At 46.7% G+C, this 72,089-nt stretch overlaps 1 protein-coding gene across 12 annotated transcripts; it reads right to left on the bottom strand.

Moving 5' to 3' along the window:
- Window positions 1–27,669: 27,669 nt before the first annotated feature.
- Window positions 27,670–63,028, bottom strand: LOC123328382 (extensin). 12 transcript variants are annotated; one of them, XM_044925570.2, is made up of 4 exons: window positions 60,711–63,026; window positions 60,536–60,592; window positions 35,307–35,413; window positions 27,670–29,641 (listed from the first exon to the last, which is right to left on the bottom strand). In XM_044925570.2, the coding sequence occupies exons 3-4, from the start codon at window positions 35,385–35,387 to the stop codon at window positions 28,859–28,861; spliced, it is 864 nt and encodes a 287-aa protein (XP_044781505.2). In that variant the 5' UTR covers window positions 35,388–35,413; window positions 60,536–60,592; window positions 60,711–63,026; the 3' UTR covers window positions 27,670–28,858. The 12 variants fall into 12 exon arrangements, 6 of the variants coding, with proteins under 6 accessions (XP_044781505.2, XP_044781509.2, XP_045018113.1 ...); XM_044925574.2 differs by lacking the exon at window positions 35,307–35,413 and having other exon boundaries at window positions 60,711–63,027; XM_045162178.1 differs by lacking the exon at window positions 60,711–63,026 and having other exon boundaries at window positions 60,536–60,702.
- Between the last annotated feature and the right edge of the window lie 9,061 nt (window positions 63,029–72,089).

The following is a 72,089-nucleotide window of genomic DNA, read 5'->3' as shown; positions in this document are numbered from 1 at the left end:
GGACTGTATAGTCCATGGGGTCGCAAAGAGTCAGACATGACTGAGCGACTTTCACTTCACTTCACTTTCAATCTATTAGAATAAAAAAAGATGGATTAAAATGAAGAAAGCTATCAATCCATAGAAAGTAAGACAACTTTTTTAATTAAAAAAGAGATGAACAGGCACCATTCTAGAAACAAAACTAGAGCAACATCACAGGAATGAATTCAAACACATCAGTAGAAATTCAAGGTTAAATTCTTCTATAAAGTCAGAAATTCTAGGATGAGTGAACACTCCTGAAAAAAAATCAAAAAGGATACAAAGAAAAGATTAGAAAGAAAAAAGCATACCATGAAAATACTAACAAGTAGATATTGGACCAATATCCAGACAATACAATTCAAATATAAAAGTGTCAATGAGGACAAACAAAAAACATGCCGAACACGAAGGAAAATGTGTAATAATCAACGCTGGTGCTCCTGACAACCAAGTGCAAAATATATCACAGAGAAAACTGACAGAAAGGCAAGAGATGGTTAGACTCACCTCTCCCAAAACTAACAACACAACCCTGAAAACTGAAGGTCCAGAAGATCTGAATAATATAACAGAAGTGATTGGATAGAGAAATTCATACCCCAGAAGCAGAAAGCATGCATGAATTTCAAACACACAAAACCCTCACAAAAACTGGTGAACTATCAGACTTCAAAAAAAACTTCAACAGGTTTTTCAATGCAGAAATCTCACAAGGCCCCTTCGCTAACTCAATTCCATAAATTATAAATTAATAGCAAGAAAAAGAACCCCAAACTCAATTCATCTGAGAACTTTAAAATAACCTAAAAAAACAGACATAGCCAAGTCATGTTACTCATGCCTCCCAGAGTGTTGCTATTGAAATTATCCACTGATGTATGTTATTCTTTTTTTTTTTTTTTTTGATATATCTTTTTCCCTCCTAGAATGTCCACCTCTGGGACTTACTTAGATATTGGATATAAATATTATTAGACAATAATTTTGCTTTCCATGCAGTATATGATTTCTTTTTTCCTGACTTTAAAGTTTAAACTTTTTATTTTATATTGGGGTATAGTCGATTTGGAGATATAATTTGAAGATATAGATTTGGATAAGGAAATGGCAACCCACTCCAGTGTTCTTGACTGGAGAATCCCAGGGACGGTGGAGCCTGGTGGGCTGCCGTCTATGGGGTCGCACAGAGTTGGACACGACTGAAGTGACTTAGCAGCATAGTCGATTAAATTTAATGAAGGGATTAAGTGGCTCAGACGGTAAAGCATCTGCCTACAGTGTGGGAGACCCGGGTTCAATCCCTGGGTCAGGAAGTTCCCCTGGAGAAGGCAATGGCACCCCACTCCAGTACTCTTGCCTGGAAAATCCCATGGATGGAGGAGCCTGGTAGGCTGCAGTCCATGTGGTCGCTAAGAGTCGGGCAATGTTGTGATGGTTTCAGGGGAACAGCGAAGGGACCCAGCCGTACATATACGTGTATCCAGTCTCCCCAAACGCCCCTCCCATCCAGGCTGCCACACAACATTGAGTAGAGTTGCACGTGCTATACAGCAGGTCCTCATTGCTTATCCATTTTGAATACAGCAGTTCTTAATCAAGAACTGTGGCCAAAGGGTATTTGGATATAAATATTCTTCGCTTTTCATGTTTATAGTACTGAAAATTCGTGGAACTCACTGGCTGTGCAGAGCATAATAAAAGATTTTCATAGTCTTTTATTCTTAAAATCAGTACCTTTTACAGTATTCTTTCTACATGATCCTTCTTCACACCTGTAAAAATAGTTTGATTACATTAAATAAGGCTGCTGATTTCACTACTTTTATAAAGGGATCTTAAAGTAAGTAAAAAATATACATTTTAGGTAGACAAAAAAATGTACCTTGAATTTGCATCTCCTCTCTCACAGCCAATCTGGACACTATTGACATATTTTGTCCTAAAATACTTGATTCGATATAAGATTATTTGTTTTAAAGCCTGCATCATCAAACTGTCTTTAGATTTAAAATGCTATTGAATATTACACTTTTGAGGATAGAATGTGCTCAGAATAGACAGGATAATTAAGTAAGCTGTGTACAAAAATTGTTCTAACTTTACACCTAGAACAAAGAGATGTGGTCACTTAAACATAAAACAACAGTCTTTGTTTTGTCAAGCTGCTTGCAGTAGCTTTCAAGATCATAGTGTTACTCTAACTTAAAAGTGATGTAATCTGATGAAAAGCGTTAGTTCAAATATAAGCACTTACATGATAAAAACTGGGTTTCCCTCATGGCTCAGCTGTAAAGAATCTGCCCATCAGTGTAGGAGACGCCAGTTTAGTTCATGATCTGGGAAGATCCCACAAACCTAGGAGTAACTAAGCCTATGTGCCATAACTATCGAGCCTGTGTTCTGGAGCCCCGAAGCCTCAACTGCTGAGCCCACACACTGCAACGACTGGAGGCAGAGCCCTGGAGCTCCACAAAAGAAGCCACTGTGATGAGAAGCCTGAGCGCTGCAACAGAGGGCACCCCTGTTCTGCGCTGCTGCAGAAAAGCCCACGCAGCAGGGAGAGCCCAGCACAGCCAAAACTAACTAAAAATATAAAGTCATTTTTTAAAAAAAAGAATATATATGTGTGTGTGTGTACATAACTGAATCATTCAAATCCTGAAAGATGATGTTGTGAAAGTGCTGCACTCAATATGCCAGCAAATTTGGAAAACTCAGCAGTGGTCACAGGACTGGAAAAGGTCAGTTTTCATCCCAATCCCAAAGAAAGGCAATGCCAAAGAATGCTCAAACTACCGCACAATTGCACTCATCTCACATGCTAGTAAAGTAATGCTCAAAATTCTCCAAGCCAGGCTTCAGCAATACATGAACCGTGAACTTCCAGATGTTCAAGCTGGTTTTAGAAAAGGCAGAGGAACCAGAGATCAAATTGCCAATATCCACTGGATCATGGAAAAAGCAAGAGAGTTCCAGAAAAACATCTATTGCTGCTTTATTGACTATGTCAAAGCCTTTGACTGTGTGGATCACAATAAACTGTGGAAAATTCTGAAAGAGATGGGAATACCAGACCACCTGACCTGCCTCTTGAGAAACCTGTATGCACGTCCGGAAGCAACAGTTAGAACTGGACATAGAACAACAGACTGGTTCCAAATCAGGAAAGGAGTAAGTCAAGGCTGTATATTGTCACCCTGCTTGTTTAACTAATATGCAGAGTACTTCATGAGAAATTCTGGGCTGGAGGAATTACAAGCTGGAATCAAGATTGCCGGGAGAAATATCAATAACCTCAGATATGCAGATGACACCACCCTTATGGCAGAAAGTGAAGAGAAACTAAAAAGCCTCTTGATGAAAGTGAAAGTGGAGAGTGAAAAAGTTGGCTTAAAGTTCAACATTCAGAAAACGAAGATCATGGCATCCGGTCCCATCACTTCATGGGAAATAGATGGGGAAACAGTGGAAACAGTGTCAGACTTTATTTTTCTGGGCTCCAAAATCACTGCAGATGGTGACTGCAGCCAGGAAATTAAAAGACGCTTGTTCCTTGGAAGGAAAGTTATGACCAACCTAGATAGCATATTCAAAAGCAGAGACATTACTTTGCCAACAAAGGTCTGTCTAGTCAAGGCTATGGTTTTTCCAGTGGTCATGTATGGATGTGAGAGTTGGACTGTGAAGAAAGCTGAGCGCTGAAGAATTGATGCTTTTGAACTGTGGTGTTCAGAAGACTCTTGAGAGTCCCTTGGACTGCAAGGAGATCCAACCAGTCCATTCTGAAGGAGATCAGCCCTGGGATTTCTTTGGAAGGAGTGATGCTAAAGCTGAAACTCCAGTACTTTGGCTACCTCCTGCGAAGAGTTGACTCATTGGAAAAGACTCTGATGCTGGGAGGGATTGGGGGCAGGAGGAGAAGGGGACGACAGAGGATGAGATGGCTGGATGGCATCACTGACTCGATGGACGTGAGTCCGAGTGAATTCCGGGAGTTGGTGATGGACAGGGAGGCCTGGCATGCTGCGATTCATGGGGTTGCAAAGAGTCAGACACGACTGAGCGACTGAACTGAACTGAACTGAAATCAACTATACTTCAATTTGAAAAACGTTTTTAAAAGAAACCTGATTTCTACCTAATGCAAATTAATATAACCTCCTGTCTATACGACATAGATCCAAAAGATGGTATAATGCTCTGTTTTTACTTACAGGAATCAGTTTCTACATAAAATTGATCACACATGTAAAGTTTAGTCAGAATATTTTATTTTATTGCTGTTTTACTATTGCTATTGTAAAAAAAAAAATCTGTTTTAACTTGCTTTCTATCACACTTAATAAAGCATAGTAAGCATTGTACTTTGACAAACTCTTTAAATTTTTTCTCCTCCCTCCCCCAACCTTTATTGAGCTATAATTGACACACGGTGCTGTGTTAGTTTAAGGTGTACAGCATAATGGTTTGACTTACACATATTGTGAAATGATTACCAGAATAAGTTTAGTTAACATCCAGCATGTCATGTAGATACAAAAAGAAAGAAGAAAGAAAGAAAATTTACTTCATTGTATGGCAGAAACTAATACAACATGTAAAGCAATTATACTCCAGTAGAAAGAAAGAAAGAACCTATAATGGAAAAGAATCTGGAAAAGAATATGTGTGTGTGTGTATAATCTTTTTTTGCTGTATATCTAAAACTAACAAAATATTGTATATCAACCCAGGTCTCCCACACTGCAGGTGATTCTTTACCATCTGAGGCACCAGGGAAGCCCATTTCAATGATACTTCAATTCAAAAAAAGAAAAAGAAAGAAAATGTTTTTTATCCCCTTGTGATGAAAATTCTTAGGATCTACTCTCTTAACAACTTTCAGATCTCTATTACAGAAGATACATGTTACAAACTGTTTTTAAAAAATAGGAGAGTATACATAGTCCATTTAAACAAAGAGAGACACGAACAGAAATTATGTATATAAAAGCAGCCTCACTAAGGTCCGTGGACAAGAGAGAAGGCAAAGAAAAGCACAAACCTTGCACTTCAACTCTTGAATCTTTGCAGAGTAGCAATGGGGGAAGTTCAGTGTGCTAACAGGAGGTGTTGACTAAGGATGTCTCCCACCAAAACACAAATCATGACCTAAAGGGCCTCTTTGACCCATCACAAGTTGTTCCTCAAAATTCTGGAACTCTGGGAGCAGCACAAGCCCTTTGAAGTGTCCATCTGCCTCATCACCGCAATCACACTTTGCTTTCCTCGTTGGAGCACACATTCCACAGTGAGTCTAATGTGTAATTACTCTTGAAAACTTACCCACGTGTAAATCAGCCCACAACGTTTTTTTCATGCAAAAAAAGCACCCAGTCCTTCTTCCCAGGGTTGCAACACGAAACCTCGTCAACGTCTTAGAAACCACAGAGCCAGGCTTGCCCACAAAAACACCCCTCCCAGTGGCCCAAGCCCGCTGAGCCCTGGTGGAGGATGCTCAGCCAAGTGAGACGCTAAGCCTTGCAGCTCTGAGGCAGAGTTAATAGTGGACAGTCTAGGGCACGTCGGGGTACACAGGCCAGGCCCGGGAGGACGAGACAGTCACACCATTCCTCCCAACACACATGCCATGGCGTCTGAGGGCATGGCAGCCTGTCCTAGAGGCCGGCCCTCACCCCCAGGAAGTACTGTGTGTAACCATCCTATTTGGTTTTAATTGTGGTCAAATACATATAACGTAGAATTTCCCATCTTAACCATTTCGAGTGTACCGTTCAGTAGAGTTAAGCACATTTGTTTTGCTGTGTAACCAACCCCACCCTATCTTTTCATCACCCCAACTGAAACCCCATACCCACTAACAATAACCCCCGTGTCCCCTCCTCCCAGGCCCTGCCACCCACCACGCTATTCTCTGTCTCTAGGAAATTGACTATTCCTGGTATCTCTTCAATAAGCGGAATCATGCAGTGTATGCCCTTTTGTGGCTGGCTTTTTTTTATTACTGGAATATAATTGCTTTACAGTGTTGTCTTAGTTTCTGCTGTATAATAATGTGAATCAGCTTTATATATACATAGACCCCCCTTTCTAGAGCCCCCCTCCCTCCCGCCCCGCCCCACCCCTCTCGGTCATCGCGGAGCACTGAGCTGAGCTCCCTGTGCCGTGCAGCCGTTTCCCACCAGCTTTGTAGTTTACACTTGGTGGTGGAGACATGTCACCCTCCCACTCTGTCCTCCCCTCTCCTTCCCCCACTGTGCCCACCCGGGATGGGCTTCTTTCACTTAGCATAACATCCTTGAGATTCATCCATGTTGCAGCATGTGTCAGAATTTCCTTATTTTTAACACTGAATAATATTCCATTTTATGTATAATCCATTCTGTGTATAGAGGGCTTCCCAGGTGGTGCTAATGGTAAAGAACCCACCTGCCAATTCAGGAGACGTAAGAGACGCAGATTCGATCCCTGGGTTGGGAAGATCCCCTGGAGGAGGAAATGGCAACCCGCTCCAGTATTCTTGCCTGGGAAATCCCATGGACAGAGGAGCCTGGCAGGCTACAGTCCATAGGGTCACAAAGAGTTGGACACGACTGAAGTGATTTAGCATGTAGTACTCATTATACAATCACATTTTTTTTTTTTTTTGTCCATTTATCTATCAATGGACCCTTGAGTTGCTTCCACCTTTTGGCTTTTACAAAACTCGTCTTGCACCTTTTTAAAAGGCATCCAGAATACTCCACAGTAAGCTACTGCAAAGCCCTTCGGTGAGCTTTATTCTCCCCAAGTGAGTCTCACATCTACCCTAAGCCCTTCACGCTGCATCTTAAGGTCACCTCGCCCTCGTGCTCAGTGAAGGCTCTGCCTCCGTGCCACCACTTACAAGTTTTAGGACTCTAAGCAGCACCCTCCACCCTTCTCCTTTTTGCACCTCGGTTTTCTCACTGGTAATAGGGGGAAGTCTTTGCAAGCTTTGGGGAATATTAGATGAGCCAGGGCACAGAGACCAGTGGGCCTGAGCCTCACACATGACTGGGTGCAGTGTATCACTCCTAAATAAGTATGCTTTGTAGACTGGAGAACTGCCCATTTTCTCAGGTTTTTTAACTTCTTGAGATGAAGTTTAAAAAACTGATGTTTGCTAATCAAACCCCTTTGAGTCCACTGAGTCAGCTCACACATACAGAGATGTCCACCCATCCTTGTGCAAAATGGCTCAGGGCTGAAGTGGGGGCCAAGCAATGAGGCCCTGCCTGCGGGTGCAGCCCTGGGCCCTGGGTTCTAGACTCCCATCTCTGCGAGAAAGGGTCTCCAAGCTCCAACAGGAAAAAGCATCTCATGTAGGTTTCCACTTGAGAAAGGGTTAGAACCGAACTAAAGTCCACACCCCCAGCCACTCTCTGCCATGTGAAATCAAACCCATTGGCTACAACAAAACTAATCATCTTAAGACTTTTTTTAAAAAAAGTCAAGCAAACCATATATAAATCTAGAATAAAAAGTCCTTGATTAATGGAGGCGTTAAAAAAGAATTGCCAATGGCTGGTGTGGTTTCTTTCACTATATGAGGAAGATCAAGATGACAACCGTCACAAAAATTGAGAGTTGACACAGAGGAATAACAATCTCTGACTTTTTTGGTCACTAATTCTCAGAATTCTAAAATGAAATAACAGTCATCATAACACACCACGGTTTTGCAGACGGCAATCTACTGAATTACAACAGGGGTTTCACCCAACGTTAATCCCTCAATGACTTTTCGTTTTTCATAACTGATGGTATTTCCTCCTTTTGCAAAGAGTGGTCATGACACAGCACCTGTGACCCACAGACGGACCCTGATTTTCTATGAAGACCTGAGCGTCAGCCCCACCAGATCATCGTCTTCCTGAAAGACTTTGCTGAGGTCTTCAAAGGAAACTACTCATTTTATTTTAAAGAAGGAAATCAATTTTGAACACAGTGGAGGAAGGAGAAGGTGGGAAGAACTGAGAGAGTAGCACTGAAACATATACATTACCATATGTAAAATAGATAGCCAGTGGAAATTCGCTGTTTGATACAGGGAACACAAAACCCCAGTGCTCTGCGACAACCTGGAGGGGTGGGATGGGGAGGGAGGTGGGAGGGAGGTTTAGGTGGGAGGGAACATAAAGCTGTGGCTGATTCATGTTGATGTATGGCAGAAACCATCGCAGTATTGTAAAGTAATTATCCTCCAATTAAAAATAAAATTTAAAAAGAGAAGGAAATCAGCAATTTTCTGAAATGTAGGCAATCCCAGGAATGAAATACCCTTCAGCTCAGCCAATAACAAATTAGGAAAGAGATCCCAACAGAGTTCTTCCCCTCTCCTTCCCCATGCTGCTATCCAAAAGTTAGAGTATTGCTAGGAAATTTTTCTTAAGCAATATAGGGTAAAGCAAAGAATCCACTCACCCTAGGACCCATCTTGCTAATCAATTCAATTCAGTTCAGTTCAGTTGCTCAGTCGTGTCCAACTCTTTGTGACCCTATGAATCGCAGCACGCCAGGCCTCCCTGTCCATCACCAACTCCCGGAGTTCACTCAGACTCACATCCATCGAGTCAGTGATGCCATCCAGCCATCTCATCCTCTGTCGTCCCCTTCTCCTCCTGCCCCCAATCCCTCCCAGCATCAGAGTCTTTTCCAATGAGTCAACTCTTCGCAGGAGGTGGCCAAAGTACTGGAGTTTCAGCTTTAGCATCACTCCTTCCAAAGAAATCCCAGGGCTGATCTCCTTCAGAATGGACTGGTTGGATCTCCTTGCAGTCCAAGGGATTCTCAAGAGTCTTCTGAACACCACAGTTCAAAAGCATCAATTCTTCAGCGCTCAGCTTTCTTCACAGTCCAACTCTCACATCCATACATGACCACAGGAAAAACCATAGCCCTGACTAGACAGACCTTTGTTGGCAAAGTAATGTCTCTGCTTTTGAATATGCTATCTAGGTTGGTCATAACTTTCCTTCCAAGGAACAAGCGTCTTTTAATTTCCTGGCTGCAGTCACCATCTGCAGTGATTTTGGAGCCCAGAAAAATAAAGTCAGCCACTGTTTCCACTGTTTCCCCATCTATTTCCCATGAAGTGATGGGACCGGATGCCATGATCTTCGTTTTCTGAATGTTGAGCTTTAAGCCCACTTTTTCATTCTCTACTTTCACTTTCATCAAGAGGCTTTTTAGTTCTTCTTCACTTTCTGCCATAAGGGTGGTGTCATCTGCATATCTGAGGTTACTGATATTTCTCCCGGCAATCTTGATTCCAGCTTGTGCTTCTTCCAGCCCAGCGCTTTTCATGATACACTGTGCATATAAGTTAAATAAGCAGGGTGACAATATACAGCCTTGACATACTCCTTTTCTTATTTGGAACCAGTCTGTTGTTCCATGTCCAGTTCTAACTGTTGCTTCCTGACCTGCATACAAATATAAATCGAGATCAACCAAGGAGGCTGGCAGACACAGTTCAAAGCAATGGCGGCTTGACGCTGAGATGCTGGATGTAGCTCCAGGTGAAGTCGCTTGGTGGTGCTACTCTAGCTGCTGGGTTCCATGCTGCCTCTAAAAGCTGAATGCAAAACCAACGCTGATTGTTATTTTCACTTTTTGCCTTTTTCCGAAAAAGTAAAAATCCTCTTGGGATTTCCTTTGATGAGCAAAAACGGGTACTAGTGTAGGTCTTTCGTAAAAATGAAATGGCATAGATCAAACTTTCCAAAAGTAGGGGGTGCTTGTAATGGTTTTTCCACGAGGCCCATGCTGCCAACATCTGCTGGGAACCATGGGGGCGTCAGAAGAGGACTTTCACACTTAGATTCTTCCTGTGATTGCTGAAGAGAGAAATCAGAGTCTGCCTTGTTATTCAAACACGTCTAGGCTAAGAAGGAAGAAATGGCTATTAAATGTTTACCGTGTCTCAGTGCCTGTGGCAGGACCAGCCATTCACACGTGTTGAGTTGGATACTCTGCCCTGCCCCTTACAAGTATCACCTCATTTATCATTTGAAGCAATAAGTCCCCAATGTGTAGATGGAGAAACAGAGCCTAAGACAGGCTTCTGTCCCAAGATGCTTCAGTTAGTGGACCATGAGGTCCAGAAGGATGCCGGGCGCCAGACCTTTCATACACATCCATCGCTGTAACTGGTACCAGTGAGGGATCCCTGACATTGACTTTCTGAGGAGTCTATCAGAGGTCGGCCACCTGGAGCAGATGGAGGCAAGGCTGAAAACCACAGTATCTTTTCCTCAAAGGAAACAGGTTTAAGGAAGGTTGAGTTCACACAGTGCAGGAAAAGGCTGCCACGAAAAGGACTTCTTACTTGAAAACTAGGCAAATGAATATTTAGATAGACATTTCTCCAAAGAAGACATGCTGCTGCTGCTAAGTCGCTTCAGTCCTGTCCGACTCTGTGTGAGCCCATAGACGGCAGCCCACCAGGCCCCACAGATGGCCAAAAAGCACATGAAAAATGCTCAGCTTCACTAATTAATAGAGAAATGCAAATCAAAACTACAATGAGGGACCACCTCACACTGGTCAGAATGGCCATCTTCCAAAAGTCTACAAATAATACATGCTGGGGGTGTGGAGAAAGAGGAACCCTCTTACACATTTGGTGGGAGTGTAAGCTGGTGCAGCCGCTATGGAGAACACTATGGAAGTTCTTCAAAAAAAAAAAAAAAAACTAAACACAGAGTTACCATATGATCCAGTAATTCTGCTTCTGGGCATATATCCAGAGAAGACCGTACTTCGAAAAGAAACATGCCCCGTACGCTCACTGCAGCAGTGTTGATGATAGCCAAGACGTGCACGAGAAGAGACTTGTGGCTGCTGAGGCGGGAGAGAGGAGAGGGGGCATGGACTGGAAGTTTGGAGTCAGTTTCTGCAAATCATCACATTTAGAATGAATAAGCAACAAGGTCCTTCACAGGGACCTATATCCATTCTCCTGGGATAAACTATGCTTCCCTGATAGCTCAGTTGGTAAAGAATCTGCCTACAATGCAGGAGACCCTGGTTCAATTCCTGGGTTGGAAAGATCCCCTGGAGAAGGGAAAGGTGTGGCCTTTCTGGCCTGGAGAAATCCATGGATTATATAATCCATGGGGTTGCAAAGAGTCAGACATGACTGAGCGACTTTCACCTTGGGATAAACTATAATGGAAAAAATATTTTAAAGAAGGAAGGTGTATATGTATATATAGAGTCACTTTGCTGTACAGCAGAAATTCACACAACATTGTAAAACAGCTATACTTTAATTTTAAAATGCAAAAAGTAGATCATAATACAATTGTATAAAAGAAAAGGAAACCCACAGTGAATGAAATACTAGAAGAAATTCTTTAGCAAAAGGAAAATGTTCCCCCACAAAAAAAAAAGAAAAGAAAATCACAAAGTCAAAGAAAAGCAAGGAAAAAGGTATATGTGTGGGTAAATGTAAGCAATTGCTAACTGTATAAAACAGTAACGATGTCTTACATAAACCAAAATTTAGAATATCTGTTCCCCAAACAAAGACACCATCAGAAAGGAAAAAAAAGCAAACCACACACTAGCTGTAGCAAATGTATCCAACAGAGGATTCATATTCAGAATTTATAAGGACACTCTCCAAACCAGGTAAAGACCAATGATTGAAATCAAGTATTTTGCAAATAATGTAAACAGGTACTTCACAAAATAATATTCAAATGGTAAACAAACATCTAAGAAGATGCCCAGTATCCTTAGTCATTAGAGAAATGCAAATTAAAGAATAGTTCCAAGTGTTGGTAAGGATGTTCAGCAAAGAAACACTCATATACTAAGTGGGGCTATCAGTTAGTTCAACCATTTTGGACCACTGTTAGGCAATGTTCACCAAAGCTGAGCATAAACATCTCTATGACAATCATTCTGTTCCGAGATATAGACCCAACAGGTACGCCAAAGTGTATCTGCCCAAAGACATGCTTGTGGCACCATTATCCATAATGGTCCAAAGTTGAAAACTAACTCAATTGTCCATAAAGGAAGAATGGATGAATAAATAGAAATCATTAGCAATAGGAAGGAACTGACTACAACCTAGAGGGATTCCACAGATGGAATATGAAGCAACAGAAGCCAAGTTCAAAAGATCACATACTGTATGGTTGCATTTATCCAGAGTGTAATAAAACCAGCAACATCCATCTATTGTGAGGGAAGAGAGACTGGTGGTTACCTTCGGAGGAGGTGAAGCTTGGAAGGAGACAGGAAGGGAGTATACTGGGTGCTGGTAACGCTCAAAGTCTTTATCTAGGTGTCGCTTGCTAACTCTCATAATTCAGCTCGATACACACGTTGTTCTCTATGTATGTTACACTGAAATTAAATGGTTCACCAAAAAAACAAAAAAAAAAACAAAAAAAAAACCCAAAGTATTGGAAAGGCTATCCAGAAAGCACCAGCAGGAGTGTGAGGAGACAGCAGGGCAGGTGAGAGTGAGGCTGAGCAGAACCCGAGAGCAAAGTCAGAAAGCACAACCAGGATTCCCCCTCATCAGCTGTGCCAGGAGGGATCAAGGGCTGGTCCTGCTGAGACGAAGCAGCTGCTTCTCTGAGTATCACAGACAGACCATTTAGAAGAGTGGACTCGGTCCACATGGAAAACGTTATCTCATTGGCCTCCTCCTCATAGTTTTGAACTCCATCCAACTCCTTTCTTTCTGATAGCACAAAAGGAAGGAATGTGCATACATGGACTTGACTTTAAGCGTCTCTAAAGATGACCAGGGGAAAACGTTAGGTAGCTTTTGGAAGGCAAGTGCGCGACAGTGCAACTCCAGTACTGGATTCTACTGCTCCCTGGGGCTGTCACGGCCACTCGATGGCATCACTAATTAGCTCAGTTGAGCATACACCACGGGTCAGGCAGTGGTCACCACCCTCTGTATTATGAACTTGTTTAACCCTCCCAATAAACTTATGAAGCATATGTTACTATCATCATCCCCAGTTTACAGATGAGAACATTGAGGTACAAGAAAGTAGGCACCTTGCAAGTTGCCACCCCTGGATAGTAGTGAAGCTGGACTTTGCCCCCTCATGCTGCACCTCTGAGCTTCCCTGGTGGCTCAGATGGTAAAGAATTTACCTTCAATGCAGGAGACATTGGTTCAATTCATGGGTCGGGAAGATCCCCTGGAGAAAGGCATGGATACCCACTCCAGTATTGTTGCCTGGAGAACTCCATGGACAGAGGAGCCAGGGGGGCTACAGTCCATAGGGCCACAAAGAGTTGGAGAAGACTGAGCAACTAACACTGCACCTCTGTGCTCTGCCACCTCCTGGTGACCCAAGTTCAAGTCACCCCTACAGATTCCCAAGGTCAGCTTCTTCAAGACAGAGTTCATTTCTGTAGAAATAATCTTAAGGATGTCAAATCCAATGCACGGAGGGTAAAGTGCATTGTTCTATAGCCCACCAGGCTCCCCTGTCCATGGGATTCTCCAGGCAAGAATACCGGAGTGGGTAACCATTCCACTCTCCAGGGATCTTCCCGACCCAGGGATCGAACCCACATCTCTTATGTCTCCTGCTTTGGCAGGCAGGTTCTTACCACTAGTGCCACTTAGGAAGCCCTCTAAGTCTGATTCCTCCCCCCACCCCAAATCATCGCATTGCTAATAAAAAGACTACCTTGAGTTTTTTAATGAAAATGATTACAAGCAATAAAATTTCATCCACTGTAAATGATGCTCTTTTCAGGAGGCTCACTTGTGCTTTAAAAACGTTGTATTCATTTTCAGCCCCAAGTCCTGCTCTCTGTTTTATAAAACTGAATTACAACCACACTCAGAAAATGACTTTTCTCCCAGGGAGAACGTTTCAAGGGCAGACTGTCCTGGGTAGGTAAGGAGCATGGCTTGGTTTGGTGTATCTAATGACTACTCTGTGGGACAGGGAAGTGGGGGTGGCGGTGAGGGGGCTCTGTACAGGTTGAACAGCAGTTCAGGGAGCAGAGACATCACCTGAGTCTACACCCACCTCCACTGCTCACAGCTGGGTAGCCTCAAAGAGGTGACTCAGCCTTTCTGAACCTCACTTTACTCACCCAGCCAGTTAGATCCAGTGACTGAGTTATACGATTTAAATAAATTAGCATACTGAACCTAACTCAGTGACTACCACAGATAGCACTCTTCCACGGTAGGTGGTTACAACCAGAAACAGCATCTGATGGTTCTGCCCTGGGAGGGAGACACTTGCCCAGAGATGCTTCTGTTGACAACCCTGCACCAACTTGCCCCTCACCTTCTCCCACCCATCAGATCCACAGTCTCTCCAAAGGGAAACCAGAGTTCTGGCATTTGTTCTTGTTCAAAAAATGATGTTTCAGGGATTCTTTGTCAATAAAGGCAGAGCTAATTCTTCAAGCTTCATGAAAAATAATAATGATAAGAACTTCCCTGGTGGTTCAATGGTTAAAAATCCACCTTCCAATGCAGGGGGTGGAGGTTTGATCCCTGGTCAGGGAACTAAGATCTCACATGCTGTGGGGCAGCAAAGCCCACTTGCCACAACTAAGACCCAACACAGCCAAATAAATAAATTTTTTAATAAATAATAATAATGGCTTCCCTGGCAGCTCAGATGGTAAAGAATCTGCCTGTAATGCAGGATACCCGAATTCAGTCCCTGGGTTGGGAGGATCCCCTGGAGAAGGAAATGGCAACCCACTCCAATGTTCCTGCCTGGAGGATCCCATAGGCAGAGGAGCCTGGAGGGCTACAGTCGCAGAGTCAGACACAACTGAGTGACTAAACAACAACAACAAATACTAATAATGTTCAGGTTACACACAAGTGTGTGCTCTGCCTACTCCTGGTGATGACCTCAGGCTCTGCTGGGTTTCTAGAGCAGCCATCATCCTGAAGTGTGATGTCCCAGTCTCGCTCTGTTTCTCCCTATGCAGACATGGGTGTCTATCCATCTTCCTTTGTCATTGGATTTCTCTCTAAACCTTCATAATTTGTCTTTGATTCTATTTTGTGCCAACTTTTGACAAGCAAAAGCTCTATTTTTTAAGAAAGTCAGCCAACCTAAGGGAACATTTTTGAGGTTTTAACTCAAATCCAATCAATAGATGATGCAAACCATAACGATCATTAAGGCTTTCTACCAGAAGAGAAAAAAGAAAATCTAAGAATCCAGTTGGCAAGACTCTTAAAAGAATTTTCAAGTCCCTCACCAACCCCCCACCCAAGGGTGTTCAGTTGGTGAAGAGGTTTACAAATGTTAAAGACCAGATTTCTTAAATAAAAAAAAAAAAATAATAATAATAATACTGAGCATTTTCTCTTCTTCCATGAATGTTATTTGTGATGCTATTGATAAATCACCCCTCCTCCAAGAGTTTTGTTCTGGAACCTCATTCTTATCTTAATCAGTTTTTTAAGCCCCTACCAACCCCCATGGTGGTTGGGTTGCTACTCGGGTTACCAGCTCACCAGCCATGGGCTGGGATGCTCCACAGTTCAGAGATCCAGGGACCTGCCACCTGCAAGAAGGCACTCAGATTTCTCCATGGGGTGGGCCAGGGCTGACCCCAACCTTCATACAAAGCCTGAAAGTACCACCATTTCTATCTAGAAATGTGTTTATTGATGGTGTTGTTGTTGTTCAGTCACTCAGTCATGTTCGACTCTTTGCAACCCCATGGACTGCAGTACACCAGGCTTCCCTATCCTTCACCATCTCCCTGAGTTTGCTCAAAATCATGTCCATAGAGTCAATGATGTCATCCAACCATCTCATCCTCTGTCGCCCCCTTCTCCTCTTGCCCTTTCCCAGCATCAGGGTCTTTTCCAGTGAGTTGGGTCTTCACATCAGGTGGCCAAAATATTAGAGTTTCAGCTTCAGCATCAGTCCTTCCAATGAATATTCAGGGTGTATTTCCTTTAGGATGGACTGGTTTGATCTCCTTGCTGTGAGGAGGTGGGTGAGGTGGGGGATAGAGGTGGGAGATGCAGTACTGAGGGAACATGAGATAGGAAAGTAAGGCACTCAAGAGGCAAAATGGAAAAGAATCATCTCTTGCTTTGGCAACCACCTGTGCATTGAATGCACCCCCCCCCACCAGTGCAGGTGACAGAATATTGTCATCTACTAAAAAGGTAAAGGGGGTTCCCTGGTGGTTCCATGGCCAAGAGTCCACCTGAGAGGCAGACGATGGGGATTTGATCCCTGGGTCAGGAAGATCCCCTGGAGAAGGAAATGGCAACCCACTTCAGAATTCTTGCCTGGAGAATCCCATGGACAGAGGAGCCTGGTGGGTTACAGTCCATGGGATCACAAAAGAGTCAGACACAACTTAGCAATTAATCAACAACAAAAAGGAAAATAATTGCCCGGGTCTTCTCGATCAGGTAGACTTTGCCAGCCACCTTGCCTTTCCACGCACACAAAGCATGAGTGCCCTGTTTTCCAAGCAAGGGTTAATAAGAAATAATGACTGAACAGTTCTTTGCCAAATCCACAAAACACAGTCTCAGCCCCAAGACCAAATGGTTTCAATTCTCTGCTCCCTCGCCTCCCTCCTGCCTTCAAGATAATCCCGGGGGGACAGGCTGTGCAAAGAGCAGGTTCGAAAGCTTCAGGACTCACTCCTCCCACAGCCCACAGACAAAGCTGCTCTGTTTTTCTTAGGATAACCTTGCCGAGGTTCTCACTTCTGTTCCGTGTCACCTTGATTGTTTATGTTGTGATCACTCCCAGGGCAAAGGTCCAGTGTTTCCTCATGGAGGGCCATCACCAAGGCTCCTGAGTTACCCGGGGACCTGCCCTTTCTCCTGGCCAGAGAATGACCAGGATGCCAGGGCCAGCCCTGAGCCGGGCAGAGTCTCTTATGCAGGAGGTTGGTGTGGGGATGGGGGTGGTCTCTCTCTCCCCCTTTTTGTAGAACTTTCCAGATATCTTCCACCACCCCACACCTGGCCCTTTCTGTTGGGGTTTCTCGACACTGGTCTTTAGTTGTTACTAAAGCCAGTTTTCCCTGAATGCTTTCTTAGCTTCTTCTCTGTCACTCCATAGACTCAGCTTCTGAGCCTCAATTTCCTCACCTGTAAAGGATGCTTAAGGTGCTGCTTCCTGAAGTCATCGCCAAGGAGAATGAGGCTGGGAGTGGGAAGAGCTGACTCTCGGCCTGGCATGTGCTAAATGCTCAGGAAGCAACATTACTCATGGTGAGAACTGGAAAGCTCAAGAGTCAGTGCCATCTGATGGAGTCCTCTTGGTTTGCATTGAGGGACCACGGTCCCAAAATGGAACCCTCATTTTCCAAGGGTGCTCAAGCATGTACGGGCACAGCAGGGGTTAGGAGTCCCATCTCCTGAAGACTGTCTGTCTGTTCACCAAGCTGCTCAAAGGCCTGATGCTGTACTTCCTCTTCATAGTCCTGGGGCGTCCAGGCCAAAGTCTCAGCGGTGACATTGCCCAGGTGAGGATGAAGGGAGGGGAAAACTGGGTTCAACTCGATGCATATTTTACACTCAAGAGATACTTCTTTTTGTTTTTGTTCTGGTTTTCATTTTTGTTTTGTTTTACTTCTAATCACAATTATCAACTCAACTTCTTAAGAATGAAATATGGCAAAGTCTTTGTGGAGCTCATTTCTGCTCCTGAGAAACAATGAGGGTAATAATGACAATCACAATTTAAGAAAGGCCATCCAGGTCCACTGCAGGGACCATCTAGACTCAGATGGTCCCTCACAGTCCTGGACACGAGGTGTTAGTAGAAGGACCCGGCCTTTCCCCCCAGAACCAATCCAGTAAGGAAAAGGCCCGAAAATGCCATTCCCCTAACAGCCCGTCAGGACTCAGACTAGTTACCAGCGACCCTCATCCTCACTGGTCTCCAAACTATTTATATTTTCAACTAAGACATTCCCTCAAGACAACAAATGCCAAATACTGATGAAGTTGCGTGTCCTGACTGTGCCTCTTCAGAGCTTTAAGGGCAGTCTGGGGCTGTGTCAACAGAACGGCGGTGGTGCCATCCATCGTCCCCTTTGGCTCAGGGCATCACACGGAATCCTGCCCTTCAGAGCTCCCGTGGTACCAGGCTACCCAGCCTTCACCAGCCTCATCTATCAAACCTGATGACGATCCTCAAGGACAGGTCCTGTCACGGTCCTCACTTCACCAAGAAAAGATGCTCAGGTTCTAAAAGAGCAGAGCCTGTGTGGCAACTGATTGGCGTTGGAATTTTCAACCCCGCCCACCCCCATCTCCAGGAGGGGCTGGAGACCGAGCTCACTTACGTCACCAGTGGCCGACTCCAGCCCACCCACGTGATGAAACCCCAGACGAAACCTGAAACATCAAGGCTAGGGGGCTTCCAGGCTGGTGACGATGCCCTGGCACGCCCTGATGCCACTGGGGCAGAAACTTCTGCACCTGCCACCCTGCCCTCCCACCACACCCCCACCCAGATCTTGCTGCCCTGTACATCTCTTCATTTGGTTGCTCTTTATCTTTTCTAAGAAGATGGTGACCTAGATGGATGGAATGTGGAGGTGGTGGGAGGGAGGCCCAAGAGGGAGGGGCTATATGTATACATACCACTGCTTCCCTTGTGGCTCAGCTGGTAAAGAATCCGCCTGCAGTGAGGGGGACCTGGGTTCGATCCCTAGGTTGGGAAGAGCCCCTGGGGAAGGGAAAGGCTACGTATGCCAGTATTCTGGCCTGGAGAATGCCATGGACTGTATAGCCCATGGGGTTGTCAATAGTCGGACACGACTGAGGGACTTTCACTTTCACATTTATAACTGCTTCACTTCATTGTACAGCAGCAACTAACGCAGTATTGTTATAAAGCAACCATATATCTCAATTTTTTTAGAGAATAAAATGAAGCTAAGATCTCCTTTCTCCCTGCAAAGATGAAAGAAAATGAGTAAGTTCTAATGAAGTGCATGAACCTAGAGCCTTTTATACAGAGTGAAGTCAGAAAGAGAAAGACAAAGATTGTATATTGACACATATATACAGAATCTAGAAAGACAGTACCAATGATCCTACATTCAGGGCAGCGAAGGAGACACAGATCTAAAGAACTGACTTTTGGACTTTTCGATTCAGTGGGAGGAGAGGGTGGGATGATTTGAGAGAATAGCATTGAAACGTATACATTGGCATATGTGAAACAGACAGCCAGTGGGAGTTTGATGTACGATGCAGGGGACCCACAGCCGGTGCTCCATGACAGTCTGGAGGAATGGGACAGGGAGGGAGGCGGAGGGGGTCTCAGGAGCGAGGGCACAGTGCCTATGGCCAATTCATGCTGGTGTTGGGCCAAAACCATCACAATATTGTCAAGTAATTAGCTCCCAGTTTAGAGAAACTCTTTTTAAAAGCATTTTTAAATGAAAGAAAGCAATGATTGTAAGTATAGCCTTTTCCTGAACAATCTGAGTTACTCTAACAAATTATAGAACTGAAGGAGGGTCATGGGACCCCCTGGTTGTTATCAGACAGAACTGCGAGTAGCTTGGGGACCCAGGACTTCAACTAGTGTCTGAAGCGGTGGGTGGGATTGTGGAACTGAGCCACCGAACCTGTAGGGTCTGCACGAACATAATGTCGGAACTGATGAGAGCTGTGGATGCACAAGCGGTGGCAAAGAACTTGCGCCGGAACAGATGCGCCCTCCACCCCTCCCGTCACTGGAATAGATGCGCCCTCCACCCCTCCCGTCACTGGAACAGATGCGCCCTCCACCCCTCCCGTCACTGGAACAGATGCGCCCTCCACCCCTCCCGTCACTGGAATAGATGCGCCCTCCACCCCTCCCGTCACTGGAACAGATGCGCCCTCCACCCCTCCCGTCACTGGAACAGATGCGCCCTCCACCCCTCCCGTCACTGGAACAGATGCGCCCTCCACCCCTCCCGTCACTGGAATAGATGCGCCCTCCACCCCTCCCGTCACTGGAACAGATGCGCCCTCCACCCCTCCCGCCCCGTTCCCTAGCCTCTTGCTTTTAAGGCTTTTGTTGGCAGGGGCGGGGGTGTTGTTTGGGGTTGTTTTTGTTTGTTCAGCCAAACTGCACGGCTTTCAGGATCTTAGTTCCTCAACCAGGGATCATACCCAGGCCTCAGCAGTGAAAGCACAGAGTCCTAACCACTGGACCACCAGGGAATTCCCACCCTAGCCCCTCTTTCATCAGCTTCTAATCGCACATCTGCCTTTCAATCCAGTCACAACCATCACACACCTCCTGAAGGAAGGAGAAGTCCTCCTGATATTCAATATGCGCATGTGTGGTCACTCAGTGGTGTCAGACTCTTTGCAATGCTATAAACTGCAGCCCTCCAGGCTCCTCTGTCCATGGGACTCTCCAGGCAAGAATCCGGGAGTGGGCTGCCATTTTTTCCTCCAGGAGATCTTCCCGACCCAGGGACTGAACCCATGTCTCCTGTGTCTCCTGCATTGGCAGGCGGATTCTTTACCACCAAACCACCAAGAAGCCAGATCACAGGTAAGTTCATCACTGAGGAGCAGATGGTCTGAATTTCTGCAGGCTGAAATTCACAATGGAAAATTCAAAAAGTAGTAATCTGCCCTCTCCACAAATGCATGGAGTTCTCAGCTGGTATAAAGTATCATACCCAAACTGGAGCATTTGGAAACACAATTTCCAAAGACTCACCATCAGTAAGGTGATGGGCAGAACACATGTGGACATGTATTAGAGATATGTGCGCCTGCTTATCACCACTAGAAAAATCGCTTCACAAGTGTTTCATGGATTATAGGCACCAGTGATTAGAGACACAAGGAGCCCGCACCCACTTTGAAAGGTTTATTTGCCCAGAATGGCTCCCTAATCTCACTGATGTTATTGCATGTTGTCGATAGGGTCGGTAGGCCCATAAATCAAGTTTCCCTTTCTTTTATTAAACCAGAGACCAGTGAAGGGGATTTTATGTTCTTTCCACAAATTTTTTGGGAAAACACACAGTTTTATTTAAGACCTTTTTTTTTTTAACTTTCAAAACCCAGCATGTGATTCTGTATCTTATTCTTCTAACTCAACACATAAAGTTCCCCGTGTCCCTAATGTTCCCATCTCCCCAACAAAACCGGACTGAAGTTTCCTCCAACAATAAGAGTTATTGCGAGTTTACATTTTCAAATGACTTTCCCACACATGGCCCTTTTCATGTTCTTTCCAGAGTTGGAAGACTGCTGTAATCTTCCTTTTTTAAATATGAGAACACCAAACTCTCAAACAGAAGAGTAAGTATGTATTAAACACGTATTCAGGGACTTCCCTTGTGGTACAGTGGATAAGAGTCTGTCTGCCAATGTAGGGGACACAGGTTCTACCCCTGGTCCTGGAAGATCCCACATGCCCCAGGGTAACTAAAGCCTGCGTGGCACACCCACTGAGCCTGCACTCTAGAGTCCACCCACGTGGTGCAACTACCGAAACCCTTGCCTAAAAGCCGTGCTCCACAGGAGAAGCCCAGGCACCTCAACTCACTGCTCGGAGTAGCTCCCACTCACCGCGAATAGAGAAAGCCTGAGTACACAATGAAGACCTCCAAAAATAAGTAAGTGGGAACCTACATTACCATATGTAAAATAGATGGCCAGTGGGAATTTGCTGTATGATTCAGGGAACCCAAACCAGGGCTCTGTATCAACCTAGAGGGGTGGGATGGGGAGGGAGGTGGGAGGGAAGTTCAAGAGGTGGGGGACATATATACACCTATGGCTGATTCATGTTGATGTTTGGCAGAAAACAACAAAATTCTGTAAAGCAATTATCAATTAAATTTTTTTCTTTAAAAAAAAGGAAAAAGAACCTTAAAAAGCATGGGCATAAGGCATTTCTATGTCTTTCTCCATGTGGAGAAAGACCTTATAGAAGTCAGTGTTATCAGTGACCCACTTCGCAGGTGAGGACACTGAGACTTAAAGGAGCCAAAGAGATTACAGCAAGGGAATGGCTGAGCCAGGAGTCTCGCCCCAGGAGCACAAAGCCGTGTCCATGGGCCTCCTGCCCAAGACCTCTCCTCCTTGGGTGCCCTTTTAGGGTGTAAGCTCTGAAGGAAGCCCCACCCTCCCTCCTTCCCTCGGGACAACACAACAGGTCTTGACTCAGTGGCAGGAAGAGACATCAACTGTATCTCTGTCAGTTTCTTCTCTGCCCCAGCCTCCTTCCTACTAAGATTCTCCCTTACGAGGTTGTGGGGTCAAGGTTGGCAAGCAACAATGTCTCCTCAGACCCCTGCCCTCCTCCCATCTCGGGCTTCCCAGGCGGTGCAAGTGGTAAAGAATCCTCCTGCCAATGCAGGAGACATAAGAGACGCAGTTTCAATCCCTGGATGGGGAAGATCCCTTGAAAGAGGGTATGGCAACCCTCTCCTGTATTCTTACCTGGAGAATCCCCATGGACAGAGGAGCCTGGAGGGCTATGGTCCACGGGGTCACAAAGAGTCGGACACAACTGAAGCTATTTAGCACGCAAGCTCCTCCCATCTCCAACTTTCTCCTTGTTCCACTCCCTTTCCTGTCTTCCCTGCTGCAAGGATCATCCTTCCCAGCCTCCTTCTCTAGCTCCTCCCATGCCCGGAGGTCCCATCTCTTCCCCTCCCATGAAAACCACACTCACCGCCATCTCTTCTGCTCCTGCCCCGACGTGGAAACTGCAGGTTTCCAGGGGAGCGGGCCAAAACCTTCAAGTTGCCATATGTTTGACCTCATTACTGGGTACACAGTATGGATCCAGTAAATATTTGTTAAATTGAATCATAAACCCATAAAGAGAAAGAACCAATGGTTTCAAAGAATAAGGCCCTGAAACCACTAATAATAGCAGAATGAAAACGATTAACATTCCAGGCAGCATACTCAGTATTGAACATGATTTTACCTATTCAAGCTTCACCAAAATGTTACAACAGATGTTGTAACTTACTCCCATTCTTACTCCCATTTTGCAGCTGAGACAGCAAGGTTCCAAGAGGTCTGGTTTGCCCAAGCATGCTAAGCCCCTTCAATCATGACCAACTCTTTGCGACCCTATGGACTGCAGCTCACCAGGCTCCTCTGTCCATGGGATTCTCCAGGCAAGAACACTGGAGTGCGTTGCCGTGCCTTCCTCCAGGGGATCTTCCTGACCCAGGAATCAAACCTGCATCTCCTATGTTTTCGGCATTGGCAGGCAGATTCTTTATCACCAGTGCCACCTGGGAAGCCCAAGGTGACATAAACCAGGAGGTGGCACAGCTGTGACCGTGGTTGGGCCCTGACTCCTGCCCCTTGTTTCTCAGCACCGTTGCTCGTTGTGTGGCCCTGGTCAGAGTCCCCTGCTGTCGTGGTCCTCAAGGCCTCGTCTATGAAATAAGGGACCAGCTTTGAACCCCAGACACCAACTTCTGGAAAGCCCTTTCAGTGTCCCTACTCCAGGCCGGGCCGAGCCCTCGAGCCAGCAGCCCTGCTGGACCCTCGCCTCCTTTCTCGGCTCTCCTCGCCCCATCTTGCTCTGTCCAGATCTTCTTCCTTCCCTGACTTCCCAGCTGCCTGCCGTTCCTGGGATCCTTGAGGGGAACCCAGGCCCTCTCACCCAGCACCTGGAGGAGCCACACTCCCCACGTGACTGTCTCCTGAGGCTCTGAGATGTGACAAGGTCATGGAGAGCTAGTGGAAAGCAAAAGACGGACCCAGTTTTGCATTTCTTTCCTGCAGAATGAAGCCCAGCTGTCTTAATCTGTTCGGGCTGCTAAACCAGAATCCCAGAAACTGAGCAGCTGAAACCAGTGGTCCCCAACCTTCTTTGGCACTATGGACTGGTTTCATGGGAGACAATTTTTCCACGGACTGGGATGAGGTGGGATGGTTTCAGGAAGGTTTCAGGATGATTCAAGGGCATTACACTTAATATGCTGCCACTGACCTGACAGGAGGCAGAGCTTAGGTAGTAATGCAAGCGATGGGGAGTAGTTGTAAATACAGATGAAGTTTCACTCACTCACCTGCTGCTCACCTCCTGCTATACTGCCTAATTCCTAATAGGTCATGGACCAGTTGCGGTCCATAGCAGAGTGGTTGGGGACCCCCTAGCTTAAATAACAAAAGGGCTTCTCATGTGGCAATTAGGGTAAAGAACCTGCCTGCCAATTCAGGAGACACAGGTTCAACCCCTGGGTCAGGAAGATATCCTGGAGGAGGAAATGGCAACCACTCCAGTATTCTTACCTGGAACATTCCATGGACAGACGAGCCTGGCGGGCTGTAATTCATGGGTTCCAAAGAGTGGGACATGACTGAGCAACTGAGCACACACACACAGTTATTTCTCACACTTCTGGAGGCTGGAAATCTAAGATCAAGACATAGCAGATCCAGTGTCTGTAAGAGTCCCTCCCTGCTTTGCTGTCCTCTGGCTGTAGCCTCAGTGCCTTATGCGGGGGAGAGACAGAAAGACCATCTCCCTGGTGTCTCTTCATTAAAGGCACTAATTCCATTCATAAGGGCTCCACCCTCGTGACCTAATCACCTCCCATAGGATCACCTCCTAACACCACGGCATAGGGTGTTTAGGCTTGGAAGCACGCATTTGGAGGGGATATATTCAATTCATAGCCTGGGCAATTAGGCACTGTTAGTGCTCACTGCCTTGGCACTCAGCTTCTGAGTTAACCCAGAATCTTCCAGGAAAGGTGGAACAGACAGGACAAACAGATCTAGCCCTGATGGGAGAAAAACAGAACCTCCTGGGATCGGCTGGGAGAGCAGAGAGGACTCAGTGAACTGCTCAAGGCTACCCCCACTATATCTCATCTCCATGTTCATCCCCCAGGAAGCAGGGATTCTGTCAGTGGTATTAAGGATAAGAATGCCAAGAGTCCCCTGCAAATGCAATAGGCCACTAGGATAAGCAGGAATTGGCTTCTTAGGAGCATCAAGGGCTTTGAGTGTGGCCTGGGCAACAGGTTGGGGGCAGGGCAGTCCAGTTCTCTCCTCCCAACTCTGCTGCTCTGTCATCCCTGGGAAGGGGGGTAGGAGGGTGGTCTTCATTCATGAAATTTGTCAAAGTATCTGCTCAAAGGGTCATTGTGCATATCTGAAGAGGAAATCCACTTACAATGTCCAACACAGCTGCTTCTATCATCACCATTGCAACCTACAAGAGGCTCTTAGCTCCAATTCTAATTCCACAAATGTGCCAGGTGCCTGTGACAAATGCTTCCTGAGAACGAAGTTCACTCCAAAGGTTGTCTCCCTCTGCTGGTTCTATCAAAGTTTATCCTCAAGACTTCACATCAGCATTGGAGACCCCTGCTTTTCTGGAGGCCAGATGCATGGGAGGAGGGGCTGGACCGGCACACGGCCTGCATCATTGGAGCCCGGTTTGCCAGTAGGCCGTAATCCATCTTGTTTTTTCCATCAACGTCCTCAGGATTAAATTTGTGATTTTTCACTAATGAATGACAGCCAAATAGTACCTGGACCCATGCCTCCTCCAAGACCACATCTCCTGTTCCTGCAGTTTCTTTAGGCTGTATTTCTTTGCTTAGTGGAAGTGGGAGTTCTAACTCACCAGGAAAATAAGCTTTGTCTTTGGAGACGATCTGCCTGGAGTTCTGGATTTTTCACTTTCGTCTCTAGGTGAGAAGCAGCTCTGGCCAAGTTCCCCCTCTTTAAAGGCATCCGTCCAGACATGTGTCCCCCAGCCTGGCTCTTAGAGGAGCATGAGGGAAATGGCATGAAGGTTCTGGAAGACATATGGCCTGGGAGCGGGGGTGAGTTTGAGGCTGCAGCACTTCACTCATCTGCTTCATTTGCTGCATTTTGAGGGGGTTTTCTGTTTCTGTTTTTGGTGTTTTGCTTTGTTTTTGTTCTACCTTGCCAAGTGGCTGGTGAGGATCTTAGTTCTCTGACCAGGGATTGAACTTGGGCCTTTATCAGTATAAGCGCTGAATCCTAACTACTGGACCTACCACCAGGGAATTCCTGAGTTTTAAATAAGAGTGTTAAACACACACACACATTTTAAAATCCCCACACCCCATCCACTTCTCATTTTACAGGTAATAAATGGGTGATGGACAGGGGCAATCTGCAATGGCAACAGTTAAAACACCAGCCCCCAGACCCATAACCAGTGGTCTGAGCACAGTGCTTGACAGCCTTGGGAAAGGACCTCAAACACCCAACCGGGAGCATCTTGGATCAGAGCTGCTCCATTGTGCATTCTTAAAGATTTCCCGATGTAGAAGAAAAATGTATCTACACCAGTCAAGTCCTCTCGTAGCTGCTATTGTTCAGTTGCGAAGACATGTCCCAACTCTTTGCAACCCCTTGGACTGCAGCTCACCAGTCTCCTCTGTCCTCCACCATCACTCAGAGCTTGTTCAAATTCACGTCCATTGAGTCAGTGATGCCATCTAACCATCTCATCCTCTGTCACCCCCTTTTCCTTTTGCCTTCAATCTTCCCCAGCATCAGGATCTTTTCCAATAAGTCAGCTCTTCGCATCAGGTGGCCAAAGTATTAGAGCTTCAGCATCAGCCCTTTCAATGAATATTCAGGGCTGATTTCCTTTAGGATTGACTGGTTTGAACTCCTTGCTGTCCAAGGGACTCTCGAGAATCTTCTCCAGCACCACAGTTCAAAAGCATCAATTCTTTGGCACTCCACCTTCTTTAGCTGTGGATTCTGACATTTTTTGTACCTTCACTTGGAGACCAGGAGTCCTTTATTAGATAAACCAGAGACAGAAAGCAGACCAGGTATCTAGAGGCCAGATACTATTCCCATATGTGTTCATTTGACCTGCACAGCATCATCATTTTTTTTAATTAATATGTTGTTGACACTGAAAGATCAGGCATTTTTGCATTTTAAAAAATCTAGTTTATCTTGTGGGGGTGGTGGGGCTCAGACCATCTGGCAACCATGGCTCTCATTTTTCCGTGGTGAGGACCGGCCAGAGCCAAGTGGCTTCATTCCTTCGAAAGAGGTCAAGAGTGCCACATGCCCTCAGCTCCGCACCCCAACTGACAGCTGCCCTCTGTGCCCACCAGCACCTGTCTGCCTGTTGGGATGTGAGCTCACATCCCAGAAGCAGACTTTGGAGTCTGGTCCTCTCAATACATATCCCTCTCTGGCTTCAGTCCCACATCCTCACCTCTATGCCCATCTAGTTGCTCCTTGGAGCAGAAACAGAAAAGCACGTTGGGCGAGCATCTAGAATGCAGACGATGCTCTGCTGGCCTCACGGTTCTGTCATGTGATACAGCAGGACAAGGGAGTGAATTGTTGATAAGATTAACAACGGGTTTGTTGGGACTTGCCTGGCAGCCCAGTGGTTAAGGCTCCCCACCCAACCTAAATGTCCATCAACAGAGGAATGGATGAAGAAGATGTGGTACATATATACAAAGGAATATTACTCCGCCATTTAAAAGAATGAAATAATGCTGTTTGCAGCAACATGGATGGACCTAGAGAGTGTCATACTGAGTGAAATAAGTCAGCAGAGAAGGAGAAATATCCTATGACATCCAGGAATCTAAAAAGAAATGATAAAAATGAACTTACAAAACAGGAACAGACTCACAGACTTCAAGAATGAGCTTATGTTTCCCAGCAGGGGAAGGATGATGGGAAGGGATTAGAGAGTTTGGGGTAGACCTGTATACACACTGCTGTATTTAAAATGGATAACAAATAAGGACCTACTGTATAGCACATGGAATTCTGCTCAATGTTATGTGGCAGCCTGGATGAGAGGGGAGTTTGGGGGAGAATGGATACACATATATGTATGGCTGAGTTCCTTTGCTCGTTACCTGAAACTATTACAACGTTGTTGATGGGCTATACCACAAGACAAAATTAAAGGTTTTTTTTAAAAAGACTCCTCATTTCCAATGCAAGGGGCACAGGTTTGGTCCCTGGTGGGGCAACTAAGATCCCACAAGTCACAAGGTACAACCAAACAACTAAAAATAAATTTTCAAATATTAAAAAAGATGAAGAATTCGTCCTCAAAGCCAGCCCACTTGGGAGTTTCAGATCTGTTTCCAGGCTGGATTTTAACAAAACATGATGTGCTTCCTATCTAATGAGAGTACAATTTCAAGGGAGGAATTATCCAATAAAGCTCTCCAACACTTTTCATCCCAAAGAGAGAAGACTCCCCCAACGCCAAGGATAAGACATTCCAGTATGAGTGTGGAGGGAGAAACCCTTCCAGAAAACCTTCCTGGCCGGGCACAGGGGGCAGAGAGGCCAGGCAGTGAAAGGGAAAACCTGTCATCACGCACAGTCCTGCAGGAAACCACACAGCCTCCTGGCTGTGCCAAGCTTGGATTAACCTATCATGTCCTGAATGCACATCAGAAACAAAGGCGGGCTTTGCCTTTGCTTCTCCCTTTCCACTCCCTTCCAGCTGTCTTCCATGACACAAGCCCACGAGTGTGGGGTCCAGGCCTCTCTCCTCAGCACCACCCGTGGCGACCCCGTTCTCCGTGATAAAAACACCCAGTGTTTCTCCTTTGCGTGTGTGCCCTCCTCGGGCATTTGCACTTTCCTAAACACTTCCTGGAAAAAATTCCTTGGTGGGATAAAGCACTATGCACACCGTGGCTTCAGTGGGTTTTAAGATCTGGGAACCTTGGTGGCATTTTAGGAGGAACTCCAACAGGAAAAGCAGATAATGGCGCTGTCTCAGATTGAAGCCTGAGTGGAAGAGGATGAGCGGGACCCACGTCTGCTTAGTGGCTTCTGTCTCCACTTCCACTCCACCCCTCAGGGGTTCATCAGAGTCTGAGGGTTTCCCAAATGTGACTTGAAGACCTCTGCAGCGAAGTCTTGCCCGTATGTGGCGTGAGGGTGTTGGCGGTGACGGTGGTGCTGGCCTGGGCAGCGCTGGTGACGATGGCGTGTGGTGTGCAGCGGTGGCGCTGGTGACGGGAACGTGGCTGGAGGCGATGCTGGTGACGGTGCTGGCACTGGCGGCCACGGCGGCACTGCTGACGGGGGCAACGGTGGGGCGTGGGTTGGGGGTGGCAGTAGTGACGTGATCACGGTGGTGGTGGTGGCACTAGAGTCCGTGCTTGTGACTGCAGTGACCATAGTAGTACTGGGGGTTTTGATCACAGTGTCAGCGGTGATCTGGCGATGGTGCTGGTGATCTGGCGATGGTGCTGGTGATCTGGTGATGGTGGTGGTGATCTGGTGATGGTGGCGGTGATCTGGAGATGGTGCTGGTGATCTGGTGATGGTGGTGGTGATCTGGTGATGGTGGCGGTGATCTGGAGATGGTGGCGGTGATCTGGTGATGGTGGCGGTGATCTGGAGATGGTGGCGGTGATCTGGTGATGGTGGCGGTGATCTGGAGATGGTGGCGGTGATCTGGTGATGGTGGTGGTGATCTGGCGATGGTGGCGGTGATCTGGTGATGGTGGTGGTGATCTGGCGATGGTGGTGGGGTTGTGTGTGCCATGGCTTTGGTGGAGCTGATGCTGTGGTGATGAGGTGGTGATCTGGTGATGGAGGTGTTGCACCATCTGTAGTAACAGACAAACAATCCTATTGGAACAAAGGGTTTATTATAATTATGTCAATTTTAGGTACTGTGGTAAGGAAAATAAGAAGGTAAACACCTTGTTGAAAAGCGTCTTCCTATTCTTTTGTTGGAGCCCATCTCAAGCACTGAAGATCCCTGAGCTGTTCCAGGGCGGGGAGTGGTGTTTCAGCAGGCACTGTGATACTCACAACACAGGGCAACCAGGAAAGGCACTCCTGATTCAATGAGTGCCTTCCGCCCAAAGGGCAGCCACCATTCAGACATTCCCTCCCCGGAGACAAGGCTTCAAGAGGTGAGCCTGCAGCCGAGGGGCAGGAAGAGTCATAACCATGTGTCAAGCTGGAGCAGCAGGCCAGGAACCGTGCTGAAGACTCAGCCTACTTCAGAGGGACCTGATTCAACAAGGACAGAGGTGGCTGGCAGACTCTCTACTGCACTGTTCTGTGTCCCAAAAAGTAAACACTTATGTATTAGGGTCAATAAGACATAACCTAGCAGCCAAGAAAGGCTCACCCATAAAGAAGACTGAGCGTTGAAAAACTGATGCTCTGTGGTGCTGGGGAAGACTTGAGAGTCCCTTGGACAGCAAGATCAAACCAGTCTACCCTAAAGGAAATCAACCCTGAACATTCATTGGAAGGACTGATGCTGAAGCTGAAGTTCTACTACTTTGGCCACCTCATGGGAAGAGCTGACTCATTGGAAGAGACCCTGATGCTGGGAAAGATCAAAGGCAGGAGGAGAAGGGGACGACCGAGGATGAGATGGCTGGATGGCATCATCGACTCAATGGACGTGAGTCTGAGCAAACTCCAGGAGATAGTGAAAAACAGGGATAATGAAAACTGAAGCCTGGTGTGCTGCAATCCATGGGGTCGCAAAGAGCCGGACACAGCTGAGTGACTGAACAACAAAGCAACCAACTGAGGCAGCATGCCAGGGCCCTGTATACAAAACTGCACCTGTTAATAATTTTAAGTTAAGCTGGGATTTTTTTGTAATTTGTTTTGATTTCAACTGCTCAGGCAGAGAAGGCAATGGCACCCCACTCCAGTACTCCTGCCTGGAAAATCCCATGGACGGAGGAGCCTGGTAGGCTGCAGTCCATGGGGTCGCTACGAGTCGGACACGACTGAGCGACTTCACTTTCACTTTTCACTTTCATGCACTGGAGAAGGAAATGGCAACCTACTCCAGTGTCCTTGCCTGGAGAATCCCAGGGACAGGGGAGCCTGGTGGGCTGCTGTGTATGGGGTCACACAGAGTCAGACATGACTGAAGTGACTTAGCAGCAGCAGCAGCAACTGCTCAGGACAAGGCATGTGCCTGGGCATAGAATGGGTGCTTCACATTTTGGATGAGTGACTCTGGAGTCTGAACTTGACACAGTTCCCTATGAGTCAACTGCCCTTTAAACCAGAGGCTCCCAGCTACCCGCACCCTCAAGTACAGATACCAGCCCCAGCCTCCCATCGCCCACTCCTGAGCCCACTGATTCAAATGCTAATCTCAACTGAAAACACCCACACACACAGCCAGAAATAACACTTTATCTGAGCATCCCATGGCCAGTCAAGATGACACATAAAATTAACCATCACACCATCCCTAGGCCATTGAATGCTGTCCAGCTGTTAAAAGAAATTATTTAGATGTGAGCATATTTATGTGGAAAGATGCTCATGAAACATACATTTTTAAAAAAGAAACTTGGCCATAAAAATATGTATATTAGCATTCCTATTGCGTTGTATGAGATGTGCATATATTTATGTTCAAGTGTGAATAGAAAAATATTTGGAAGGATAGTCAACAAATTATTAATCATGGTGACAGCAAGAGAAGATTTCAGGGTGATTTTTTACTTTATAAATGAAGCTATTGATTCTTTTGTTACTAGCATATACTATTTGAAAGTGAAACTTAAAAATTATCCACTGTTTGAAAAATAAACAGTGATGTTTGGGTTCACTGAGTGCTATGGACTTAGCTATCATAAATAGGGAGGGATTTTTATTTCCAGTAAAAAGAGATTATTCATAGCAATTATTGATACATACCTGAGCAAAACCCCAAAGACCCTCTTGTACACATGTGTAAGGAAGCAGACACAAGAGTGTGTGCTACAGCTTGGCTTGAAGGCAGAAGGGTGGGATCAAGCCAGTGTCCAAGGACGGCCCAGTGGAGATGTCAAAGAACACGGCTTGTTCAGCGGTTAAAGTCTTGCTCACTAGATCAAGCTCTTAGATACACACAACAGTGATGAATCTTTAAAAAACAAACAAACAAACAAAAAAAAAAAACCTCCATCTACCAAGAATTCTTGCCAGAGAAATGGACCCTCTAGCCCAGCCTTTACAAGAACATCCATTGGTTGGGAAAACAATGGTAGGTAAGGTTTACCATGGTCTGTATGTTTGCGTCCCCCACAAAATTCATATGTTGAAAACCTCATGTCCAAGGTGATGGTATAAGGAGGTGGGACTTTGGAGTGATTTGGTCCAGAGGGCAGAGCCCTCAAAAATGGGATCAGTGCCCTCATAAGGAAGGCCCCACTTTGCTGGTGGCTCAGTGCTAAAGAGTCTGCCTGTGATACAGAAGACCTGGATTTGACCCTTGGGTCAGGAAGAGCCCCTGGAGAAGGGAATGGCAACCACTCCAGTATTCTTGCCTGGAGAACCCCATGGACACAGGAGCCTGGTAGGCTACAGTCTATGGGGCCACAGAGAGTCAGACATCACTAACTAACACACACACACACACACACACAGGAAGCCCCACAGAGCTCCTCTGCCCTTGCACCATGTGAGGACAGGCGATGCCTGCGGCACAGAAGCACGCCCTCCCCTGGGCTCGCCGGCCCTCTGATCTCAGACTTCAGGCCCCAGATCCACGTCTAAGCAGCTCAGGCTGCAGAGTTGCCTTACAGCAGCCTGAGTGGACCAAGACAGGGTTCTCTGATGGCCCCCAGAAGACAAAGGAACCTCAGAATGTTCTCCAGGCAAGTGATCTGGCTTCCTCATGCTTGTAGCACAAAAAAAATAAAATAAAATAAAAAATGCAGGAGAAGGTAGATAAACAACAAGGTCCTACTGTACAGCACAGAGAACTATATTCAATATCCTATGATAGCCAAAATGGAAAACAATACGGTAAAGAATGTGTGTGTATGTATATATACATATATATATGTAAAACTGAATCACTTGGCTGTACAACAGCAATTAACACATTGTAAATCAACTACGCTTTAATAAAAAATTGTTTTAAATGCAAGAAAAGCAGTCCTCCATACATAGGGGCTCTGACTCAAACATACCAACTCGAAGACATTTTTGAGATAATTGGGGAAATCTAATTCTGGAGTGGGTGTTCGATGATGAGGAATAGTTGCTAACTTTATTACACTGAAGAGCAGCTTTCTCGTTCTGTTTTTCCAAAGTCTGTGCATTTGAGCACTGCATATACACAGCCATCAGGGCGAAACAGCTGTGTATATATCTCACCACAGGGTGACCCGGCTGTGGTATCAAACACCTCAGCAGAGAGGAAGGAAAGAATTATAAGGAAATCCAGTGAAATCATATCAGCCACCAATGCTGTGACAGAAGACGGTCTTTCAGTGCAAACTTCTGTACTCCTTTGGCTATGTAGGTGAACTGCGGGCAGAAGTGTAAGAAGCGGGCTGGAAGGAAACACGTCAGAACCGAAGGTGGCATCTCGTGGGACAGAGACGAGCCTGGGGCAGTGGGCAGAGAGCCCCACCTGAGTCCTCGTTCCTCTCGCCTCATAGGCAGGGACTTCCCTGGTGGTTCAGTGGTTCAGAATGCACCCTCCGCTTCAGGGCACACGGGCTCAATCCCTAGCCAGGGAACTAAGATCCCTCATGCCAGGAAGCAACCAAGCCTGTGTGCTACACGGAGAGAGAAGCCACAACAAAGAGCCCACCTGCCGCAACCAAGGCCTGGTGCAGCCAGAAATGAGTAAACTTTAAAATTAATTAATTTTTAAAAAGCAGCCACTTAGGGCAATAATGACAAAATAGTTCTAACTACCCACTCTGCATGCTGTGATCACAGACATTTATGAGTCCTCTATATGTCTGCATATTTTTTAAATTTTTTAAAAATAAAAATGTGTCACCTGAAAAAAAAATGCACAAGTTGAGAGTTATGTTTTATTCCGCAGACTTTCTGAGGACTTCAAACTCAGGACACAGCACCTCAGGTAATGCTGAGAAAACTGTTACAAAGAGGCAAAGCAAGGGAGCTAGAATATATAGGCTATTGTTCAGTTGCTCAGTCATGTCCAACTCTTTGCCATTCCATGGACTGCAGCGCGCCAGGCCTCCCAGTCCTTCACTATCTTTCCAAGTCTGCTCAAACTCATGTCCACTGAGTCGGTGATGCCATCCAGCCATCTCCTCCTCTGTCCTCCCCTTCTCCTCCTGCCCTCTATCTGTCCCAGCATCAGAGGCTTTTCCAGTGAGTCGGCGCTTCACAACAGGTGGCCAAACTATTGGAGTATCAGTTCTTCCAGTGAATATCAGAGTTGATTTCCTTTAGGAATAACTGGTTTATCTCCAAGTTTTTGCAACAGAAGACTAAGTGTTTGGAACATCAAAAGATGAGTGTTACTAAGGGAAAACCAAATATCTTAAGAAATTTAGCCCTTTTCTATGTATGGGAAGATGCAAGAGTCTGGGCTCACTCAAGTCATTCCTGTGACTGCGCCTCAGCTCTCTGGGGCCAGCATCCTGTGCTTTCTCATCCTGAGTCCCCTCAGGGCTCACCATCCCAGTGGTTGTAATGTGAAGGTTTGATGGCTGGAACATCTTTGTTTAATGGTATGGCAGCTGATATTTTAGTTCCCAAATGGTTTTAAAATATAAGTCAAAGAAAGGTAAAAGCAAGAGCTTGCGGAACTCATCGAAAGAAACATCCCACAGAGACCTGAGAACCCAGCTCAGGGAGCGGGTGTGGGAGCCAGGCACCTGACTTTGCAGGTGACATGGGCTTCGGCGGGCACTGACCGCCAGACTGCCGTGAACCCTGGAGCACCATGTGGGTGCGGAACCCCACACAGGCGTGTGACACAAATACGGTGACAGACCCTGAGAAGCCCAGACAGTTGGCTATGCTGCTCAGACATGAATGAAGGGGCCCAGAGAAAGGATTTTGCAGCCGGACCTCCAGGGCTGGGGGAGCATAGGGACTTACCTCTTTAGGATGAACAGCATTTCTTACAATACTGATTAGCATTTAAAAGCACCATACATTTAGCCTATTAAAAAACTGTCAGGTCCCTACTCTTTGCCAGGCACTCAAGTACCATAAAATAGTGGCTGATGCCAGGGTACACAGCTAGGCATTGTCCCAGCTGGCCAAACCTGTCCCAGGAAGCCCCAAACTGGGTGTTCAGCATCTTCACCCCTCCCGTGGTATTGGCAATGGGGCATCGCCGTGCTAGCAGGGGCCCCAGTTCATCCTCACCAAGCACTGGGACCCAGGCTTGCCACATGGAGACCCCAACTATTATTACAGGCGTGTCCTCCAAGGTCCCCCCCACTTCTGTCCTTGGGAACTGCCCTGAGTGTCCTGATTTAAGAAGGTCTGCCTTCCCTGCGGGTCTGGGGTGGGTCCCACATAGCCTTGTCCCAAATCTCACCTCTCTGACATAAGGCTCTTCTTCAGTTTCTACAGCAAGAACATCCTCAGAGAGAGGACAAAGGCATCCAGGAGATTCCATGGAAGGAACAGTGAAGAATTACTGCTCTAAAAAGAAAGAGGGAGAAGGGGGGAAATGTCTTAGTGGATTAAGGACACCCAAAATAAAGCTGGTGAGAGAGCAAATCCTACCTGGGATAATATGAGATGCTGACCTTTTATTTTTTAGAATTTATTTGTCTGCTCCAGGTCTGAGTTGTGGCACGCGGAATTTTTGATCTTCATTGCAGCATGTGAACTCTTAGTTGAATCATGTGGTTGTATCTAGTTCCCTGACCAGGGATCGAAACTGGGCCCCCTGTGTTGGGAACATGTAGTCTTAGCCACTGAACAGCCGGGGACGTCCCGTAATGTTAACCTCTTTTTTAGTGCTTTGTTAATTTCCACATTTGGAAGGTGGGTATCACTTTTATCATCAGAAAATGTAAGTCTAAAAAATATTTAAAGACTTAGCAACTCAAAGTGAGTGGAGTACTTTTGGGGACAATCAGATTTCACCTATTCTTCATTCATAACATCTTGACGTGGAACAGGGATTGAAATTCTGGCTACCCACATAGAGTCAAGTGCTGGCAAAATTGTATTTGGGAGATGGATATCATCATGTGTAGCAAATGAGGCTAACCAGTTCAAGGTTATGCAAACATCTCCGACCCACTGGGAGCATTCAGTGATGGAGCCCTAGCCAAATGGGAAGAAATGTTTTCAACTGTGTAGAGTAATCACAGCTGGAATGACCACATTCTGATTGCTTTAACAATAGCCATCTTTTCCAATTTTATTTTTTAATATTTAATTATTTGGCTGCACCAGGTCTTAGATGCAGTATAGGAATCTTTGTTCTTAGTTGTGGCAGGCAGGACCTTTTAGCAGCAGCATACAAAATCTTCAGTTGCAGCATATGAACTCTTAGTTGAGGCATGTGGGATCTAGTTCCATGTCCAGGGATCTTGCATTGGGAGCTTGAACTCTTAACCACTGGACCACCAGGGAAGTCCCTCTTCTTTGATTTAAATCAGCAAATGCAAATGTGAAAATGTCCACACCTCAGCCCTGTAAGTATAAGGATGAGCCTCAAGAAAATCCACAAAAGTGGTTCTGTGCTGAAATGGAGACAAAAGTTTTGCTTTTGACCTTTGTGGGTGGCTTAACTGCTGGCCCTCTGCTGCCCACCCTCCCTCTGAAAGTAGTCCTCAGTTTGCCTTCTCCGAAGCAGTCGGGGGTCCCCAGCTTGTGCTTTATCTGCTATCTGATGGTGCTGAGTTAAGGGTTTGGATTGGTGAGCCCAAGAAGAAGGAAGCAAGTTCGGGGGCAGAGGTACCAGGATGCTATGGCTTTGGGAAATGGAGTGATTTTTTTTAAGGTATAAACCAGAAAGACTGATTAATTCACACTAACCTGAGCTAATTAGTAAAATGCAAAAATAGTCTTGCATAATTCACACAAACTAAGTGATTCAGGACAGGTTCTCTCTGATTATTCATCCTGCATACACAGACTGGTGGGCAGCAGCCACATGACACCCACCCCTCAGGGAAAACTCAGGGAAAGAAGCAGGATCCTTGTCTAGTCTGCCAGCCTCCAAAGTAGCCACCTCCTCCCAGCGTCCCACACCCCTGCAGAAGGCAAACCTGAAGGTGAGAAGAAATAGTATAAACGTAACTACACCTTAATTACAGAGTGGAAAAAAAACCCCCAACCTTGAGGGTTGTTTCATTTCCTGCTAGTTTCTTGGGTTTCTAACAGTTCCTGGTACAAGGTAACTGCTCAATAAATACTCAAATAAATTAATCAGTGAATGAAGTTGCCAAAATAACTTATGCTTTATAAAGTATACGAAAGCACTATTCCATTCCAAAGAAAAGTGACCATAATTAAGATGACATCAACTTAAATGGACATGAGGATCAAAAACCACATGCTTCCATCATCATTTGAAAATCACCCAGAAGCATCTAGTACAAGTCTGGAGCCTAAGCCACACCTCCTCCAGCCACCTCTCTCTGCTGTGTCCACCCCTTGCTCCTCTCTCCATCTGCCCATGTGTCCTGGCTGGGAGCCTTGCTTTCACCCCAGCTTCCTCTGCCCTCTGCACCACCCACATCAAATCTACCACCCAGTCACTCACTCCTGCCTCCCAGTTCACCCTCCCTGAAGCTAACCTCATGCTCCCCAGCCTCTGCGGTCCCTTCCACGGGCAATGCTCCTGCACTCCGCTGCACAGAGTGCAGTGTTTAGCTATTGTTTAGTCGCTCAGGCATGTCTGACTCTTTGCGACCCCATGGACTGTAGCCTGCCAGGCTCCTCTGTCCATGGAATTTCCCAGGCAAGAATACTGGAGTGGGTTGCCGTTCCCTTCTCCAGTTGATCTTCCCAACCCAGGGATTGAACCCACATCTCTTGTGTCTCGTGCATTGGCAGGTGGATTCTTTACCGCTAGCGCCACCTGGGACACAGGGCTTGCTACAACTCAAATTGGGCCACATAACCCCTTCTCCAACTTCCCTCAACCTTCTGTTGATAAGATGGGTCTAGATAGATCCCTCAACAACACACAAGTCAAGCACTCAGCATGGATTTTTACCTACGTGATCCCTCACAATGTCCCAAACGTGGGTCCAACCTCTGCCGCCTCTAATAGTTGAGAGAGCTGAGATGGAGGAGAGATAACAAAGAGGGGGTCACAGGGTTCCCCCAAAGTAAGGCAGTTCTGTTGAAAAAGTTGAACTCAGAATTAAATAATAAAAAACATAGACTCTCCTCTAAATCAGCCATCCATGCCCCCATGTAAATATGAATCATGTGGCAATTATGAAATGGTAATAATAATCAGTGATGTTGGGCTATTGGAAAACTGTGTTAGGGAGATCATCCATGAAAATTCCCATCATTGCTCTCTTCAGGACTTCTAAGCCTCATATCAACCATGTCAGAGTTCCCTGTTGACTGCAGTTGGGGACCCAGAGGAATAAGATGGGCCTCCAAGGAGTCTTTCTTAGAAGCTCTCATTTAAAACACTACTCCAACACACCTGGGTGATACTATACTATGCCAAGCCACTGTTAGAGACGGAATGTTTGTGTTCCCCCACCCCCAGTTTAGAATCTGCCCACCAGTGCAGGAGACACAAGAGACGTGGGTTCTATCTCTGGGTCAGGAAGATCCCCTGGAGAAGGAAATGGCAACCCACTCCAGTACTCTTGCCTGGAGAATCCCATGGACAGAGGAGCCTGGTGGGCTACAGTCCATGAGGTCACGAGCAGTTGAACACAACCGAGCAACTGAGCACACAAACTCCCAACTTAAGATGCTGATGTTCCAAACCCCAGTGTGACAGGTTTTGGAGGTGGGGGTCTTTGGGAGGTGATTAAGTTTGGATCAGGTCATCAAGTGGTGCCCTCATGATGATCCCTTACAAGAAGAGGAAGAGACAGGAGAGCCCCATCTGTCTGCCTCCTCCCTCCCCTCTCCTGCTGCCTCTTCCTCCATTTTTCTCTCCCTCTTCTTCTTGCCCTCCTTCTTCTTTTCCTCCTCCTCTTCCTTCTTCCTCTTCTCCCTCACCTCCCACCCTCGTCCTCATTCTCTCCATTCCTCTCTCCTTCCCCTCCTCCCCCTCCTCTTCCTTCTTCTTCCTTGCCCCTTCCACTCTCTCTTTCCCCTCTCCCTTCCCCATCAACCCTCCCCTCCCCACTAGCACACACCAAGAAAAGGCCACACGAGGATGCAGCAGGAAGACAGTCATCTTCAAGTAGGGAACAGAGTCCCCATCAGGAAAAGAATTTGCTGGCACCTTGATCTTGACTTCTCAGTCTTCAGAAGCATGAGAAATAAATGTGTGTTGCCTAACCTATGTCTATGGTATTTTGTTATGGCAGCCCTGACTGACTAAGAAAGCAACTGAGATCTCCTTTAGAAACTTGAATAACACTTAACCAGAAAAAGTCAACAAAACGTTATGACAACATTCTGAGCCATCTCTGGCATCCCCGCCTCCGTTCCCCACCCCCACCTCCCTCTGTGAGCATAAGTGGTTACCAAATATTTTCAAACTGCATTTTCCCTATTGAACAAGAAAAACACAAATACCATACTTAAAATACTACAATTGTCTTTACCAGGCACCATCATTTTAAGAAAACAATAGTTCTTCCCTTTACATACAGATTATGTTTTTTCCTACAGGAAAAAAAGAAGACACCGAATTTTACACACAAAGTTAGCTTTAAGGTAGACAAATGGTGCCATTCAGATTCCAAGCACTTGATCCGTGACAGTTCTGACCCATAAAGTCTGTATAAAAAGATGAAAATGACTTTCCCCTGTGCCCAGGGCCACCATAAAGTTTTCAAGGTCATAAAGATCTCCTCTTGTGACTGTATTAGATTTCTATGTCAGACCATTTGGGATATCAAATTATCCCAAACCAAACAGCTTAAGATAACACTCATTGGTCCACTTACAGCTCATTAGGTGAGATGTCCATGGCTGACATTGGTTGGGTTCCCTGCCCAGGGTCTTCCAAGACTGAAATCACATGCAGAATGTGTGCCTTCTTTTCTGGAGGTGCTAGCAAAGAGTCAAGCTCATTCTGGTGGTTGAATGACTGAGGTTGTAGGACTGACATCCCTGTTTCTTTCCTGGTTATCGGCCAGGGGTCACTATCTGCTCTAAGAGGCCAGCTGCATTCCCTGCCACACAGCCGCCTCTATCTTTAAAACCAGCAAAAGTTGAGTCCCTCTCACATCAAATCTTTCTTCTAAGGCTTCATTTGTTTAAGCCAGGCTTACCCAGGTTGATCTCCTTTCCCTAGTGTGAAAGTGTTAGTCGCTCAGTTGTATCTGACTTTTTGCAAACCCATGGACTGTAGCCTGCCAGGCTCCTCTGTCCATGGAACTCTCCAGGCAAGAATACTGGAGTGGGTAATCATTCCCTTCTCCAGTGGATCTTCCTGACCCAGGGATCAAACCCTGATCTCTGGCATACAGGCAGATTCTTTGCTATCTGAGCCACCAGGGAAGCCCCAAAGTCAACTGATTACAGACCTTAATTACATCTGCAGAATCCCTTCACAGAAAAACACCTAGGTTGGTGTTTGATTGAAGAGCTGGGAGAAAGTGCGTGGTAGGGGTAGGGGGTGGGGGCGGGGGCGGGGGCAGGGAGGGAGCGAGGGATCTTGGGAGCCATCTTTGGATTCCACCTACCACAATGCCTTGGCTTTTGCTCACCAGCCTCATTATCTTCTTTATTCACAAAGAGCAGGAAAAGATTTCTTACTTCTAATTATTTCCACATGCCAGAAAATGAATCATTTTGGAACTGACAATCTATTCTGTGGCCAAATTGGCGAAATTTCAGAGACCAAAATAAAACCCAGCCTACTCTGAAACCTGTTTGTGCAGGCTCAGGGGTAAAGTCTCTCATCAGCTATTAGCACCATCAGAAGACCCTAAGCACCCCTAACTATCAAGTGGTGCCCCGGGGAACCACAGGGGCCTGCAGCAGGTGGGCCTGATCTCTGGTCTGACCCCCACTCATGCTCTTAGCAGGAGCTCTGGTGTCTAAATCCTCACCTCTCAAAATGTAGTCCTGCCTGCCCAAAAACTGGGCCAACCTGTGAGCTTAGAGGAAATGTGGACTCTCGGGCCCCATCCCTGATCTGCAGAAACAGTCTCTGCCTTTCGACAAGATTCTGGAGAATCGATGTGCAGAGTTGAGTTTGAGGAGCCCTGGTGTAAACTACACGCCCAAGGACCAGAAATAACTCATTCTGCAAAACCCTGCAAAGACCGAACATGTTACCCCCTCCCCATCCAAGTCCACTTGGTCCCTGCACTGACTGAGCCTTTATAATGACTTCCATCCATGCTGCATCCAGCCACGCGAGGGGAATCTCATGATTCAAGCAGTGATTCCCTAAAATCACTCCCATCTCTCTGAATAACTCTTTCCTTGGGTGCCCAATTCTCTGCCTGGTTTTCCCTGCCAGATACCCAAGAAGTACCCACAGTTGGGAGGGCTTCGATTTTTCAACTGTAGCCCCAACCTGAGAGGCTCACTGGAGTCACTCATGGACCTGACAGAGGGACCCCCACCCCACCACCTTGAATGTTACCCGCCTCTGTGTTGCAGCCGCGGGCACCAACACTTAGTGAACTGGCTCACAGCTTATTGGCCGGCACTGGTCACATGTCCTACTCCCCTTCCCGCCCCGAACAGCTACGGGCCGGAAATGCCTGCCATCCACACCGGAAGTGAAGCGCTCCAACCATTCAGGCTCACATAGCTTGCGTGCCCACTGTTGGGAAAGGCTGATGGAGACTGTGTGAATGGCCCCCTGAAGTCCCCTTGCAGCCACCCCACTTCTCTTTCTCAGGGCACTCTGGGGCCCTTTGCTATCGGCAGGTTTTCTGACAGGCGATGTGGGTGCCAGGTGCCACGTGGCCTCAGCACTCAGTGCCAGCACCAACTTGCTCTCCCCACTCTCTGGGCTCCTTCTGGGCCTTGGAAAGGCCTGGATTGACCTTCAGGTTTCTTATTTCCCCAGGCAGCAGGAAGTTGGGGCTTCCCTGGCAGAACTCAGAGCTGCTGGGCTGGGGAAGTCTTGTGGCTTTCTGAGGGATTTCCCCCAGCCAGCAGGTCCCAGAACCTGGGTCTCCAGGTTTGTCTTCATCAGACACACTCATTCTGCCAGGTTCCAAAGAGCGCAAGCTGCTGCGGGCTGGGAAAGGGGCTGCATCTTGATGCCTTTCCTTAGAGTGGGGGTGGTTTTCAACAAGTCACTTAACCTTCTTGGGCCTTATTTCCTGGTGTGTAACGAGAAGGCCTTCATAGCATCTCCCTCCAAGACTAGGGGGAGAGAGAAGACGAATAAGGATTAGGAGAAGATTAAGGGTTGTAAGGACTAAAGGTATGACCGTCACTACCCAACTCCTCATGCTGCACACTTGCTGGCACACCTTTTGCATCCTGGATGCCCGTGATTGTGAACGGCCCTAAGCACCTGTAGCTAGGACCATTAGAGTGCCTCGAAAGCACAGTGCAGAGGTTCCCTGGTGGTCCAGTGGTTAAGACTACTAGCTTCTAGCATAGGGAGCATGGGTTCAATTCCTGGTCGGGGAACTAGGATCTCACAAGCGGTGCAGTACAGCCAGAAAAAATAAAAGCACAGTCCATGGCCCAGGCAGGCCCAGAGAACCACTGGGTCACTTTCAGGTGTTCTTCCTGTGAGGAACCACCTTCCTCTTCTTACCTGCTCTGCTGGGCCCTTATCACCAGGCCAGAAGCAGGGGCTCTAAGTTTGTCTAATAGGCAAACAAACTTCCTGATGAGGAAGGGCTAGTTCCCAGGAAGGTTGGGATTCTTAACTGGGCTGAAACCAGATCTAGAGCGGAGCATACTGACTGTGCCCCAGCTTGGCCTCCAGTCCCTGCTGGGGACACCAGGAGTGAGTGGGTGCCCCAGCCTGGCCAAGGACAGGGTTCCTTATCCCTCCACTCTCAGATCCACCTATGCACGGAGGTTCCTCAGAATCCCCAGAACTGGGACTTCCCTAGCTGTCCAGTGGTTAAGATTCTACCTTCCCGGTGCAGGGGGCACAGGTTCAATCCCTGGTGGGGGAACTAAGACCCCACATGCCACAGCCAGAAAAAGAAGAACCCCCAGAACTGTTGCCCCCAAAAGAGCCTGAGCACTTTCTCGTGGGAGGGCATCATCACTCAGACACTGTGCCCGACGAGTCTGTTGACATGAGAGGGCATGCCAAGGACAGTAAAGACAGAATTTTGCCTTTATCCATATGGTGCTCAGGTCTCCTAAAGCATATGATTTTTCACACACGCATATTTAGAAGCTGGCAACCTTTGTATGAGTTTTGTTGCTCAACAGCAACTGGCCCTTCAAGAGCACCAGTTTGCCTTACAAGATATTTTTGTTGCTTGTTGTTTTGGAATGTGATAGTCATTTTCTCATTTCGAGCAATACACGAAGAAAAACATCACCTGGCCAGGAAAACCATTGTAACGAGTTGTGTTTCAAAGCAGCTAATTTTGGATGGGTTCTCAGAAGTTTCTAGATTTCTAAAACAGTCATGCATTCTCAGGTGGGAAGAGAGATGCCTTCCTATATCAGAGGCTGTGGTGTTTGTAGTCCACTTTAGAATGCTTTCCAAAATGTCTGCTCATGCTAGTGGGTTTCATCAAGGGGGGCGAGGCCTCCTTGGGGACATTTAAGATGTTAGGGGGGGTTTCTATTCTGATGTCACCATGATGGGGGAGGGACTCTGATAGCATTTGTCAGATACAACTCGGGGAAAGTCCTTCACAACAAATAATCACATCACATCTCATGTGATTTTCAAACTTCATTCTTGACATCTGTGTAGCTAACAATCCGTTCATTATTATCTGAGCCTGGACGGAACCCCGTATGACGTGCAAATATTGTGTTGAGTTGTTTTTTTTTTTTTAAACAAACATGGTTTAAAATACACTGACTCTCTCAGTAATGCCATCCACTGCACACATCAAGAAAAGTCTGTACAGTACTTAGATTGGCTTGGAGTTTTTCCAAGAGCCATTCTTCAGTCTGGACAATTAGAACACAAACAGCAGTGCCTTCCAGGTGTTTCCATTACCGGCGCCACACCCCGGCTCTGGTCTGCCTTTGTATGTTGCGCTTGCAGTGATTCTATATTTAGAAGCAGGCCAGCGTGCACATGTCTTCGCCCAGCAGTGCATGTTGGCGAGGGTAAGTGACAAAGAAAAGGCTGAAATGTACATCTTAGGTTCCTCAGTACTTAAGTCTATACCTCAGACACTAAGCATAATCATGTCTAAGAAAGAAAAAAAACAAAGTCCATATATAAGTTCCCTTTGAGGAATTCTGCTCAATTTTCTGTGACAGCCTGGATGGGAGGGGAGTTTGTAGGAGGATGGATACATGTATATGTATGACTGAGTCCCTCCAGCGTCCACCTGAAACTATCATAAGATTGTTAACCAGCTAAGCCAGTACCAGTGCTCGTTCAGTCGTGTCTGACTCTTTGTGACTCCTCTGTCCATGGGATTTTCCAGGCAAGAATACTGGAGTGGGTTGCCATTTCCTCCTCCAGGGGATCTTCCCAACACAGGGATCAAACCAATGTAGCCTGCATTTCCCTGCATTGTCAGGCAGACTCTTTACCACTGCACCACCTAGGAAGCATTAACCAGCTATACTCCAGTACAAAATAAAGAGTTTTTTATTAATGAAAAAAAGTTCCCTTTTGGGACAGGATGGGTCAACATAATTAGAAATCAGATCCAATGGTCTCCAAATCTCTTCCAAGATTCTGTCTTCTGCACCAAGAAGAATTTAGGTGCATCAAGAGACTTCCCTGGGCTGGCGTATCCTTGCAGCTTCAGACTTGCCATTCTAAACAATTTCTCTTCCTGGCTAAGGTCAACACTGCATCCCCAGCCTGGTGGCATACCCTGGAGTTTGTGGCCGCTGGTGTCCTGGTTCTGCTTTCCTCTAGAAAGGAGCCTCATCACCCAGTGCAGATGGAGGCACCAGTTCCCAGCCTTCCATCCAGGTAACCGTGGGCTAAGTCCCCACCCTAAAATCCTCTTTTTTCTAAGGGAGGACAGGAGTATCTTCCGGGGTTGCTGTGGGAGCTGCATGGGGTAATGAGCAGTGGCCCTAGGACAGTGTTTAGAGGGATAAGGCTCTCCTCTGGCGCCGATGACCCTTCCACTGCTGCCATCTCTAGAATCCACTGACCTGGAGTAGTTTTGGTGCCGCTTTGGGCTCAAGTGTACAGTGAACCCCTTCCTTCACTTTCCATTCCAAATGGCATCTCATCTTGGGGGTCCCTGGTCCAACTTGGAGGCATCCTATCACCCCACCAGGGTGTCATTGGAAACTTTGGCAAAGTTGTCACTCTGGAAGTCTCAAAGGGGTACCATTCTTACCCTGACTCCTGTAGCCCCTGCCTGTCCTCAAGTTTCTCCCACCAGAACACTGAGATCTGAAAGGTCAGGGACTGAGGCTCATTATCTTCTGTCTTCTCAGAGTCATGTACACAGTGCGTGCTTAGTAAGTATTCATTAGATGGATAGGTGGACAGAAGGATGGATGGAATGATGGATGAATGAATGGATGGATGGAATGATGAATAGATGGATGAAAGGATGGATGGAATAATGGATGCAGAGATGGGTAGACAGATCTGATAGTGAACTCAGCCCATAGAGAAAGCCCCACATTAGATGACCATGGTGTCAAAGCTGCTCTCCCATCTCCCTGGTGGAGAAAGGAGCTCTTTCCTCCTGCCTGAGGCCCCTTCCCCCAGGCCCTCTGCACCAGCAAAGATGGGAGAAACTGGTGGTAATTTGGGTTCATCACAGCATCTCAAATCACTTTTCAAACTCTTGGCCCAGCCCCTTAGACCCTTTGCCAAGCACGTTTCTCCTTGGTTTTTAAACCCTGGGGAAACATTATCTGAACATTTCCAATTCATTTATGCTCAGCTCATCGAAATGCCATTTTACAAGAGCTGTTTGAACTCCAAAAGGTCTGGGAAGCTTTCCCTTGGCGCAGTTACATGGAAAGGCAGCCTGGGACTTCCTAAGCAGATGGAGTGCCCTGCTGTGCTACAGGCGATGCTCACCACCCACCCCCCCCCCGCCCTGCCCCCCACACACACCCTTGACAATCTGAGCAGACAAATCCCACTTCAGGGCAGGAGATCAGGGGGGCTCTATCCAGGCCACCTCACCACACAAATAAGAAAGTACTCCTGAACCCAATTAGGCAATTTGAGTCCCCGGATGCAAACAATTTCAGAAAGAATCCTCCTATGCAAACATTCCTTTAAATGCAAATGAAGTGTCTCCAGAATTCTCCAGGTTAGTGATAAAAGTGGGAAGGGCATACTCCAAGATCCAGAGGCCAACAGAGTCTCAATTTCCTCTTCCATTTCTCTGTGACGGGGTTACACGGTTTAAAGGGACTGTGTTCTCCAGTGCCCAGAGCATTGCTGGATTCAGGATTCCATTCCACAGGGCCTGGTGTGGTCTGGCCCCTCACAGCCTCCAGCTCACTTCACATGCATCCTGCAGACAGAAGGAGAGCAAACGCACGAAACCTTCTGGAACACCCCTTCTCCATTCCTTGGGCTGTTCCCTGTCACCTACCCGCTCCTCCTGTCAGCAACTCTCCAAATGTAAGGATGAAAACAAATAACTTCCTCACCCCCACCCACTTCTCCACTTTCACCTCCATGACCCAATTCAAATCTTTCCTGTGCCCTGGGTGGGGGCGAGGGGGAAAACAGGAGGGTGGAGGTGGGGTGGGAGGGGGTAGGGCTGGGGAGGTATTAGTTGTACCAGAAGTCAGAAAAGCAGAAATCATTAAAATTGAAAACAGGGCAATAGAGAAAATCAATGAAAGCAAAAATTGGTTATTTGAAAAGATCAATAAAATTAACAAACCTCTGGCAAGACTGGCAAAAAAGAGAAGATACAAATTACCAGTTTCAACAAGGAAATGGGATAAAGCAACAAATATAACAGGCATCACATGGTTAATAAGGAAATATTAGGAAAAACACTACATGCATAAATTTGACAATTTAGATGAAATTAACAAATTCCTTGAAAATTAGTAACTACAAGATCCCCTGGAGGAGGGTGTGGCAAGCCACTCCAGTTTTCTTGCCTGGAGAATCCCCATGGATAGAGGAGCCTGGCAGGCTACAGTCCATGGGATCACAAAGATTTGGACACGACCAAGCGACTGAGCAAGAGTGAATATCGACAGTCTAGGAATCAGTGAACTGAAATGGACTGGAATGGGTGAATTTAACTCAGATGACCATTATATCTACTACTGTGGGCAGGAATCCCTTAGAAGAAATAGAGTAGCCATGATGGTCAACAAAAGAGTCCAAAATGCAGTACTTGAATGCAATCTCAAAAACGACAGAATGATCTCTGTTCGTTTCCAAGGCAAACCATTCAATATCACAGTAATCCAAGCCTATGCTCCAACCAGTAACGCTGAAGAAGCTGAAGTTGAACGGTTATAGGAAGACTAGAAGACCTTTTAGAACTAACACCCCAAAAAGATGTCCTTTTCATTATAGGGGAGAAGGCAATGGCAACCCACTCCAGTACTCTTGCCTGGAAACTCCCATGGACGGAGGAGCCTGGTAGGCCGCAGTCCATGAGGTCACGAACAGTCGGACACGACTGAGAGACTTCACTTTCACTTTTCACTTTCATGCATTGGAGAAGGCAATGGCAACCCACTCCAGCGTTCTTGCCTGGAAAATCCCAAGGATGGAGGAGCCTGGTAGGCTGGCGTCTAGGGGGTCACACAGAGTCGGACACGACTGAAGCGACTTAGCAGCAGTAGCAGTTTCATTATAGGGGACTGGAATGCAAAAGTAGGAACTCAAGAAACACCTGGAGTAACAGGCAAATTTGGCCTTGGAGTACAGAATGAAGCAGGGCAAAGGCTAATAGAGTTTTGCCAAGAGAACACACTGGTCATAGCAAACACCCTCTTCCAACAACACAAGAGAAGACTCTACACATGGCCATCACCAGATGGTCAACACCGAAATCAGATTGATTACATTCTTTGCAGCCAAAGATGGAGAAGCTCTATACAGTCAGCAAAAACAAGACCAGGAGCTGACTGTGGCTCAGATCATGAACTCCTTATTGCCAAATTCAGACTGAAATTGAAGAAAGTAGGGAAAACCACTAGACCATTCAGGTATGACCTAAATCAAATCCCTTATGATTATACAGTAGAAGTGAGAAATAGATTTAAGGGACTAGATCTGATAGACAGAGTGCCTGATGAACTATGGACAGAGGTTCGTGACATTGTACAGGAGAAAGGGATCAAGACCATCCCCATGGAAAAGAAATGCAAAAAAGCAAAATGGCTGTCTGAGGAGGCCTTACAAGTAGCTGTGAAATGAAGAGAAGCAAAAAGCAAAGGAGAAAAGGAAAGATATTCCCATCTGAAGGGAGAGTTCCAGAGAATAACAAGGAGAGATAAGAAAGCCTTCCTCAGCAAGCAGTGCAAAGAAATGGAGGAAAACAACAGAATGGGAAAGACTAGAGATCTCTTCAAGAAAACTAGAGATACTGAGGGAACATTTCATGCAAAGATGGGCTCGATAAAGGACAAAAATGGTATGGACCTACAGAAGCAGAAGACTAAGAAGAGGTGGCAAGAATACACAGAAGAACTATGCAAAAAAGATCTTCAAGACCCAGATAATCACAATGGTGTGATCACTCACCTAGAGCCAGACATCCTGGAATGTGAAGTCAAGTGGGCCTTAGAAAGCATCACTGTGAACAAAGCTAGTGGAGGTGATGGATTTCCAGTTGAGCTATTTCAAATCCTGAAAGAGGATGCTGTGAAAGTGCTGTGCTCAATACACCAGCAAATTTGGAAAACTCAGCAGTGGTCACAGGACTGGAAAAGGTCAGTTTTTATTCCAATCCCAAAGAAAGGCAATGCCAAAGAATGCTCAAACTACCGCACAATTGCACTCATCTCACATGCTAGCAAAGTAATGCTTAAAATTCTCCAAGCCAGGCTTCAGCAATACGTGAACCATGAACTTCCAGATGTTCAAGCTGGTTTTAGAAAAGGCAGAGGAACCAGAGATCAAATCTAGTTCTCTAGTTCAAAACATCCGCTGGATCATGGAAAAAGCAAGAGAGTTCCATAAAAACATCTATTTCTGCTTTATTGACTATGCCAAAGCCTTTGACTGTGTGGATCACAATAAACTGTGGAAAATTCTGAAAGAGGTGGGAATACCAGACCACCTGACCTGCCTCTTGAGAAACCTATATGCAGGTCAGGAAGCAACAGTTAGAACTGGACATGGAACAACAGACTGGTTCCAAATAGGAAAAGGAGTACATCAAGGCTGTATATTGTCACCCTGCTTATTTAACTTATATGCAGAGTACATCATGAGAAACGATGGGCTGGAGGAAGCACAAGCTGGAATCAAGATTGCCAGGAGAAATATCAATAACCTCAGATAGGCAGATGACACCACCGTTATGGCAGAAAGTGAAGAGGAACTAAAAAGCCTCTTGATGAAAGTGTCTGACCCTTTTGCAACCCCATGGACTGTAGCCCTCTAGGCTTCACTGTCCATGGGACTTTCCAGACAAGAATACTGGAGTCAGTTTCCATTTCCTTCTCCAGGGAAAACTTCCACTACTATGTTGCTAATAATCGTAAGAGTAGACATTCTTTTTTTTTTTTTCAGATTCTTTTTTTTAAAATTTATTTATTTTCATTAGAGGCTAATTACTTTATAATATTGTATCGGTTTTGCCATACATCAATATGAATCCGCCACAGAAGAGTAGACATTCTTATCTTGTTCTTCGTCTTAGGTGGAAAGCACTCTTTCATCAAGTTTGCTGCTAGCTACATATAGCTTTTGGTAGATGTTGCTTGTCAAGTTGAGGAAATTCTCCTCTATTCTTCCTCGGTTCAGTTCAGTTCAGTTCAGTCGCTCAGTCGTGTCCGACTCTTCACGACCCCATGAATTGCAGCACACCAGGCCTCCCTGTCCATCACCAACTCCCGGAGTTCACTCAGACTCATGTCCATCAAGTCAGTGATGCCATGCAGCCATCTCATCCTCTGTCGTCCCCTTCTCCTCCTGCCCCCAATCCCTCCCAGCATCAGAGTCTTTTCCAATGAGTCAACTCTTCGCATGAAGTGGCCAAAGTACTGGAGTTTTAGCTTCAGCATCATTCCTTCCAAAGAACACCCAGGACTGATCTCCTTTACAATGGGCTGATTGGATCTCCTTGCAGTCCAAGGGACTCTCAAGAGTCTTCTCCAACACCACAGTTCAAAAGCATCAATTCTTCGGCACTCAGCTTTCTTCACAGTCCAACTCCCACATCCATACATGACTACTGGAAAAACCATAGCCTTGACTAGATGGACCTTAATGTCTCTGCTTTTGAATATGCTATCTAGGTTGGTCATAACTTTCCTTCCAAGGAGTAAGCGTCTTTTAATTTCATGGCCGCAGTCACCATCTGCACTGATTTTGGAGCCCAGAAAAATAAAGTCTGACATTGTTTCCACTGTTTCCCCATCTATTTCCCATGAAGTGATGGGACCAGATGCCATGATCTTCGTTTTCTGAATGTTGCACTTTAAGCCAACTTTTTCACTCTCCTCTTTCACTTTCATCAAGAGGCTTTTCAGTTCCTCTTCACTTTCTGCCATAAGGGTGGTGTCATCTGCATATCTGAGGTTATTGATATTTCTCCTGGCAATCTTGATTCCAGCTTGTGCTTCCTCCAGCCCAGCGTTTCTCATGTTGTACTCTGCATATAAGTTAAATAAGCAGGGTGACAATATACAGCCTTGATGTACTCCTTTTCCTATTTGGAACCAGTCTGTTGTTCCATGTCCAGTTCTAACTGTTGCTTCCTGACCTGCATATAGGTTTCTCAAGAGGCAGGTCAGGTGGTCTGGCATTCCCATCTCTTTCAGAATTTTCCACAGTTTATTGTGATCCACACAGTCAAAGGCTTTGGCATAGTCAATAAAGCAGAAATAGATGTTTTTACGGAATGATCCAGCGGATGTTGGCAATTTGATCTCTGGTTCCTCTGCCTTTTCTAAAACCAGCTTGAACATCTGGAAGTTCATGGTTCACGTATTGCTGAAGCCTGGCTTGGAGAATTTTAAGCATTACTTTGCTAGCATGTGAGATGAGTGCAATTGTGCAGTAGTTTGAGCATTCTTTGGCATTGCCTTTCTTTGGGATTGGAATAAAAACTGACCTTTTCCAGTCCTGTGACTACTGCTGAGTTTTCCAAATTTGCTGGCATATTGAGCACAGCACTTTCACAGCATCCTCTTTCAGGATTTGAAATAGCTCAACTGGAATTCCATCACCTCCACTAGCTTTGTTCATAGTGATGCTTTCTAAGGCCCACTTGACTTCACATTCCAGGATGTCTGGCTCTAGGTGAGTGATCACACCATTGTGATTATCTGGGTCATGAAGATCTTTTTTGCATAGTTCTTCTGTGTATTCTTGCCACTTCTTAATATCTTCTGCTTCTCTTAGGTCCATACCGTTTCTGTCCTTTATTGAGCCCATCACAACTAAAGCAACTTAGCATCCATGCAAGCACATACTTATATTGAGCCAGATAACTAATGATAATTCCCCTGTTTGAAAATCGCTCACTTAGTAATCTTAATTGCATCTGAAAACCCCCTTCACAGCAGTATCTAATGTTTGACTGAATAGTCAGGGAACAGGAATCTTGGTGGGGAAATCTTTGAGATTATGCCTACCAGAGACTTGGAGAACTTACTTGAAAAATCCTATATCTGACCAAGGACTCATGCCTAGAAAACAGGCAAAGTCACTAAAGAGGATACACAAATGGCAAGTAAACACGTAAAAAGATGATCAATAATACTAGCCCTTAGAGAAGAGCGAATTAAAGACCACAATGAGATATGACTACACCCATATCGGAACAGCTAAATTGAAAATAATGACCATACCAAATGCTGGTGAGGATTCTGAGGAACTGGATCTCTCATCCACTGTTGGTGGGAATGTAAAATCGTACAGCACTGCAGGCCTGAGCATTCATCTCAGATAAGTAAAAACTTATGTCCACACAAAACCTTTTATACACATTTTTATTATTGCCTTATTTCTTTTATAATATTCCTAAGCTGGAAGCAAGCAAAATGTCCTTTAATGAATGGATGAATGGTTAAACATACTGATAGAACCATACTATGAATGTACTAGCAAGCATTCTCTAGAGTTAGGTAGATGATAGATAGATTTTAAGAAATTGGCTTGTATAATTGTGGAGACTGTCAATCTAAAATCTTCAGAATAGATGAGCAAGCTGGAGACTCAGGGAAGAGTAGATGTGGTAGGTCAAATCTGAAGTCAGTCTGCTGAAAGTTTCCATCTTCCTTGAGAGAAGTCAGGTTTTTTTCTATTGAGTCCATCAATTACTTATTTACAAATTCTACTGATTTAAATGTTAATCTCCTCTTAAAAGGTATCTTTGCAGGAACAAAATAGAATAATGTTTGGCCAAATGCCTGGGAACCATGATCTACCCAAGTTAACACATGAAATTAACATTACAGTGGAGTCCTGGTGCTGCTGCTGCTGCTAAGTCGCTCACTCATGTCCGACTCTGTGCGACCCCATGGCCTGCAGCCTACCAGGCTCCTCCATCCATGGGATTTTCCAGGCAACAGTACTGGAGTGGGGTGCCATTGCCTTCTCCCACAGTGAAGTACTACTCGGCGATAAAAAAGGAACAGATTGTTGATACACTTGCACAGGTCTCAGGGGAATTCTGCTGAGTGAAAATAAAATACAGTCTTAAAAGGCCACATACTATATGGTTCAATTTACATAACATCTTTTAAATAACCAAAATACAGACATGGAAAACAAATTAGTGGTTGGTGGGAGAGAAGGGGTGACTGCAGGGGAAACGCGAGGGACTCTTTACAGTGATGGAGCAGCCCTGCACCTTGACGGCAGCAGTGCTTTCAAGCACCTCTACACCTGCTGCCGCTGCTGCTGCTGCGCAGTCGCTCCAGCCGTGTCCGACTCTGTGCGACCCCACAGACGGCAGCCCACCAGGCTCCCCCATCCCTGGGAGTCTCCAGGCAAGAGCACTGGAGTGGGTTGCCATTTCCTTCTCCACTGCATGAAAGTGAAAAGTGAAAGGGAAGTCGCTCAGTCGTGTCTGACTCTTCGCGACCCCATGGACTGCAGCCCACCAGGCCCCTCCGTCCATGGGGTTTTCCAGGCAAGAGTACTGGAGTGGGGTGCCATGGCCTTCTCCAATCTACACCTGTTACAACCTGGCAAAAAACTGTACACACACATTGTGCCAAGGCCAGTTTCCTGGTTTTGATTCTGGACCATAATTATGTAAGTTTTAACTGGGGGCCTAAGTGATGGAGGGCACACAGGGCTTCTCTGCACCATCTATGCAATGTCCTGTGAATCTATAATGATTTCAGAATAAAAAATGTTTAAAAAAGAAAGAACCAGAGGATTTATAGCAGAGTCAATATGCAGATTTTCAATAGTAAACATGTATTCCTCTGAATAGACACATGCTTTTTAAAATCTTTTTCCTGGTTCTTGGTTTTTTTTTTTTTTAACAAGAATGTCCAAAACTTTTCCTTCAGAACGAATTTAGACAAGTACCAGTGAATGAAGTGATGCCTGTTCGTGCCTATGGGAGGAAGCCAGGAAGGGAGCAAGGCTTAGGATGCTGTCTGCCTGAATACCAAGAAGCCACCAAGGTGAACAAACCCCAACTGTGAGGCTCCTAAAGCCTGAACTACCCACTTCCTTCTCACCCTCCTCTTACGTGGTCTTGGGCTTGTAGCAGCTCCCATGATGGGCCAGTGGCACATTCAAAGTGGTCCTTCTGAACCAGAAATTGTTCTTTTCCATTTGTTCACCTTTTAAGACAATTTCCTTTCTTTCCATTTCTATCTAAGCCAACAGCCATAAATAAGTCAACATCATGGTCTTCAAAGGCCACCCAATCTGTGTTCACATACTCCTTTCATATGACCATAGTAAGCCCCAGAGATGAACAAGCCTTCCCAAGCAAGTTATTTATAACTATTAATGGTGATAATTGAAAAATACATGTGCACTTTATTTTTGAAGCCACATAGATTCACTGAAGCTGATCCTCTAGTCATGGGACTAGACTGCATTCACATTGCTTTTAAAATAGTCTTCAACAGTCAAAATAAGGGAATTCTCTGGCAGTCCAATGGTAGTGTTGCTGGCCAAAATCTTGACCCTCTCTGCCCACCAAAGCTAAATTAAAAACATGGAGACAGAGTTTAGAAAATAAAGAGCTGGCTTTAATTCCCAGCAGGTGGAGGGGGGAATATAGTAGGCTCATGCCTCAAGAACTGTGCCCTCCCTCCACGAGGACTCTAGAGGCAAGGCAAGGGCTTCTAGTCAGGAGTAATGAGGGACAAAGGTGATAGGGTCTTGATTTCTTCCTCTTGAGTGTTTTAAAGACAGTCTTGAACTGGCGTCAGTAACCCAATAATTGAGTATGGCAGTTCGGTTGCTCTGCAGTCTTCCTTCTGATATGTAAGTACACGGGGAAGGGTGTTGTATGGGTAAATACCAGATATAGGGTGTATTTAGCGTAGAGTCAAAGGAGGAAAATGTGAATTGTAGCTCTTGAAGAATTAGGGGGCAGAAAAGCAAACTTAGTTATAGACATTCAGAGTTAGGAACAGTTAAAGTGAAAAAAAACTAGGAATATTCAGGCCTGATCACTGTTCTCTTTATCATCTTTGTTCTCAGGAAAGGGAAAGAGAAAAACACATTCCTCTTCTTTCCTTTTCACTGCAACATTAGGACTTAGTGCTTTCACTGCTGTGGGCCCAGGTTCAATTCTTGGTCAGGGAACTAAGATCCTGCAAACCTCATAGAGCAACCAAAAATAGCAGCTAAAAAATAAAGTCAAATCAAAATAAGAACCATCTAGACAGGACCTTAGGAGAATCTAAAGGACCTGCCAAACAAGAGGTTCGCAATCAATGGAGTCCAGTCAAAGGGTAGGCCCAGTCTGGGGTAGCAGGGCCAGACTGGCTCGTGGGACACAGCCACAGAGAGGGCCTCTGTCCATGGCGCCCCGGTCCTTTCTCCCCCTCCCTCTTGCCCCGCAAGATCTTCATTTCCCTCCAACCCTGTTGGCCAGGTTTTAACTGAGCACCCCCACCAGAAGAAGCACCTTCTCTTGAGACCTCCTTCCCACCTCCCCTCCCATGAGAGTGAAAAAGCAGGGTTTGGCTGGCTCCTCAGCCCGCCTGTGGTTATTACAGCTGACTCACCAGACCATGCTGGGTACACAGTTTGGAATATTGAAGCAATTCACTTAACATGAGATCATATTTCCCTCTGTCATTACATATTCTTGGAAAACATGATTTTTAATGGCTGCAAACATTGCCAGGACCATCTGCTTACTTGATCTTGGCATTCAAACTGGCAGACAGAGCAAACAGATTTATGGCTACCAAAGGGGAAAGTTCAGGGAGGGATAAACTTGAGATTAGCAGATACACAGTACTATATATAAAATGGATAAACAACAAGGCCCTACTGTACAGCACAGGGAACTATCTTCAGTATCTTATAATAAACTATAATGGAAAAAATTTGAAAATAAATATATAATATTTATATTATATATATATATATAACTGAGTCACTTTGCCCCACACTAACTTACAACATTGTAAATCAACTATTGTTTGTTATTATTGTTCTTTAGTTACTAAGTCCTGTCTGACTCTTCATGACCCCATGGACTGCAGCACACCAGGCTTCCCTGCCCTTCACCATCTCTTGGAATTTGCTCAAACTCATGTCCATCGAGTCGGTGATGCCATCCAACCATCTCATGCTCTGTCATCCCCTTCTGCTCCTGCCTTCAATCTTTCCCAGCATCAGGGTCTTTTTCAATGAATCAGCTCTTCGCATTAAGTGACCAAAAGTCGAAAGCATCAATTTGACTATACTTCAAATCAACTATACTTCAATTAAAAAAATAATAAGGCAGTTTCGTATCCATTTGAACAAATACTGTAATAATCAAATTATTATCCCAAACCTCCTTACCACTTAGAAACTTAATCTGCAAAGGGTGAGGGTTGACTTTTAAACCTTCAAGGCAGTAGTCAGGTAGAAATCTTCTGCCCATATATAGTCCATCTTCAGATAGGTCTGAAGAAGAGAAAGGACCCAGTAGTCCGCTGCATGGGGTCCTCAGTAAAGGTTATGAGAAAGTCGGGTGGTAACAACAACCTTGTTTATTGAGCATGTACTAGATTGCAGCCCTACACGGAGCACTTTGATAGAGAACTGTCCCCACTCCTTCATGGCAGCATTTTTAGCCCAAAGGGAATGACAAGAGGACAAATGACAGCCACTCATTGTGAGAGCTTAGGTTCAAGGTGGCTCCGTGGTAGAGAATCCACCTGCCAGTCCAGGAGACATGGGTTAGCTCCCTGATCTGGGAAGATCCCACAAGCCACAGAGCAACTAAGCCCGTGCACCACAACCACTGAGCCTGTGCTCTGGAGCCCGGGAGCTGCAATTACAGAAGCTCTCATGCCCTAGAGCCTGTGTACCGCAACTACAGAATAGCCCCCGCTCACCACAACTGGAGAAAAGCCTGCAAGCAAGGAAGACCCAGCAAAACCACAAATAAATAAGTGAATAAAAGTATTTAAAAAATAAAAGGATTCAGATCAGTGTATGGAGCCAGCAAGCAGTGTCCCACAGCGAGGGTCCCTGCGCCCCTGTCCTGCACAGGTATTTCCTGGTCCAATGTAGGAGAAACCCACCCCTCTCCATTGCTGGCTGTTCCTGAGAACCTTCCTCCAGCTTCCATTGTTCTCCATCTTGTATCTGCCAGTAAAACAGGATGCTTGTGTTTTCAGAAAGTGGTCACAAGAATACCTCCAATCTTACCTGCTGTCCCTGAACCTGGCATTCTTCACCAAGAGGTGGGATCTAAGTCCTCTTGCCTTGATCCTGACCAGTCTGGAACTTGCTTACAGTCAAGAGTGTAGCAAAAGTGTCACACGTGGTTTCCAAAGCTAGCTCATAAAATCTGAGGCCATTTCTACCTGGCAGCTGGAATCCCTGAGAAGGATGACCTCACTGAGGCCCCCATGCTGAGGAGATGCTCAGGCCGTGTATAGGTGTTCTGGCTGAAAGTTCCAGCTGTCAGCAGCAGCCGCCACAAACACAGGCAAGCCTTTGGATGATTCTGGGTCTCAGCCTCTCTGTATCCCCAGCTGAGTCCCCAGACATGGTGGAGACTGGCCAAGGGGGCCGACGCGGCTCAGGAAGTGCCACGACAGCAAGGACGTGGAGGACAAGCTCTCTGATGAGTGTTGTCGCTTTGAAGAGTATTTGTGAATAGTCAGTGCTCAAGAAAACTTGCATTTCCCTGAAAGAAACTTGAAAATGAAGACAAAATAACCCAAAACTCACAAAGCTCAAAGCTCTGTGGAAAGGCTGGATTAGGGAACTTGGTTGATCCCAGAGGCCCAGCTGGAGACTCCCAGCATTACCACCCAAGTGAAGGTCAAAGGGAGAGTTGGGTCAGCTAAGTGCTGGCCCCTAAGTCCCCAGATGGCTGTCAAGAGAGACCGGTTCTCCTCCAGTTGTGCATACACTCCAGAAAGAGAACAGAGTGGCCTTGGCTACTCCTTCTAAGGGGTGAGACTCAGGAGGTGGGCACACGGGTCACGAGAGCATCATCGAGAACAACGTGGTGGCCACTTTACGGGCACGTGTGGCCCCAGGCCTGTCAGGCTCTCACCAGCCTCCCCAGTCAGACGCAACTCAGCTCGTCTCTGGGTTCAGGTCAGCAAGTTGGATGGAGAAAAACAAAGGGTTCAACCCAATCCTCCAGGAAGGGGGGAAGAGGAAGTTCCTCCCCTCAAGGTGACCTTGAGAAGAGGGGAAGAAAATTCCCACCTAGACATCATATTAACATCCCAGGTGGCTTGGTGGTAAAGAATCCGCCTGCCAACACAGGAGAAGCAGGAGACGTGGGTTCAATCCCTGGGTCAGGAAGATCCCACGGAGGAAGAAATGGCAACCCACTGCAGTATTCTTGCCTGGAGAATTCCATGGACAGATGAGCCTGGCGGCCTGCAGTCCATGGGGTTGCAAAGAGTCAAACACGACTGAGCATGCATGCATACATCAGACATCATCTTAAAGGATCTGGGGTACAATTGGTCCACCATTCCCCACAAGGCCTCTGTGTTAAAGTTGTTTTTACAGCGCACTCTGAGCTCAATGATGCTAACAAGAGAGACCCAGATAATGAAGAATGTGCCCCACGTGTCCACAACTCAAGACCTGCTCAGAGAGGGAGCACTGGCTTGAGCTGGGAGAGTCTGAGCAGGGCCCACTGGTCCCCTTTCTCTCTCAGGCCAGGTCAGACCTGGCTCATCTCTCCCCTGGCCACACACTGCTTTGCACAAAATGAGCACTCATCCTGGTGGAACACTGACTGGGGAGGAAGATGGAGGCACTGGACATGTCTTACTCGCTGATACATTAAGCTTGACTCTGGTCACCCCCAGGCCATGTGAAAAATGGTTTCCAATGTTTATTTTTGTGACGGGTCATGAATGCTTTTTCTACAATGACAGTAAAATCAACAAAAAGGACAAAGCTAGGAATCATGGCTCCAAAGAAGTTTTTTTCCTCCTGCCTCAAATCCTCACAAGTCACCTTCAAAAGGCACATACACTGGTCAGGTCCCTTATCTGCCTTTAAATCATTGATAATACCCAGCAAAAATCATCTGTGAGCAGAGAGAATTCCTCAGCTAAGCTATATCCACATCACAGAGTCTGAAAATTTTTAAACTAACTTAACTAATCAGAGTAATATTTAACTAGATCTTTTTCTAATTTGGAATGACCTTCATCTTCCTTCAGCTGGGTCCAGGCAGCCAGAGCACAGTTGTGGCTATTTTTATTAAAACAAAGGTGAGCACACTGTTTGTTTAGTCGCTCAGTCATGTCTGACTCCTCTGCAATCGAATGGACTGTAGCCCACCAGGCTCCTCTGTCCATGGGATTGTTTAGGCACAAATACTGGAGTGGGTTGCTGTTTCCTCCTCCAGGGGATCTTCCTGACCCAGGGATGGAACCCGTATCTCCTGCAAGTCTCCTGCACTGCAGGTGGATTCTTTACCACTGAGACACTGTGTGTGCTGGTTTTTAGTTCCATACACAATGAACTTCCTGTCTTTCCCTAATAATAAAATTTTTTTCTAATAAAATCTTCGATAAAACATGATTTTCCCAATAAATGCTTCCCAATAAACATTAATGCTAGTTTGACAGCATGAAGAAAAACAAATCCAAAAGAATAGGATTTTTTAAATATTGGCAGTTTCTGAGGACCACTTCCTCCCCCGTTTCTCTAGGAACGCCTTTGGGCCCTGGGGAATACGACAGCAGCTCCCATTTGGACTTTTCATCTCGTGTTACCAGCGACAGCTACATCTTCTAGAGGCTGGTGCAGTTCCCCTTGAGCATCCCCAGTGGCTCAGCAGTAAAGAATCCGCTTGCAATGCAGGAGCTGCAGGAGATGAGGTTGGATCCCTGTGTCAGGAAGATTCCCTGGAGGATGATGGCAACCCATTCCAGTATTCTTGCCTGGAGAATCTCATGGACAGAGGAACCTAGCGGGCTACAGTCCATAGGGTCACAAAGAGTCGGACAGGACAGAAGAACTTAGCGCGCACACACGTGCAGTTCCCCTGGTATAACAGGTGCTGGTCAATGCTTGTCAAATCAAAGGAAAACTTGGGAGGCACTCTTGTGCATTTTAAGACTCTTGTCCACCTCTGGGCCTGAGCCTTTGGGTTTCAGGGTTTTCATGGTCCCCACTAGTATGACAAACACCTCCTGAGTGGCCAGGAGACTAGCAGACCATCTCTGCACTAGATGAGTGTGGTCTGTGGGGCAGAGGCCTCACTGAGCAGCCTCATCCACAGCTTGTAAATCTACCAGGTCCCCAGCACCTGAGAACTGTCCAATCTTTCCAAAGGCCTTTTGCACTGTAGCTCGTTCTGGCTTCCTTGCCTGGGAGATGAGCCTCTGCTGCTCCCCACACACCCTCAACACACAGTCCCCTCTCTTGACCACAGGCCTTGGAGGGACAGCTCCCCCTGAGCATGAGAATTTCAGAGACAGAAGGAATCTCTCATTTGCCGCAAAGGCAGCTTCCGGCTGGTGCTGGGCTTCATCCTGATGAAGTTTCACCCTCTGGTGAGGAAGGGCTGGAGAGAACACTTTATCCACAAGCTGGCATCCCCTATCCCCACTCCTGGCTCCAGGTCTGCCTCCCGCAGGAAGTCCATCCCAGCCAGGGAGGGCACCCTGGAACCCCAATCTGATGGTGTAAAACTTCTTGATTACACCCCTCCAGGTCCCCTCAATAGTTATATGTGGGAAGAGAAGGTAAAAGATGGCCCTGACAGAGACTGCGTTGCACCTAGCATTCCACCCTGCACTGCCTCATACCTCCAAAATAGTGAAGAATGAAGTCATCCAGCTGCTAGCATCAGGCAAATTCAAGGACTGTGGACACAGCAAGAAAGAGAGCAAAGGCGACTGGGAGCAGCTGTTTCTCCCGCTGCACCGCCATCTCCCTCGGAAATGACATTTATTTCTAACAAATCCCGAGCCTCTGACTCACCGGCTGCCCTGATTCTTCCTGCCAGCTGCAAATTTTTGAAGCTCTTTGTCATTGACAGGAATGTCCATGATTGCTTGTGGTCCCCACAGCCTTGGAGCCTGGCTTGGTGGCAGAGTACAGGAAAGGGACAAGCTGGACAGTCATGGTTTGGCAGACCAACCACCCCTGCTCCGAGCTGCAGATGAAAACCCCAGTCTCGCAGAATCTCACATCTAAGGGCCACAGATCAGCTACAAGGCAGGGACAAGAGGATGGGGCAAAAGGGGGACACTCGGGGCCACATTTAACTCTTGTTGGTTTTTTTAAGGCCCCTTATCTTTTTCTAGCAGATCCCAGACACCTCCAGTCCCAGAATCGAGGGTTCAAACTGGTGTGCCCCTTCCCCTTCACAAGTCTGTGAACAAAACAGGCTTGATTGGAGCCAACTGTTCTCCTTTCTGAAGATCTGAGCTGGAAAGCTTCACATCCATTCTTTCAGGCTTGAGGGCCCCAGGGAAGCTGAAGGCAACTGCAGCCTGGGAACAGGGAAGGTGGTGGAAGTAGGGGATTCTCCTGGTACCCCCGATGCAGAGCGCATAAAAATGGACATCAGCAGATGTGGAGATGACGCAATGTCTGGCCAGGTAGAAAGAAAACCCAGAGCAGCGTTTGGACAAATGTGCTACCTTGATTTCCATCCAAAAAGCAACAGAACTCAAGGTGAGAACTGTCAGCTCATCCAGGTGGCAGGTAGAAAATCAAGGCCAAGGTCAGAGCATACGCTTCCAAAGTGGGCACTCGCTCCAGAGGGATCTGACGAGTGAGCACCACTGGTTACTGCAAACGCACCTTCCCCTTCACGAACATCACAGGATCTGGGGTTTAAGGCAGCGTCAGTGCCCAGGGATGCCCCGTCTGTCTAAAGGGTTTGCTGGTGGTGCCCAGTTCTCAAGTTACCTATTAGTACCAACCTGGGGCAGCCATGGGACTGGGACATGAGCAAGATGGCAGAATTTCAAACAGACACCCAAACACCTGTTTTTCTTGTGAAGTAAAAACAAGTTAATAGTCACACCAAAACCATGAAGAAAACCACAAGTGACCCAAGGATTTCTGACTCACCCCCAGTCTGACTGCTTTGTGACATTCCACCCAAAGCCGTCAGCCACCTTTGGGGGCACAGGAACGCCAGTCAGCAGTCCTTCTGTTTCCCTAACTGGGGGTGAGTACCCTCGTGTGCCTGCTCCCAGACGGCTCTTGCTTTCAGATTTAAAAAAAAAAAAAAAAAAGAAAGAATAAAAGAACAACAGCCAAAAAAAAAACCACCCAACTTTCCCTTAAGCTCAAGTGACTAAGACAAGCTGGCAGGGACCCTCCCTCAGACCATAATTGTGGGAAACCTCTTGCAAAACAGTGTTCTCTGTAAGATAAACTATGTCTGTTCCCAGCAGCCAAGCGCCACACCTGAGAGAACCAGTGAGAGGTTTCCTTTAAGAAAACTTCAAGAAAACATTGAGAAAGCTCACTCTCCTACGCACCAGGAATAGCTGTGAGACTGACTTCTACAGCCTGAGAAATACACTTTTTTTTTTTTTTTTTTTTTGTCTTTAAACAAGAAAATATTCAGCACAACATTCACCCAATTCTGGAAACTTGTGTCAGAAAGCTCTAACTCAGTCTGAGATCCTGTGACCCACCATGAGCAGAGGGTCTGGCACATGCCAGACACAAGTCAAGGCCCTTTTCTGGCAAGCAGGGCCCTGCACTAGCCAAGAGTCCAGTGTCCACCAGAGCACCGGGCCAGCCAGGCCCCAGAGCCCTCCTGGACTTGTCACACTGTATGTACACAGCTCAGAGCATGTGGTCACACCTGTAGGGAACAGGGCCTGGCCCCCAAGCCCAGGCTGCCGTCCTCGGGCGGGACTACAGGCTCAGTGCGCTGTGAGGTTGCCTGTTCCCCATGCCACCCCCAAGGAGGGCAGTGGGGCAGGGGAGGACTGGGACCATCTACTCCATTCATTTCCCCTTCGGGGTCCGACCGGAACCTTGAGGTGGCATAAGAGGGGACAGCCCCACCTCCACCTGCCCTCTGCCCAGCACTGCTCTTGGGTGCCCAGAGCCTCCACCCAGCTGCCCTGCTGTGCCTACTCTTGTTTTGAGCCCCTGGGGGCTCCTGGGGGCCCAGCCCACTCAGACTCCCAGGGGCTTCCCTGTAAGCCAGCGAGAGTCGGGTGCTCAGGACCTCACAGTGAGGTAACAGCTGGGACTCAAAGAAGAAACAAAGCGCAGGCGTATGGAGCTGTCTGGGGCCCTGGGTGAGCAGGGGCTGGGGGTCAAAACCTCACCTGCAAGAGCTACCCCACTACATACGTGTCATGTGAGCGTAAGCCTAGGGCACGAGGAAATCTGACTGCTCAAAGAAAAACATCTCCTCCGGAGGTCGCTCCAGGTACTGGGAACCCCCTCCATTCACTCCCCACCTCCCAGGTGGAGCTTGTTACCTCTGCCTCTCAGTTGATTGTTTCCTGGGATGAGGCACAAGAAACTAACATTCACCAAGGGCCTGCTAAGCGTTCTCACTAGATTTCAATACAGTGTTACGGACCAGAGTGCTTGGCCTCTTTAATCAATAGAAACGGATCAGAGGCCAGGCAAGAAATTCAGGTAAGGCTTTAGGGGGGCCCCTGCAGCAGCAGAGGGGGCTGAGAACCAGCAACAGGCTTCCTGGTTTGCTCCCTCCCCAAGGCGGGGCATTGAGCTGATTCCTTATTTGCGGTGAGGGTAGGGGTGTGTCCAGGGGTCGGTCTAGAGGGGTGGCTTGTTGGGTGCAGGGGGCATGTGCAGTACCCTGCTTTTGCTCCCAGCTCTCCAAGTTGGGCTTCCCTTGTGGCTCAGCTGGTAAAGAATCTGCCTGCAGTGCGGGAGACCAGGGTTCGATCCCTGGGTTGGGAAGATTCCCCTGGAGAAGTGAAAGGCTACCCACTCCAGAATTCTGGCCCGGAGAATTCCACAGACTGTATAGTTCATGGAGTCCCAAAGAGTTGTCTGAGTGACTTTCACTTTCACTCCAAATTGGGCTTTTTGGTATCTTTGTATCTCAATGTCCTCAATTTGCCCCAACTGCACATGCAGGCATTAATCACATACAGTTTCTTTGTCTTTTGTTGCTCCAGGAGAGGTGTATCCAGGTGCAAGCATTGCATCACTGCAGCAAAGGTCCCAGCTTGTTCCAATAGGATCCCAGCCAACTCAAAAGGTGGACAGTTTTGCCCATTTTAATTAAAAGACACTTGCTTCTTGGGAGAAAAGCTATGACAACCTGGTCAGCACATTAAAAAGCAGAGATATCACTTTGCTGACAAAGGTCTGTATAGTCAAAGCTATGGTTTTTCCAGTATTCATGGATGGATGTGAGAATTAGACCATAAAGAAGATTGAGAGCCAAAGAACTGATGCTTTCAAACTGTGGTTTGAAGACTCTTAAGAAGTTAGAGAAGACTCTTGAGAGTCCTTTGGACAGCAAGGAGACCAAACCAGTCAATCCTAAAGGAAAACAACCCTGAATATTCATTGGAAGGATTGATGCTGAAGCTGAAGCTGATGCTGGGAAAGATTGAGGGCAAGAGGTGAAGGGGGCAACAGAGGATGAAATAGTTGGATGGCATCATCGACTCAATGGACATGAGTTTGAGCAAATTCTGGGAGATGGTGAAGGACAGGGAACCCTGGCGTGCTGCAGTCCATGGGCTCACAAAGTGTCAGACACAACTGAGTGACTGAACAACAAGAATGGATGAAGAAGCTGAAGCTGAAGGAGATGATGTAATGTGTTCAGGGCCTTATGGGCAGCAGTAGGGCCACCAGTCCCATCCAAAGGCATCAGAACTGTCCGTTGCTGGCCTGCAGTCACACACGCAGGCGGCGGGAGGAACACACAGCTTCTCACTTTCCAGCTGCACCTGGCAGAGGCCAGTGCCCTGGAGAAAAAGGATCTGCAGGGTCTAATGCTTGAGCCTCTGCCACAGGGTGGCCCTCGGCTCTGGGCATCTCCGGGAGAACGTGGGGGTGGAGCAGTCCAGAGGGTCTTCTCCTGGAGGGCATCTTTGAGCAGCCTCCCCAGGCACCCTCTGGCGCCTCTAGTCAGCATCACAGGTGTTGGCTGCTGTACGGCCGGCTGCACACATGCAGCCATGTCTTTAGCCAAGACATTTCTACAAATCTTTTTTATGGGTATTGAAAAGAAATAACCTTGAATTTGAGAGTCGTAATGTTCCATTTCTGCAGCACTCAGAGTCTATCTCCCCCCTGAGGCTCCAAACCCAGCCATCAGCAGGAAAAAAAAAATCCTCTGAATCTCAAGGAAAGAGAAAAAAATCACTCCAAAAAGCCAAGACCCCCCTCTGGTCACCTTAAGACTGCCTCCTTCGGCGTCTACAGACTTAGAATGATGTGTAAAGTGACAACTTTGACGCTCCTTGGAGGGGAGCGTCCAGCCAGGCCCCACGAGGCACAGGACATGCTGGTTGGTGACCAGAAAGAGAGAAAAGCCAGGAGTCATAATGACTATTGTCCAAAGGTCTGCACATCCACTGGCCATGACCGCTTATCGCAACTTAGGTGATGTGCATGACTTTTACCTGGATAGATAGTCTTTAAAACCTGGTGGCCCTACAGGTGAAAATAATAAAGATTTTAGTGAAGACTTAATGAAGCCAAGAAAGTTTGTGGAACGTTCTAGAAAAGAGCTCCTTAACTCTGCTGTTCATTGGCTTTTTATTTTTTTTACATCAAATGAGCATTTGTGTTAATTGGTGCATAATTACTGTACAGTGTTGTGTTAGTTGCTGCTGTACAGCGAAGTGACTCAGGTGTGAGTATACAGTTACCCCCTCCCTCCTGGCTCTCCTTCCCATCCCGCGAGGTCATCACAGAGCACCAAGCTGAGCTCCCTGTGCCACACAGCAGCTTCCCCCTAGCTGTGTGTTTCACACATGGCAGTGTACTCATGTCAGTACTACTCTGCTGACTCATTCCAGCCTCACCTTCCCTCCGCCCCGCATCTGCATCCACAGGTTCATTCTCTATGTCTTCATTTCTGTTCCTGCCCTGGAAATAGGTTTATCGGCACCATTTTTCTGGATTCCACATATATGCATTAAACTGTGATATTTGTTTGAGCATCATACTCACTGTTGTTTCCACAGGGTGGGACACCAGGTAAATTCTTAATATTCATGCATTTTCTTTCTGCTTTTTGGCCTAGAGCTCTTTAAGTAACCAGTCATATCTTGACCTCTCTTCACAAACTTGGATTGATCTGCAAAGACATTCACTGGAGCTTTATATATAGTTGTAAAAAAGTTGGCACTGTATATTTGTCCTATAAGTTGGGAATGGCTACATAAATTATGTTTACATCCATAAGATGGAAGAAACAGCAACAAGTCCGAGATGATGTTTTTCAAGGCTATTTAACGATGTGGAAACATGGTTATTTAAGCATGCTCTAATGTTACATGGCACCAGTCTCACCAAACCTTTGCCACGTGCCAAGCACTGTTTAAAACACAACTGAGCACCAGCCTAAATGTAGGGTGTAGGCACAGTGATTGATCCCCGTTTTGGAGATGAGGAAATCAAGGCACTGAGAGTTTATGTTTCTTGCCCAGCTCAGACAGGTAGAGTCAGGCTCCAAACCCTGGAAGTTTGGCTACCGAACTGGTGTTTGTAACCACACTCATCATTCTGCCTCTCAAGGAATATGTGTCAAATCATGCATTTAGGCCGTTAATCAAAGCTTGCTAGAAACCTACTTTTTGAAAAAGATTATACTGAATGTTTGACCCCAGAGTCAAGACGGGGAAGTAGGGAAGAAATACAGAAGCATGGCCCTGGTGAGCTCCCACAAAGCCGTAGCTGGCGTGGCCCCATCTATGCAATGGTTGGGCAGTGAACACGGGCAGTGCTTGTCTCTGGGGCTGGATTTCAACCCAAATGGATGCTCTGCCTTGCATTTTCCTGTTGGAATTATTTTCATTTATGGTGAGTATGATTTGCTTTTACAGAGGCCTTTTGAAAAGGTCAGAGTTTATCATAGTCCAGTTGGGGCAATATGCCATAAACTAATAAAAAGGGAGATGTAACATGGCCCACAATGCTCACGGCAGCACTGTTTACAAGAGCCAAGACACGGAGGCACCCTAAATGTCCATCGGCAAGGGGATGGATAAAGATGCGGTGTATTGTAATGGAATATCACTCAGCCACAAAAAAGAATGAAATAATGCCATTTGCAGCAACACAAATGGACCTAGAGAGTGTCATATAAATGCCATAAGTCAGAGAAAAGCAAACACCGTATGATACACTTATTTGTTCAATCTAACATATGATACAAATGAACTTATTTACAAAATGCATACAGATTCAGACATAGAAAACAAACTTACAGTTACTAAACGGGAAAGTGGGCGAAAAGGGTAAACGAGGAGTTTAGGATTAACGAATACAAACTACCGTACAAAAACTAGTTAAACAACAAGATCCTACTGTATAGCACAGGGAACTATATCCAATGTCCTGGAGTAAGCCATAATGGAAAAAAATCTGAAAAAGAATATGTATGTCTGTGTATAACCAACTCACTTTGCTGTACACCTGAAACGAACACAACAGTCAGTCAACTATACTTCAAATTTTAAAAAAGGAAGATGTAAACCGCTGCCCTGGCCAGTGTGGGTGGGAGGATTCGCGGGCAGGGAAGGCCCGGCTGAGAGCCAGGCGAGCACAGAGGTTGTGTGCAGAGTGCCTGGAGTCAGGATCTGGGTGTGGTGGACTCCGCAGGGCACAAGGATTCTAGAAGGTTGGTTCTGCTGTGGTTGTTTTTCTTGAACTAAAAATGTTTGAAATGATGCAAAAGAGCACAATCCCTCTCCATTTCTTTTCTTAACCGCTAGGAAAGGGCACACCACACACCCAGAAGGGTTCCCTGAAAGGACAGGTGAAGGGTGGGCAGGGCCCAGCTCAGCCGTGGGAGAAGCAGGGCCCATGAGGCTCACACCATGGAGGAGGTTCTGGGAGCAGAAACCACAGGTGAGTCAGCGCGGGGAGAGCTATGTGCAGAGTCTTTATTCCACTCCTCAGACTTGCAAAGAACTTGCCAGGGAAAGAGACAGCTGCCCCCACCCCCACCAAGTCAAGTGGCAGCAGGCTCAGGTCACACGGGTCCTAACACAGTCCTCCTGCCCTGCCCTGCCACGCTGACAAGGTCACAGGAGCCTCTCCTCCCAGCCTGAGGACTCGACTAACGGCCAGTGCACACCCACCCCCCGGGGCCCCCGTGGAGATGGGCTCCGGGATGACTGAGCAGTCACCATGGTGTCTGTCAGCCAGCACTGGGTTTAATGAAGAAGTCTGGGGACTTCCTTGGTGGTCCAGTGGTCAAGAATCCATCTGCCAATGCAGCACACACAGATGCAGTCCCGGGTCCAGGAAGATCCCACACACCACAAGGCAACTAAGCCCCAGGTGCCACGACCACAGAGCCTGCATGCCTAGAGCCCAGGAGCCGCAACCAGAGAGGCCGCCACCGTGAGAGGCCCACTCGCCACAGCTAGAGCAAAGCTGAGCAGCAGTGAAGACCCTGCACAGCCAAAAACAAATAACTTAAAAAAAGAAGTTTGCTGATGCATCAGACTCAGCTCCTATTAGTAAATAACCCCATTCCAAGTTTTCAAAGAAAAGTCTGTGTCTAGAGATGAGAAGGAAGCGGGCAAACTGAGAGGCAATCCTGCCCAGAGGAATGAGTCAGAAATACACCAACCCTAATCTTGCTAAATCCTCAGCACAGCTGACGACTCCATTGCTGTGCGCCCAGCAGTCACCAGCTGTGATGAGGGTTTAGGCATTTAGGGTCAGTGTATTTCTGACTAAACTAAACTCTGAAACAGGGAGCTCCTTTCATGCTCAGTAGCCTCGTACCACGGCTTCTACTGTTACCCCCTCTGATTGACAAGGAGCTGGAGGGTCAGCCAGCAGGTAAATGCCTCGAATCTGAGGATAGATCAGGCTGTCTCCAAATCCTGGGCTCTTGGCCTCCCCGCTGCCCGGAAATGTGTCAGCAGAGGACCTCCTTCTAATGCCAAGTAGACACAGGAACAGCCCAGATAGCCACAGCCAACACGGGCCATGACCAAGCTGGAGGGGCAGAGAGCCCTGTCACTCCAAATGCCAGCAGCATGGCAAAACATCACCAAGCCACTCCAGACTTTGTTCAGGACAAAACCAAGGGTCTATAACTCCTGTGATGCAACAGCAACTCAGGCTGGAGAGAGAGAAAGGAGCAGAAGGAGAAAGACCCGCGAAGAGGGGCAGACACTGTCTCCCAGACCCTGGTTGCTGCTGTTGTTTAGTCCCTCAGGTGTGTCCAACTCTTTTGCAACCCCACGGACAGGCTCCTCTGTCCATGGGATTCTCCAGGCAAGAATACGGGAGTGGGTTGCCATTTTCTCCTCCAGGGGATCTTCCTGTTCCAGGGATCGAACCAGCGTCTCCTGCATTGGCAGGCAGATTCTTTACCATTGAGCCACCAAGGAAGCCCCTCCCAATCCCTGGGCCCAACCATAATGTGCCCTCTGCCAGCTGATGAGTTGCTGTCAGCAGGTTGGAAGGTTTAGCAGAAGTGCCTAGTGTGTGTAGGAACTGCCTAGTGTCCTTCACTCAGCTGGGCATTCAGGGACCCCCAGCTCTGTGCTCCTGTCTCCCCATGACTCTGTAGTCACCTGGAACCCTGCCAGCAGCAGCCACCCTTCAGCTCCAGCCACCTCTGGGGGCCAGGACCGTCCCTCCTTCACCTTGAGCACCACCAGGCCCACTTTGTCCTTCTGGGGGTTCCCAGCTGCTCGTGGCTGGGTGAAGGAGGGCAGAGAACACATCTCATTGCTCAGGGAGCAGGTACTTCCCTGAGACACAGCTCTTAACCCAGGCCCACGGCTTGTCAGGCAGGCTATGCAGACCCTCTGCCACTCCAGTGGAGCTGGGCCAGCACTTTACTTGGGTTCTCAGAGAAACCACCCTGGTTGGGTGGGTGAGTGCAGGAGGAGAGGCGGAGATGCCTTAAGGAATAAGCCTCCTCCACTCTACGGTCTTCCCTGGTGGCTCAGACAGTGAAGAAATCTGCCTGCAACGCAGGAGACCCAGGTTCAATAGATAACCTGAGTCGGGAAGATTCCCTAGAGTAGGGAATGGCAACCCACTCCAGTGTTCTTGCCTGGAAAATCTCATGGACAGAGGAGCCTGGTGGGCTACTGTTCATGGGGTCACAAAGAGTCAGACAAGACTGAGTGACTAACAATTTCACTTTCACTCCACAGTCAGGCTCCACGTGCTCCAGGACAGCACCAGCCGCAGCAAAAAATGAGCATCAAGGACTTCCCTGATGGTCCAGTGGTTAAGAATCTGCCTTCCAATGCAGGGGACACGGGTCTGATCCCTGATCACAGGCTTCCCAGAAATGCAAGACCAACTCTGGAAGGGAACTCACCCAGGGAAACTCAACTCACTGCTGGGCCTGCTACAATACTCTCTCCCTTCATTCTTGTACTATTGTTTTCTTATCATGTATTAATTAAATACTCAAGTAATAGATAAGTCCTCATTCATGCAAACATTACAGAAGTGTACAGAGATGCGCCAGGGCACACCCACACACATGCTGTCATTTTATACTAATTATTCTGGGAGGGGCCAAGCTGAACCCAAGGTGTGAGCTGCCTGTAGAGAGCAACATCCAACAAGCAGGAAGCAGAGGCAGGCGAGAGCCCACACAGGGCGGCCAGAGGCTGTCAGGGGAGGCCTGACGGCGGGGGCAGAGGGGCCAGAGGACACACCCAGGCCCAGGTCCCTGAAGCACCCAGGCCTGGCCACTTGGCAGAATCGCAGCCTCCGTCACCCACTTAGCGTCTTAGGAATTAATTACCCGATTGCTCCAGGCAGAATCTGGGAGCTTGGAGGAGGCTGCAGGCACTCTGCAGAGGCCTGTAGAGCAGTGTTTGATGCCAAATATCAGAAGAACCCTCCGAGGATGGATTTTTATATTTTCACATTTACTATAGCTCTGATTGCGTCCCAAGTTACTAGTTCTCTGATAGAAGAACTTGGTTGTGATAAGTTTATCAACAGCAAATAGTTAAATGATGAAACTACTCCAAGAGAACCTCTGTGTTCAGGACAGTCTTCTATCAGTCTAGTAGCTTGATTTTTTTTAAAAAGTATATGAGAATAAGGCAATGCACTGATGAAAACAAAGGAAGATTATCATGAAAAAGCATTGGAAAAAATCGAGACAAAAAATCAAAAGCATCGTGAGACTCATCTAACATTCTTTTTTTTTCTCTTTAGAGACTCCTCTAACATTCTTTTTCTTCTTTTTTTTTTCTCTTCAGAGACTCCTCTAACATTCTTTTGATCTGGATTCTTTTCCTTGCACTGTGGACATGTCTCCACTAAAATGTAAAGGAGAGTTTTGTAAACCTGAAGGCTGATTAAGAAAAATTGCCAATGAGCCTGGAGTAGAGGAAAGTTTAGGGGAGAATGGCTACACGTACATGTACGGCTGAGCCCCTTTGCTGTTCACCTGAGACTATCACAACATGGTTAATCGCTTGTACCCCAATACAAGATAAAAAGTTTAAAAAAAAGAAAGAAAGAAAGGAAAATTGCCAGTGATGAAGCCCATGATGATGAAGGAAATTAGAAAACAGTGCTGACAAGAAAAAGTTGTCATACTTATATATGACATATATATATATATGACATATGACTTATATATGACATATGATAACTGACATAGTTATCAGGACTGGAAGGTTATAAAAAAAACTTGAGGTTTTCAGAACATGTGATTTCTTCATGTCAGACTCAACAGAAGTTTTTATGTGTAGGATTGGCTTTGTGTTTTGGGGGGTAGCTCATGGCAAGGAAAGTACCTACTACGTCTATGTCATGTTTTCAAGGATATCCGAAATTTCTGGGGGGAAACTCTATAAAGAATTAGATTTTAAGTCCCTACAGGGCTAAGTTAAAGGCAGATGCTTCCAGCTGAAGCCCAAACATTCCTCCAGGGGTCTCAGCTTTGAAGATGTCAGGGAGAGTCCAGGATGGACAGGCCCGGCGCTTCCCGAGGGCGTGGCCTCACCGCTTGCATCTCACCCGCCCTGAACAATGCACGCAGCATTTACTAAGCCTGCCTCCAAAGTATTCTATTAGAAGTCTGTGCTCTAGTCACTCACGAAATTCAAGAGCCCACTGAGGCCAGAGAGGCAGGGCTGAATTTCTAAGACCACCAGAGTCAAATGACAGATCCCCAAAACCCAAATAGTTTACCCACCGATCTCAAAACCC

The sequence above is a fragment of the Bubalus bubalis genome, chromosome 12 (genome assembly GCF_019923935.1).
Source record: "Bubalus bubalis isolate 160015118507 breed Murrah chromosome 12, NDDB_SH_1, whole genome shotgun sequence".
In the NCBI taxonomy this organism is placed as follows: domain Eukaryota; kingdom Metazoa; phylum Chordata; class Mammalia; order Artiodactyla; family Bovidae; genus Bubalus; species Bubalus bubalis.
This window is presented reverse-complemented; position numbering and strand designations above follow the sequence as displayed.

Coding starts and splice junctions, on each gene's coding strand:
- LOC123328382 (XM_044925570.2), bottom strand. CDS start 35,387: ATGGAATCTCCTGGATGCCTTTGTCCTCTCTCTGAGGATGTTCTTGCT. Junction 29,642..35,306: donor AAGAGCCTTATGTCAGAGAG/GTGAGATTTGGG, acceptor TTGTTCCAATAG/GATTGTTTGTCTGTTACTAC.